Source organism: Polyergus mexicanus, unplaced genomic scaffold, assembly GCF_030449975.1.
Source record: "Polyergus mexicanus isolate NDT 795.1 unplaced genomic scaffold, iyPolMexi1.0 SCAF_4, whole genome shotgun sequence".
NCBI lineage: Eukaryota > Metazoa > Arthropoda > Insecta > Hymenoptera > Formicidae > Polyergus > Polyergus mexicanus.
In genome coordinates, this window is record NW_027223324.1 from 5,626,891 (window position 1) to 5,686,726 (window position 59,836).

Genomic DNA, 59,836 nt, shown 5'->3' on the forward strand with positions numbered 1-59,836 from the left:
CTCTCTCCCGTCAATCTTTCCCTCTTGCTCGCCCTCATCCACCCTCTATACACGCCACGTTTCACTGACGTTTGTGGGCGCGCGAGCGGGCATGATATCTCTCGTACGCGAAAATGTTCGCGCGAAGTTCCGGATCAAGATCGCTTGTTGACACGCGCATTTTGTAATCCCTCGTGAAAGATTCCGAGGCCGAAGCCCCGCTAGGGCGAGATCACCTCTCCTTGCAAACGCCGCTGTCGTTAAAAAGCGACGTCTACAATAGAGATTTTAAGCCTTAAAAAATTGACCAGTCGCAGTCAAGTACGAGGAGAACACTCGACTGCGATTAGCCACTTTCTTAAGGCAGAGGGCTATAAAATCTTATCGTAGGCGCCGCATAACGGGGCGGTCAATGTGTCTATTCGGATTCCGCTAACTGCTATGGAGCAGATTTTTTTTCCATCGTCAATATTGAGGCAGCGATAACTCGCGATGCTATTAGGCGTACAACTTTGCTTCCGCCGTTTTTTTTCCGAAATTCGAGGCTTTATTGTAAAAAACTGGTTATACATTTATGATTCAAAGTATTGTCCACTCCCAATGATCGTGCCAATTCTTTTTGACTTTGACTCGAGTCTTCATTAAGTAATGCCTCCAATTCTGCATCTTCGAAAACCTTCTCTCTTCCACCGCTATGCCGATCTTCGACGTGAAAATCACCGTTCTTGAAGCGTTGAAACCACTCACGACACGTTCTTTCACTAATAGCGGCTTCACCATAAGTATTTGAGAGCATTCGATGAGCCTCAGCCGCAGATTTCTTCATATTGAAGCAGAAAATTAAAATCTCTCGCAAATGACGAGACTTTGGCTCGTAAACTGACATTTTCAATCGAGAATAACTTTATGATACGGACACAAATCGACTAATGTTTCTATGGGGTTATGTTGACAAATGCCCAAGTTTATCGCATGACGTCTATGATCTATTTATTTCGACCGCTACTTACCGCTAAAGCCATCTATAGGAAAACGACGGAAGCAAAGTTGTACACTTAATATTAAACATCTAGAAATGCATAAGATTAGACTTCTCTAATTCGATCAATACGGTATTATAAGATTTGAACGATTAATCAAGGTGTCTACTGAAATCCGATGAAAAAAATTCCCTGATTTTTTTTTAGATATTTTTGTTCAAAATTCCAGATAAAGAAAATATTTATTAGCGTTAACTTTCTGAAATGAGTTTTATTATTGTATGCATTTTCCAATGTTTTTCACTCGTATAGGGAGAAACACAGAGCCACTTGAGTTTAAAGTGCGAGATTTGTAAACGTTATCTAAAAGAAGTGAATAACTTTCGTAAGCTAAGCGTTTCTCACAAAATTTTCATTTTTTTCATCACTAAATATTATAATAAACAATATGTGCTGCATATTCAATATTTTCTAGACATTAAATATAAACGAAAAAAAAAAAGATATTATATTTATAATAAATACGTAAATCATTCGGCTTGCCGATTGTTCGCGAAATGAAATCAAGATTTTCAAAGAGAGAATTTTTTTTTCATTCCCCGAGTCTCAATAAAATTCCATGAGAATTTCCAGATATAAAAGAAATCCCTGATAATTTTCCATGTCTTTTCATAAAGTAGACACTGTTAATTGAAGAATAAAAGAATTATAACAAGATATTACATTTAGATTATGTTACAAGACTGTGAAAAAAATTTGGTATTCGATCGAGATTGAGAGAAATTGGCTGAGTGATTAATAGATTTGCTGTTATTTAATCTAAATTCAACGTTGACGTGCGAAAATAAAATTTCGACAAATTAAAAATACGTAGACAAAGTCCAATAGAAACAATCGCGTGCGTGTAAAAATACGAAAAAAGAGAGAGAGAGAGAGAGAGAAAGAAAGATGTTTAAAAAATAAGATACATATTAAATGTCCTATATTTTCGTAGGTAAATAATTCAAAAACAAGAGAATGGAATTTATTAAAACACGTATAGCTTATTCACATTTTGTATTCGACATATTTTCGCGATACAAAATGGCGGGGATTAAAAAGGCCGCGAAAGAAACGACGGGAGGGAAGGGGGAACGGAAAGGAAGGGAAAAAGGAAGGAAGGAAAAGCGAGGCGTGAGAAGGATAGAATTCTTCGGGGGCGCGAGAGCGATATCGCCGAACGGGAAATGCAATTCGTGGCAGCGAGTCTCAGTCGACGGATAGATAGAGTCAAGATTCAATTAGCTCTAGCTGTCAGCTGCATGATACTCGTCGATTCAATACACCTTGTCGCTCGCGTGCACCTTTGCTACGTGCGCGCGCCACGTATGTATGTGCGTTATAGATCGTGTCGCTGACACGTGCGCGCGTATGCGTGCGTTCCCCGACGCGTCCTCGTTTACGCGCCTCTAAAATTAACACGCGGAAAATCCGACGGAAATTTTCCTGTCGAAGACTCGCCGCAACGCGACACTATTTCCCTCGACGATATAGGGGTAGAGTTTAGCCATTTCGGAGAGAAGAGAGGGAGATCGATCTTTGTGTGTATAATTTTTATTTTTTTTTTTTAAACAAACTTTTTTTAAAAAAAAGATCACATTTTGTAGAGAAAAAGATATGACAGTGTAAGACGAGAAAGAGCTTGGAGACATCAAGATTTAAGATCTTTGCTCCATCGAGAGAAGACACAAGGATGATTTTTTTTTTTTTTTTTTTTTACGTCTATGGAATTTTGATGTCCATTATATTGATTGTGAAAGTAGCGTGCGCATAAAATTGAAAATATATAATTAAGAATCTAAGAAGGATTTTATCTGATAAAAACGTAAAGATGTCGGATTCTCTGCGTTTTTTTTCTTTTGTTTTTTTTCTACGAATCCGCGGGGGGGGGGGGCCGCGTCAGCGCGATCGCAATTAACGAGCTTCTTCGATGCTCGCGCGTACACTTTTACGAGGACGCAACAACACGCGCTATTTGTTCCTTTCCTCGGTCCACCCCCCCCCCACCCTCCCGCCCCGCCCCCCTCCTTCCCGTCTACCCTCGATTGAATTAATTGAAGCGATTCGACTGGATTCCGATACCGACTCGAACGTCGCGTTTCGAATTCATGAAGGAAAGCGGAGGGGAAGGATAGATAGCAAGAGAGATAGAGAGAGAGAGAGAGAGAGAGAGAGAGAGAGAGAGAGAGAGAGAGAGAGAGAGAAATAGCGGTTGACGCGCGTGTAGATGATGTAGGTATCACTTATCTGAGAGGGGGGGAAGAGGGGGCAGGGGGGCACCGGAGCGATACCAGCCATTTTCAATTTATTTCAAGTGCCTTTTCGTGGCGGAGAAAAGAAGGGTGCCGCGCGGCGTTTGCCCCCTTCTCCCTTCCCCCTCCCCCTCTCTTGCCAGAGAGAGAGAGAGAGAGAGAGAGAGAGAGAGCGAGAGAGAGAGAGATACCTCTATACCTATATCAGTATACGTCTCCTCCATCTTACATCGCCGTCCGCAACCGATCTCGCACGCGTATTCGACACGACGATATTAAGGTTTTATAGAGTTTATACACGTCGATTCTCTCCACGTCCCTCTCCCCCCTCCTCACAGACGCGACGAGATGCGATTCGCTCGCGAATCCGATCGTCGCGCGATTCTCGTGTTCGAGAATCAAGAGACACGACGAGTCTTCTTATGAATCCTCTTCTCATTCGAACGTGCCACGATAGATGATGCGAATCGAAGCAAAATTTACACGCAGCGTGTACGCTTATGCTTATTAGAAGCTGAATTTTCGTGCGTCTCCCCCCCCCCTCCCTCCCTCCCTCCCTCCCTGCCCCTTCATCTCGCGACGATATAATATATAAATAATATATAAAAGTCGACGAATAAATGAAACGCGAAAGGTTCCGCGAAAGAAAAATATTGAATCTCATCCGGACACCGCGGGGAGGAGGAATAAGGGGTGAGGGAGCGAACGGAGGAGGAGGAGGAGGAGGAGGAGGAGGAGGAGGAGGAGGAGGAGGAGGAGGAGGAGAAGGGGGGGCGGAAGCAACGACGAACGGAGAGTTGTAAAAAAATAACGGCAGTTAATTAGCAGGCCACTTTAGCGGGCCCGCGTACGTAAACTGTTAACGCGGAGAATAACTCGCGCGAGCGTGAAGGAAAAAAACACGCCCTCGAACGCTACTGAAACTCACCCCGGGGCGAAAAACCGCCCTCCGATCTCCTTTCGCTTACTGTTTACTTTCTCTCTCTCTCTTCGCGCGACTTCTCCGCAACCCCGCTTTCTTTTATTTCCTCTTTCATTTTCCTCTTCTCGCTCCTGTTAGCGCCGGATTGTTTCATTCGTGAAGCGAGAATATTACACGTAAACATAATCGTCGATCCATCGTTGATCCGATGGATTTATGCTTGATTATCTCATCGTATATTATTCTCTTACGATAATATATGATATTTCTCATTTTAATACATACACTTTAACAGATCATTAAAACCTTTTTAAAGGTACGTCGACGGAGAATTGTATCTCGAAATTACAGGCTCGCATGCGCGCCGCCCGTAATCGAGGAGGAGAAGCCGTTTCTTCGAAGCGGGAGAGAAAGGAAGAGAGAGAGAGAGAGAGAGAGAGAGAGGGAGGGGGAAAGCGGGAAAGATTCCGAATCTCACGAGCTGTCACGCGCACAATCGCTGGAGATAGAGAGACGATTCCCTCTCCGGGACGCAACCCCTTCTGCGGTTTTTTCCCCCCTTTCCTCTGGACAATGGTCCGCGAAGCAAAAGGAGAAATTGAATTTGCAACATCAGTAAACTGCACCGCAGCGGTCCGTCATCGCTCCCGCAATCGGAAAAGAGCGAGAAACGAGAGGAGCGAAAAGACAGGGGGCGGGGGGACGGGGGACGGGAAGGGAATGGAAAGGAGTAATAGTCTCCCGGACCAAGAGGATAGGGACGGAGAAGGAACACGCGCGAGAGAGAGAGAGAGAGAGAGAGAGAGAGAGAGAGAGAGAGAGAGAGAGATGGCGGATCGCGTTTCACGCCTGGCGGATTCCGAACCGTTTGAAACCCAGGTGGAAATAATACAACTTTGTGTTCCTTGTTAAGGATCAAAGGAAGTCTACCCCCAATCTCGATGTCGAGACTCTTGGCTGGTCTCTCCATTCGCCTCTCTTTCGGTCTTTCCGACCGGCATGAAACTTAGGCAAAGCGTTTACTGACTGTATGCTTTACTTAACAACTTTCAGTAATAATACAGTAAAGTGGAATCGAGAGATGCAGCTCTTTCTTTTTCTTTAGAAGCCTGAGATTTTATAACGCCGAGTTGTTATAACACTGAACGTATCGATAAATAACTCACGAATCTATTAATAAAATGGAAAGAAAATAAAATAAAATGAAAATTACAATATTTCTGTGCAATAGAATCAGATAAGGAAAGTCTATAAAATTAATAATAAATTAATTAAATTAATTAATATTATGAGAAATAATCATTTATATGTATCATTTTTTCTTTCTCTTTATAATACTTGTGTAACATCAAGAGTTTGTATCTAAAGTAGTATTTAAATGTTTATGAAGCAAATAATCGTATGTAAACATTAAATACACACACACATATATATATATATATATATATATTATCATGCCATTAGAATTTAATCATCGTATTTTATAACAAATACAGATTGCATTTCTCTGAATGTAACACTATACTGATACGTAATGAATATTTTTCATTGTATGTCACCATTAATAGAAATTTTATAATAAAAAATATTATATACACTATTTCAAACTACGTATTTTCTTCTTTTCTCTGTATAGCGCCTGGAGTCGGACTGTAAAGGAATATTGCAATGTTAGCATAGATATGAAGTAATAACTTCAATGTTAATATTTTCTCTTAATTAAAAAATCATGCTTTAACCATAATCGGAGAAATCAATTTTAAATAAAATGAATGTTCCATGTACGGATGTGTATATACATATATATCCTAACATTCTATATATTCCATAGAAAATTATTTTGCCCGAAAAGGAATAAATAGCCGCTTACCTAAAGGATCATAGTATATAAATTCTAGTTTGTCAGCCAGCCTCTCTCGAATACGCACCAACTGATGACCGCTCACAAGACTTTCTGTGAGGACTAAGACATACCTGCAATGAGAAACGACAATATGTTTAGATTATACATTACACTATTACAAAAACAACAAATGTCTTTTGATAAGAAATAATAGCAGATATCTTGCGGGATTGATAATTATATCTAATAATATTTAATTAATTAATAATACCTTAATAATATCTATTAATAATATTTAAATTATATCTAATATAATATTTTTCCACGAAAAAGATCGTTTAATTGATCTCTGATTACGTTTTCATAAAAAATTGCATAATTTTTTGCACACGTTTTTGATAATTGGTAAAAGAAGCGACGTTTTGCCGCCTCTCCTGTGATTAAATATCTACTCTGCATCAATATTCTAACCTCGAAATTAGAGTTCGATTAAAGCTTTCTCACTTACTTGCTCTTTGGCTTTTTCAATAACGCGTTCGTTAAGAACATGATGACGAGAATTTTCTTCGATATCGCAATTCAAAACATCATCTATCGTACGATCTATCGTGAATGTATAATAATAAACTGTACTTATAATACGAGCGATCCGTTATACATTTTAGGTTAGGGTTAGCAATGATATTATTGCGCCATCTTTACATTAATATCACTGCCGATAATATTAGCAAAGTTACCATCCATGATAATACAATGAGAAAACATCTTCTTTATCAATTACAACTAACATCATATATTATTTTTATTATATTTATAATTATTATATATATATATATATATATACATATATGTTTTTTCTTTTTTCTAAAATATTTACAAAAATGCTTTCGAAATAAAAAAAGAGAAAGTAAGAGTATAATTAAAAAGACATAATGTATATATTTTTTTTGTAAAAAAAGATTTAAGATAAATAGATTTTAATTTTAATTAAATTTCAATATTTGCACAAAAGGATTTGGATTGATAATTGTATATATTCAAATAAAATTATATGTGTGTGAATGTTTAATATGGGCTAAATATTCACATACATAGATATGTGCGTGGTTACATTTTATAATAGCTTTATTAATTATATGTGTGTGGATATTTAATGTGGACTAAATATTCACATACATAGATATATGTGGTTACATTTTATAATAGCTTTATTAATTAATATAATATTAAAGGCAGTGCATTAAACACACACACACACACACACACACACATATACACATACATTGTCAGCAATCTTACTTATAAAATTTAGAATATTTGTATTATTTGTAATATTTGATTTGACTCGAATTCTTGACTTGATATATTAAAATCTACATATTGATATTTTAATGAAAATAGCTTCATATTTCAATTTTCCTATTATGATATCATATTTCATTAAATAAACAATCTTATTCTTTGAATCAATAATAAAGTATAATAATCAAAAATTATGTAATAAAATTGGAAACATAGATAAGTAAGCAATATAAAATGTCGCTTACATTCGCATTTTTTGGTTTATCTCATGCTTTATAATTCCCAATATTTAAAAATACTCAAGTAAAGTGTAAAAGAAACAGATGATATCATTATATTATAAAGATGCATTCAAAATCATCTATTACAATCAAAATCTAAATAAAAATTAAGCATTTGCCTAACTTTCATAAAACAATGATTTCATTATTATTATTCGAAAAAGTATATTTATCTCTAAAATACAATTGCATGGAATTTGCAAATCATGACGTCGTCTTGACTTTATTATTGGCTAAAATCTCTAATCGTTTAATTACCTTTCCAAGCTCAACATTTTTATCTAATTTCAGATAATTCACTTTCCGTACAGTGTGTATACTGGCCCACATAGGTAAAAGTTTGCATAATTGCCGTATATGCTCTTCCATTTCTTGTAATGTTAATTTTATTCTGAAAGAATTGTCTAACTTTTGTATCACTGCCTCCAACAGCAAAACGCCCTTTCTTTCTGCTACGAAAATATTCCGAAGAAACTTCGCTAACTCGGGAAGTCTGGAGTATAATGCAGCCTCTTTATCCGCATTTGGCGTTCTTGTCATTGCTTCTAATGCTTTGGCCTCCTGCCTGGCGCGAACCTACAAATGTTACAATTTATGAAGCGCGATCAAACATATATATTAAAAAAGTATATATTTTAATAAAAGTTAATTGTTATCTTACAATGATTATTCTTACCTTCTCGAGTAGAGCTTTGGGAATACCTTTAAGTAGTGTATTCATGTGATTTATTTGTGTGGATGGCGTAATTGGTGGAGTGTCCATAATAGTAATATTAACCTTTCGAATACCATCTTCTGTGGTTTGCGTTACAGAATCTTGTGTAGAAGATGGGGATTTGGATTTTGTAGTTAAGTTTGCTTCAGCCAGTCTTTGCAATGCTTTTTCCATGCGTGTACCACAGTTGAACAAAGATTTAGCTTTATCTGCAAACAAAAAAAATAAAAATGCAATTATCAAAAAACAAGAACAGAATATTTAATCAACAAATATTAATCTTTTATAAATTTGTTTCATTGAGCACTAACAAGATAGATGCTCACATATTCTACTAATAATTTGATCCCTTTTAAGTGATATTTTAAGCCCATTTTCTAGACTTAATTTATTAATTAAAGATTTTTGGTGACCCACAATGTGAGAATGCATAATGTAACTGCTCAAACATTACATGTAAGCAATACTTTTATATCAACTATGTTATATGCTGATTAATCAATAAAGTTTTGCAACATTAAAGCTACGTAAAAACCATATTTCGCAAATACGCGGACGCATTGTTTAATCCTATTGTGCAACATTTTGTCCTACTTATTATGTTTGATATTAAGATCATATTACATGATTATATATATATATATATATAAATGTATATAATATGAAAAATGTTATATATGCGAATATTCTAATTACGTAATAACAATACAAAAAATAAAATTTCTCCTTATGCATTCTTTTTATTTTCGTGTAAATATCTCGTAATTCTTACCAAGAACATCTTTAGCAGTTGGCTTCTCGACAACAGGTGACTGCGGTAATTCGGCTTGTTCAATTTTCTTGCATGATTCTACATCAAACTCGGGATGCCAGCGTGTTATTTTTTCTCTCGGTATATTCATTAATCTTGGACTTTCACAGCTCAGTAAAAATTTCTCATGTTCATCTTTCACTCTCTCTGTAACAAAAAGATGTGATTTAAAGATCAATATACATAATTACTATTCACCGATAAATAAATCTATTTAAAACTGTGTGTATATGTATATGGTACCTAATAAAATATTATAAAATTTCTTCCTTCTCTCAAGTAGTACTGTAGGACTCATGTTACTTTCAGAGGCAGTCTTCAATACATTATCCGCATCAGGAGTATTTCTTCCATTATTTTTCTCAACCACAGGTATCAGAAGTAATTCATATCTCTCCTGTTTCGATACTGAACCAAAATTTCGAAGCTTCTCTTGATGATAAGTATATGCATCAGGATAAATCGTTTTTATTTGAGCTAGATGTTCCAATGTAAAATTACGTCGCACCAGCTCTTGAACTGCAGGTTTCAATTTATTGAATGTTATTACTTCCTTTCTATTGAACAACATTGCTGAAACCTAAAGACAAGATCAAATAATTTACCTTTAGTTATAAACATAGATTTAAACCATGTTAATAATACAAAATATTTAAAGCAATCTAAAATAAGGGCATTACAAGCTGTAAAATATTTTACCGTATCAACACATCTGAATACTTCAGCCAGGAATCTATAATTATAAGGTAATACCAATCCAGGTATCTCACTTTCAGCCAATGATAGATATTTTTGATATGGCTTAGTAGGACTACTTTTTATCGGACTTGGTGTTGTTCCTTTAGGCTCAAATAAAATTCTCCTCTGAGGACTGGCCGTCTTTGAAAGATCTGCATCCTTGGTTGGAGTTCGCAGCGCCTTGATTGGAGATTTGCATCCCTTCTGCGGACTGTTTATATATATATATACATAAGAGAACGTTACTCAACTATTAAATATGTAGCAAAATTTTTTTACCTCACAGGAATTTCAAGTTCTATCTTCTCAAACTTCTGCATTTCAGGTTTCTTAATATCGTTTTGCTTCTGTAGTTGCTCCAAGGACTGCTCATGATTCGCAATTCGTTGTATTATAGCTTTCAGTTCCCCTAATCTCGAGGACTTTTGAATTCTGCTTTTGATCTCGCTCAAGCTTAAGTCATCATTCTTCGCGAGTCTCTCCATCATCGAGACCCTTCTCGATGACGTTGGAGTGAGCGGACAATAACTGGCAGATTGTTCATTCTCTGCCTCCACGATTACGCTGTCTTTTGGAATATCGGTGCACTTCGTGGGAGTTCGCGGCTTCTTCTTCGGACTAAGCGTACCCATCTTTTCGAAGGGCACTTTCTTAGTCTCCGAATCGTTGCTCGCCTTCAGCAAGCTATCCCTGATATCCGGCTGGCTTCTATCGGTGGAGGATAACGCGCGCGAGCGCATGGCTCGCGTTCTGGGCCTGTTCGGAATTTTCTCGAGGCTCGCCTTCGTAGAATCGAACTGGATATTGCGAACCGCTTTATTGGCACGAGTGACCTCCTTCGCGGGAGCATCTTTCAATACGATTATCGGACTCTTTCTCTCATCTTTCTTATCCATCGCGATCTGCTCCGAGTCGTCGGCATATGTCAACGCTTGGCTGCTCGAGTTATCTCGCTCCAGTAGCAAAACCTTAGACTTACCGCGTAACTCGTCGCACGCCTGCCGTTTGCGCGTATTAAAATACGCCGTTACCGAGGGCTGCGACATGATAAGTTGCAAATGTAATGTTGCGAATAACGAGCACGCAAAGAGGTTAATATCGTCCTCGTTCCGAAAGCCCGCCTTTTTATCCCTTCGACGCGAAACAACGCCGTGAATCAGCTGATAGCGGTCAAGCACTGGGAATGACGATGACGTATACTTAGATCGTTAAATTTTCTACGTATTGAAGCGAACTCTGGCGGCAATAATGTTAATCGAGGAAGATATTTCGATATATTGTTGTCTCTCTCAGTACACTCTATAAAGTCTTCTGTTCTATAAAAAGCAGTCCGTTTGATGCATTTACTTGATCAATTAAAGGTTAGAGTAAAAATATCTCTGCTTTCTTGGTTCCGATTGGTCAATCAATTCGAAATTTTCGGAGAGTTCCAATAATATTCTCGGAGATGTCATCTTCTACTATCACCAGTACCACGTATCACCTTGAGCGTCGGAAATTATATCCAGTTTGGTGATTGTATTCCATGCTTCCCATGTGCGTTGTGTATGAGATTAAATGTAATTAAATCTGTTCAAGTAAAATAAAATCTAAACAAACAGTGATATATTATGGAAAGAAGATGGTAAGCGTTTCTCGCATTTATGAAAAATGAATAAACAGTAATTCGATAAATTTCTCACAACATTTAATTTTACTTAATATCAAAAATGTATTTCTTTTAATTGGAAGCATACTTTTAAATGAGAATTATAAGGAAGCTTCGTATATCTTACTTATATGTGAGGTACACAAACAATCCTCTATATTTCAATAAAGTTTTATAAAACACCTTAAGCTTACACCTAAATTTTATAAGATTCCAACTATGACAGTTCTTAAAAAATAATGAACCTTTTGATATAAAGAGCAAGAACGAAGTAGAATCTCATAAATCTTTTCCATTATTTTCATTGTTTTTTTAGACAATGAATATTGCCAAAGGAATGGAACTAATTCTTGGTAGAATAAATCACTTAAAAGAACGCTTATTCTCGCCTAAAAACTTGCTATATACGAATGTAGGAATATCAATTTCTCTTTCTGGGACAGGAGATATTTTAGAGCAACATTATGAGATATTAAAGGTTTGTTGATTATAGACATATATCGTTTCATTAATTTTTATGACATTCGAACAAGTCTTCTCTATACTTTGCAGGGTGAATGGAATAGATGGAGTTTTATCAGAACAAGAAACATGGCCATATCTGGCATGTCTATTGGCATAGTTTGTCATTATTGGTACAATTTCTTGGATACTAAAATGGCTGGACGCACCATCAGTACAGTTCTAAAAAAAGTAGTTGTAGATCAATTGATTTGCTCACCTCTTTGTATAAGTATGTTTTTCTTGACACTAGCTGTATTAGAAAATAGTAGCTTAGCAGAATTTAAAGATGAAGTCCGAAAAAAGGCACATAGATTGTACATAGCTGAATGGGTCATATGGCCTCCAGCACAAGTCATTAATTTTTATTTTCTTCCCACACGGTATAGAGTGCTTTATGATAATATGATATCTCTTGGTTATGATGTGTATACCAGCCATGTAAAGCACGATATACGAAGTTAATAGTTAATATAATATTTTGATTAATAGAACAATTTGAATGAGATAAATAGAAATAGAATTTAAGTAACATATTAAATAAATTTATTTGTCAATTTGTAGGAAGCTTCTCTTGTATTGCACGTTTTTTGTGACTTTTACAATAATTTCCTACAGATAGGACTAAGAATTCAATCTCTGACATATTTATTGTAACATTTAATTGGATATATATATTGTACATACTCTGTGTATATAATATATATATCTATTATATAATTAAAACTGAATAAGTTTGTAAAATTATAAATATAAATTGTAAATGATATAAATAAAATATACAAATAAATAAACAAAAAGACAGCTATTTCTTTAAAAAATTTATTTCTAATGAAAGATGGCTAATATTATTTTATGCTACGCAATAATTTTTAAAATATATTTTGATATGATATGCAATTTTCTTATTTCTTATTACAAGAAAAGCTATGATCCATATGTTTACTTAATTAATCTATTCGCTTTAATTGGATTATGTATAATAGTCCAATTGATGAAGTCTTTTCATACCTTGTACATTAATATCGCAAGTATTTTTGATTTTTTTAAACATTCCAAGTTTTTTAAAACATTCCATCATGAATGCCAATGGGTACCAATACAGTTGTAAATAGTAGCACATTGCGAGCTACTAATTTCCAATCATTTGGTACTGCATATGGTGTTAAAACGTGTGTCAATCTATGAATCTGAAAGACAAAATTTTCATTATTGAAAAAATCAATTATGATTTTGCTATTGAAAAATTGTTTTTTTTTTTTTTTTTTTCTAATACAAAAAATATTTTAAGAGAATTACTTCGTGACTGGCACAGATGAAAATGAACGACGTAACCAATAAATTCAATACTGGAAATCTGGGTAATAACACAAGCACTCCATGTGAATCTGCTGCCAGCCATATGTGGCCTTGCGCAACTAATGTCTCTAAACTTATTCTACCCAATCCAGCTAAAAGTGCAGAATGTTTTCCCCGTAATGCTAATGATGCATTTCGAAGAGCGATATATCCTATAATCTAATGAAGCAAAAAATAACATTGATATAATAAAGTAATAATAAAAAAGTTAATAAGCAGAGGAGAAAGAAAAATAGAAAAATAATTAATAATACAGAAGTTAGAAGGTAGAATTTACCGGAATAAAAGCGACATAAGAATGAATCTCCTCGCATTCTGATACAGAGTGGCACAAAATTGTGAATGTAGTATACGCTATTAAGGAGATCAACGCCAGCACGGAGGACAATGCAGTGCCCGGAATATGATCTAGTCTCTGAAGTGCGACAAGACCGGCTCCAAAGGTCAAGCCCCAAACTACACTATATCTATCGACTCTCCAACGAGACCACCATTCGCGAATGTCATCGTCAGTCGTCACGAATAACGCTTTCCAAGGCCTTGTGACGAAAACTTTCTCAAAAAATACCTGTACTGATAAAGATAGGTATTATACTTTGAACATATTCTCTAATGAAAATTGCTCATTACCTCTGACATATATAATATAGTAATTATCGACACAAGACCCAAAAGTTTCAAAGCAAAATACAGTAAGGCTCTCGGTCCATATTCCGCTAAACTTCCGGAATATATTCTAGGTGGTAACCAAGCCAGAAAGTAAATCACTAGAAACCAGAAGGACACCAATGGTACAAAATGGTAGAATTGATACGGCCTGTTCATACAAAGGCATAACGATACTGTCAATAAGTTTAATCTGAACATGACCTAAAACACAGAATAATTATACTTTATTGTAAGCATAAAACGTAATTTTAACGATTTAAGATTATCAGTTATATAACTTTTCTAATACATACTCTGGCAAATCTGACAAGAGACACATCGCCGGTTTGCCAAAAATAATAAAAGTGTCCATATCCAGACAGAAATAAGTAGGCAGAATTAATTAATCTTAAGTACATATAAATCGGGAGAACATTTTTGGCACCAGTGACATGATATATGAGCACAACTGCTTGCATTAAGCCTCTCCATTCATCCGTTTGCTCTCTATTTAATACTCTTGGTCCTCTTTCACGATCTTCGGTGAAAAATAATCCAAGAGCCAAGATATATCCTAGTGGTAACCAGAAACTGAACTCACTGTAATATTTATTCTCCTTCATAAAGAAATTTGTTCTGCAAGTGAAAAATAAGAAAATAGAGAATTATTAAAAATATAACAAGGATAAAACTACAGATTCATATTAAGCATGTCATTACTTGCCTATCGCACAAATAAAAATATGCTAATATAACAGAAAAGAGGGCCAATGATGTAATAAGAGTGTAGAAATCTTGTATCTCAGGTTGTTTAATTTGTATAACTTCTGAAGCACCTGCTTCTTCTGTATCCTCTATTTCCTCAGCAGTAACATGAGAATAAGACACCTCAGAACGATACTTGCACATTTTTCTGTATAACCACACTCCTCCTCCTATTGTTATACTATAACAGATTATCACTTACTTTCTTTGGAAAGAACATATATTGTATAGAACATATAAATAATAAATTAAATACTTAATTACAATAATGCAAGCGCAGATAGACTTAACAGTTGTAGAGTAGTTGCCGGTTCGGGATAACTGCAACAGCTTCCATCATCAAAATTCATATGATCATTGCAGTATGTATTTAATAGTATTTGAACTTTATGACGGAGCGATAATGGACTAGCCAAATAACCATCTGGACTTTGCTCCAAAACACCCATACCAACTAGTTTGCTGCTTTGCCATATATGAGCCTCGCTATGAGACAATATCTATGTACGCAGCGATTATAGAGTATTTATTAAATTTTTTCTCTATATTTCATCAAATGAACCATATTTCAGGTATATTACCTTCTCGGCTGCTTTATTACACAAATTAATCTGTTTGTTGTCCAAACTCGACAATTGAATAGGCAGTCTTTCCTTGAGTACAGGATCCTGCAAGAGCCAGAGAAATCGAGATCCTTTCTTAACTAGAAAATCTATCGGTTGCACCAGCTGAATCAAACTCGTGCTGTATTCCGAGTAGAGTTGCGTGTCACTATTATTGTTTACAAGAATCACAGCTGCGGCAGAACCCGCGACGATTACACTAGGCGCGTCCATTTGCTGTAATGTCGAATTATAGAAATTTTATCATTTCCAATTATATATGATCTTATATACATATTTCTATGTAATATATAACATATTACCACCCAGCCTCTAATGTTTGCTATCATAGAGTTGTCGAGTCGTGGTCGCCAGAAGAACTGTACATTTAATTTAAGCTGCCCGTCGTTAAAGCCCAAGTCAGAGTTTTCCGGCAACTCTGTGAGATCTGATGCTTTGCCATCAATCATAAATTGCGAAACAAAAGATTTATACAATTGTCTTACTCTAGCATCGCCAATGAATACAAAATGATTATGGTGGCCCATGAAAGCTAGATATCTCATACATCTTCTGCTGTCTCTACAAAAGGATGCAAATCTTTATCTTATGGAAAAATTAATCTCTAAAGCAAATTAAAGATAATAATCTTACGTTTGCGTATAGTGATGCATCATGCAACCGTACGGTTGCCATTCTTTATCTCCTTTGTATCTACCTTCTGTCAATAGCCATTTGCAAGAATCGCTACCTGCGAAAATAGATTTTTGCCGATAAAATGTGTGACGAAAGTAAAATATTTTTGAGAAAATTGAAAAATAATAAAAAAAGTTTTCGCATAATTAAAACAATATTACTATTTTAGATAAAATTATATAAAATTTATAAAAATTGTTTATCTCAAAATTTTATATTATATGTGATAACATATAAGATAAATAAATTAATCACATAAAATTCTTTTATATTATACCATAAATAAGATGTATGACTCCATGGTATATTATAAAACAGATAACAAGCGCAGTAGCTAATTTCTTTGCACTTGCTACTGTTATAAGACTAATAAAATGTTCCGCTGATGTCATGAAGGATTCTGGCGTAGCTTATATCGACACTGCAAAATAAAACAACATTTATATAATCAAGTATTGCATTTGTATCGATTTAAGCGCATTATCGGTACGTACACTCGTTTGAATAATGAAAATTCCTATACCTGAATGTGTGCGATCCGATATTTTTCCCTCACATGAAAATCGTTGCGATTATCGCGATCAGCTGATGATTAACTCACGAAAATTTTAATCGCCGTCGTTTACCTGAAATATCATCGCAATTAAAAAAATATTTCTCGTTCAATATATCAATTGCAAACGCGAACGGCGAGATGATACTTACGTATGAAAATATATACAAATTATTCGGCACGATTCGCAATTAGTGCGGCAAAATAACGTCACACCGCCATGCCGGATAATGCATCTGATTGGTTCTCATTTTCTACGCGATGCAGTCCCTACCCTACTATACCTACATACCTACTACCTACATTACTATACTGCACGCTGGCTGCGAGTGAATCATCACGGAGCGAACGACGCGCAGATCGAGGGAGCTCTCCGACCTTCAGCTGCACCTCCTGCACTCGCGAGGAGTGCGACGTCGTGTATGGGGGACCGTATTTAAAGGGCGTTTCGCACCTATCTTGCGCAGCGTTGATTGGCGGCCGCGCGATTTCGTGACATTCGCGATTTCGTGTCTCTTGTATGTATATATGTACATACGTACGGCGTTTTACGTACCGTATCATATGATTCTGTCAATCGGTGTTACGCGAAATTGACAAATTGTCAGTGTGCGCCAATTGTCATCGCTGCGTCGAGCGATTATCGCGACCGCGTTTCCCATATACGTATGCGAGCGAGCGAGTGCGGACGGTGAGAAAACGCGGCGATTGACAACGCAGATTCTACTACGCGCCACGAGAAAATGTCACTTTTCGGAGTAAGCAACCCCTTTTCCACGCCAGTAGGGCAAAAGATCGGTGAGTCTACCTTTTTTTATTTACGTACGTCGCGAGTTGAATTACATCGAGGGTAATTATATCCTTTTTATTTTTTATACCCTAAGAACTTGTACATACTCCGAACAAGATATATATTCTACATATTTTCTACAATTTTAATGGATTAATTTAACTGTAAATAAAAGCGTTATCACATACCAATATTGCTCTAGATAAGCTACGATAGCGAGTTTTATTTTTATATCTCGCTCTCAGTATTTCTTTTGTCATTTCAGAGTCCGCTACAGATGGTAGCTTACCAAGCGAGAATTGGACACTTAACATGGAGATATGTGATATTATAAACGAAACTGAGGACGGGCCGAAAGATGCTATTAAAGCGATTAAACGCAGGCTCAATCAGGCTGCCGGCAAAAATTATACTATAGTCATGTATACGCTTACTGTTAGTATTAAATTATAATGATAGAATCGTATAATTGGATATGATAAATATGATCTAGTTTGTTTTACGTAATATCATATAACTCATTGTAATCATGCATGTATCCTTATAACATAATGTTGTAAATGACATAATTAGGCATCATTGACATTTTTGACCTTTGTCAATTTATATAATCAGCATCAATTAGATCAGTTAATATGTATTGTTATATCTATGACATAAATATAATAGTATTTTTGTAATACTGTGAATAAGAGCACAATTTATAACATATTATATAATTGTAAAAATAGTGAGGCCATTCGTATGTAACAGGTATTGGAGACATGCGTGAAGAATTGTGGAAAACGCTTTCATGCTCTTGCTTGTTCAAGAGAATTTGTGCAGGACTTAGTTAAATTAATCGGTCCCAAAAATGAACCACCAACTGCGGTCCAGGAGAAAGTCCTAAGTTTGATCCAAACATGGGCAGATACATTCCGTCATCAGCCACATACTCAAGGTGTCGTGCAGGTTTATCAAGAATTGAAGATAAAAGGCATACAGTTCCCGATGACCGATCTGGATGCCATGGCGCCAATTATCACGCCAGAAAGAGTAAGAGACATCTTCTATTTAAATAAAATATAGACTATTCTCCATATTTTATCAAATGAAAAACAACTTTTCTTTTTTTTAAATAATATTTTTACAGAGTGTACCTGAAACAGAGCAAATTCCAGCAAATCTGACTACAAGTGAGCAGCCTGTCTCTTTGGGAACACATTTATCCCCTCAAACATCGCAATCTGTTGGGCAGTTAAATCAGTTGAACGAACAACAGCTGGCCAAGTTACAAAGCGAGCTTGATGTCGTTCAAGGAAATATGCGTGTATTATCGGAAATGTTGGCGTACTTTACAAGCCCAGATCAAAGTAAACAACAACCAGATTCAGCCGATGTTGAACTATTAAATGTATGAATTTTATAAGCATCTCTTTGTTCTTTCAAATTTATTTATAAAGTTTTAGATAATTTTTCTTCATTTAAACATATATATATGTTTATTACTTTGTGAGACTATATTTTTACAACCAGCAATGTGTACGAAAAAGTTTATAATACAATAAAATATTTGCAGGAACTTTATTCAACATGTAAGGCAATGCAAGAGCGTGTTGTCGATTTAATTGGTAAACTGGCCCATGACGAAATGACAGCGGAATTGTTACGCATTAACGATGAATTAAACAATCTATTTCTTCGTTATTCACGTTATACAAAAAATAAGGCGCAGATGCCGGCAAGCACTATACTAGCTCAGGCGATCGGACACCCACCGAATACCGAACCGACTCCAGCTCTTACTAAACGAGAAGCGGAATCGCTCATAGATTTGTCTGATGATATGCAGGATGTAACAAAACAGATGAGCGAAATCAGTAAGCGTTAAAATTAAAATTTGATATAGAATTGTACAATATATAGTGCTGCACTAAATTTTATTTTTATATATATATATATATAATTTGCTCATATACTTTCTATATTTCATGTGTGGCTATACCTATCTTCTTTCTTTGAAATAAATATTATTCTATCTTGTTCCAAATAAAAGGTGCAACGGAAGATGCGGATAAGAACAAAATGGACCAAAAGAAGAAAAAAGAAGGAGATAATGATGAATTTGATATGTTTGCACAATCGCGCAATGCAACATATGAAACAACAAAGAATAGGTATTATATTTTATTTTGTTGTATAATTAAAATTCTGTTATTCTTATAATAACAAAGGAAATTGTTTTAATGGAATAATATTTCTATATATAGTTCAGTATAAAGATATATATATATATATGTTATTTTCAAACTTACAGTGGCAGCAAATACGAGGATAATTTGGAGCAGGTGAGAGGAGGTAGCCTAAGTACAGCAATTCTCAACCGCAATAATCCTAAGCTACCTCAGCAGACTGCTACTAGTGCTAGTGTGCGTAACATTCTCTTTTCTCCTTAAATTAATTAAATAACTAAAATTAATCATTATTCTTCCAGAATCATACAGCCAAATTATTACTTTATATACAATATGATTAAACATAAACATATATATATATATATATATTTATGTTCGAGTTCTACAATTCATATTTGATGTTAACTTAAATGTGAGAAGTGTTGTTAATACTCAATGTGATAATCTGTATGCCTAGGTATCTATTATCGACAAACATAATAGATAATAGATAATACCCAAATAAACGATATCTTCTATAAACTGGATATTTTTGATAAATATATCCAAGATAATAAAGTATCTGAGTATTGGCGGCACTATTATAAATTTCTTATAAAGCAATTTCGGATATTACAGATTATACTTTAAATTATTTAATAATAGAGATAAATTAGAGAGGATATTTGTTAATCACTAAAGAGATTTATTAAAGCAATGGAGTTATGAAAATTTGTGCGAAATTGCTTTAAAAAGAGATAATAATTCAAATTAGAGAAACATAGAGGCAGTAAAAGGGAGCAAGGTATGGTAATTTGGTAAATCCTGCTTATAGATGTTAAATATTTGTTTTCACAATTGCTTCTAAACATAAAAGTTTTTAATTTCGATTATGTTACCCTTGGGTTTCGTTTGCATCAATATTAATGTATATTGTTTGTATTTTTTTTTTGTCATTTTGTTCAATGTTTGTGTTTGTTTTTCGATACTCAGCCGAACGTGGAATCTGAATTCAATGAAATGGCAGCCTGGTTAGATCGTACAGTAAGTATCGTATAGGCGTAAAAATGAATTTTTTTTTATAATTGTTAAGAACAGGTCACAAATCTTTGTAAGAATTCGTAATACATAGGTTTAAAAGATTATGTATCACATTTTTTTTGCAATTAAATTTCGCAAAAGAACTGTTGTCGAATAGCATAATTTATATTGCAGCCTGGAGGGCAAGGCGATCAGGAATCTTTGACATCGTCGGAATTTGAGCGTTTCTTAGCAGAACGTGCGGCCGCGGCTGAAGCTTTACCGACTCTCCCTACAGCGGCAACTGCCACCTCGAACTCCTCAACAACTGGTAATCAGAATATCCAGCGCCAAATTAACAAAGATCAAGACAAATCTTTATTCGCTCTTTAAGTACCTTGGAATTCTCTGTTGTAAAACATGGGAGGCTAAACTTTTACTGGGACTGTCGTGCTAAGTTTAATCGGCACGTATAATTTTCTGATTAAATTACCACTCCTGCTGTATCAACGATAATTTAAAGTATCGATTTGTATTTTTAACATTAGGAGCTGGAATAAAATATAGAACATACAAAGGCACGGGAGACAAAGTACATACAGGAGAAAAATGCTTTGTGCTTGTACGTACTTAATAAGGTAACTGGTATACTATACAATCATGTTTGAAATATTTCTGTTATAAAATTATGATCGTAATATGGATAAGTTGCTTTAAAGTTGTGACTATGACTTATTATGCGAATAGTAGCATGTTAAGGATTAATTTATGTCTGTACATAAGCGACAATATGCGTCCATGAAAATCTCCAGAGATCATAATAGATCTTATGATAAATTTTGTCTGATCGAATCAGAATCGAATAAGATCGCATTTAGATCAAATTTCCGAACTGATATGGATATTCAGACAAATGTTTACAATTGAATATAATCGATCTTATCTATATACTGAAACTATTTTTCTATGTTGAAGTAAATTTTGTCTCGACTGTTTGACATTCTATGCAAAGGTACACACACATTCTATAGAATTATTATTATTATTGTTATTTTTTACTATAATTCCTACTACTGTAGAGACTTTATATTATTAACTTATTAATATATAAATTTTAGAATCATGAATTTATTATTACTGCTGGTATCCATTAATACACTTATGTAATATTATATAATATTATATAAATGATTAATATATTCTCTGGAATTATTGTAAATGCAGCAGCAATATTAGTGACCAGAGATCTTTTTTCATATTCTATGTTACAGCTCTGGAAAAAAGTGATACTTTAGCTTTACCCCTCAGAATTCTATTATTTACTACCCCAACATTCAATATTATAAGTTTATTTGCTTATGTTTCTACATTGTATTTATGCATATTTAGTGCAAATAGATGATTAAAAAAATAGAAAAAAAGTCACCTGCGGTGCCTGTATTGACTGAACTCGCAGTTAATAAGGAGGATATATAATATGTACTCTTCACTTATGCAGAAAATAAAACTGTGCATCATAACGAAATTTTTTCCCTGTATCTCTTTCTATATGTCTTCTATATATTACATTATATTTTCAAATATAAAAAAAAGATTGTTATTATTATATCTGAAAAATATATAATTACTCTCACATGTTAAATTCTATCAAAGCTTGATATATACAATAAATCTCTTCTTATAGGGAAAAAAAAACTTTTAAATTAATTTAAAATTTTCAAATAAATTTTTTAATTAATTCTCAAATTAATTTATATATGTCGTAGAAATAATCGTGCAATTAAATATAAGAATTAAAGGTAATATTCTATTCCTTAAAAGTATTTTTTTTTTTGTTTTTCCGAAAATCGATGTTTACCGTAATAAGGAAAAATCCCCTGACAAAGCGTTGATAAGCGAGTATCGATGCCGCAATATCCCGGTATCGCATGTGACATCGGAGTTTATCCCTCCCCCACTATCGCGGTTTCTTGTCTCCCACTTCTTTCGTTCAGATGTTAGCGCATCCAATCAAGAATCAAGTTCGCTCGTTATGAGCGGCAGGCGGCAGCACTGGCCTGTAATTTCGTAAGCGCGTGTCATGGTGGTGTGGTAAGCCGGGGAATAATCGCCGGGCTCTTGCGGCTTGCCTTGCCAGCCTCGCGCCCTGCCTCCTGCTATCAGCAATCATCAGTTTGTTGCGACGATTCGTCCCGTTAACACGCGAGAAGCGTGACAACGACTCGTTCGCGAATGATCTGGGCATCGCGCACGCGAAACAAGGTTCCCGCACTTATCCAAGGACGAGGATCATGTATACCGTGTCGAAAGGACCTAGCAAGATCGTAGCGAAAACACGACGAGGTACTGATTTTTTTTGAAACAAAAAAAACTATACAGCTGACTGAATTCTCGCGAATCCCTCGCTTTTCACAGGGATCAGTCAGAAACTCGAGAGGTTGGACACTCTACGCGATATGACGAGGAAGACCGATCCCGAGGACGACCACGAGATCACCCGGTGAGAGAGAGAGAGAGAGAGAGAGAGAACGATAGAGATGTAATCTTAACCTCTTTTTCGAACACTTCTTTTCCATGCGTTCCTTCCTCTACCCCGCTACGCCAGAATTACGCAATTCATCATACAAATTTCTCGGGAAGTCAAACTAATTAACTGCGCTTTTTGTAGATTTCTTAATTTCGTGATTATTGATGCCGTGTGTATTATTAAAATTAGTATTAATTTTTTTACAAAAAGTGGAGTTTAATTTCTCTGACAGGCTCGCATGTAACTTGCAGTGTAAAAAGAATCGCCTGAATTCTATGTTATTTACATTAGTTATTATAATTCATTTATGTGATCTATTTCAGTGAAAAAAAATTTGTTTCGTAGCGTGGAAATTAAACGCTTCTTTTTTTTCCAGCGCGTTACCACGTGATGTAACAAAGAAATTGTTTCGTTTCAACATTTATATAATGATCTACAATTTTTAACTTTGTTAAATTATGCTTGCGAATTAATCTTTTTTTTTTCAAATAGAACTTTCTTCTTTTAATTTACATCACATGCTAGCGTGCGTGAATTACGTTTTGTAACTACTCATGTAAACGCAAGCATCGTTTATAAATCACGTTTATATATTTGCATTACACGACAAGCAACTATAACAATCCATATCCCATATATTACATAAGATTGTGCGTGTAATAACGCGTGACTAAAAAAAAAAATGTTTGCTTTGGTATTACCTATAATAAGGTCTCTATTCGTATATTTCATGCTCACAGTAATGTACCAAAGCCAGTCTTTCATATGAATGGGAAATCAAAGCTCATCTCACAGCGACATCACATGCAAGAAGATATTTCACCACAGCACAAGGAACTTGTCTTATATATTAGACAATGTACGTAGAAAATTATTCTGCATGTGAGATAGAATATATGTAGAGTTGTGTTTTCTCAAATATGAAGTATGACATGAATAGATTAAATGAGATGTGGCAGAGAAAAATGTGAACTTTGCAAAAGAGAGGCTTAGTATGAAACTCTAGTTTGAGAAAATTAAGATTTTACATATATATATATATTGTAATATGTATTATTATATATTTACTCTAAAATTGAGCCAAATTTTTATTATTATTATTATTATTTTTTTTTTAATAGCATGGAATCAAGTTAGTACGCTGCAAAGATGCGAGTGTTGCAATGGCACAGAATGTACAGAATTTTGCAGTAAGTAGTAATATGACAAGCTAAAATTAGTTAGTGATGTGTAATCACAGTATTATTTGTCTTTTTCTTTGCGTACACATACACACACATATATATATATATATATATTTTTATATTTAAAATAATTTTTTTCAGCTCTATTCAATACATACATATAAAATAAAGACACTTTATTTTATATTTTTTATTTATTTTTTCATAAACAAAGTCATCCCATCTTTGGTATACTACGATTTTCTGGATTCTACATTCTATATATAAATATTTACTAAAAAAAAAACATTCTAATATGTTGAAATATATATATGTAATGTTTTGCTTGCTACAGATTCTAATTCCATAGTATATTACAATGATGGTGAACCAAACGATAGCCTTCAAGGTAAATGTAATATTATAATTTATAATTATATTAAACAATGTTTTAAAATTAATTAATAGCCTTGTTTCTCCCATTATATGTTACAATAATTAACTGTATAAAACCCTGAAAGTCGCGCTAAAGTATGAATAAATCATTTCAGATTTCAAACCATTTGATTTGGAATCTTGGTGGGGCAAACGATTGTTTAACAACATCACGAAGTCGCTCTGAAACATTCAAAAAACTGATAGCGTCCTGATAAATGTCCTAAGAATGTACTTGAAAGTAGTCTATAATGGGGCAACTGGTACATTATATAAATAAATCAATGTCACGTTTTAAGTCTGATCTGGTGAAAATTGTTAAGGGCATAGTTTAAATATAAATTACTCGGACGAAAGTGCAAGATACTATATCGAATCCTGTCAAATTACCGTCACATTGCTCGAGTCGTGTATAATTACGATCGCATCACACTTATTTGTTATAAAGTAACAAATCAATATGTATATCCGAGAGCTTCGAGAATGCACACGCGTACGCAATAGTAGCAAATATCATTAGTGATTATAAAATTGTTTATTTTCAAATTGTTAATAACAATTGTTGTTTATATGCATTTGTTAACGATTTTTCTACAAAATATAGATATCTTTTTTGTTGCTCTATTGAATTAGAATTGCTCAATTTTAAATATGGTGCGGGGAATGTCGTTGACATTCTTGTACACAGAGCTTTGAAAGGCAGTAGCAGCAAAGTTTTGCGAAACTTTCAGTAGACAATAAGTAGAATAATGCTAAATATGCGAATGCAAACATCCCATCGTGTTAGACAAAAATATACTGAGTTTTGATTAGGTTTTAAAAACACAAACAATCGAAGCCCCGAGGACGTCATACAGTGTATACCAATGCATATACCAAAATATTTAAATACAAGCAAAGAACCCGTGCTGTGCGGTATGAATCCTGCGTGAAGTTGATAATGATGACTTTTTTAATCCTAGATGGCTGTACATATTGCATGCAATGATCGCGTGAATGCATGACAATGTTACGGGTATTGTTACGACGATTGTGTCTGAATATACTTTTATGTATGAGGATTTAGCGTAAATTCGTAGACTGATAATATGTAAGAAAATTTCATATTGTTATTCGCTGAGAGTCATATTATTCGCGTTAGCTTGAAGCTAGAAATAGAAATCCATTGCAGAGTTTGCTCATCGAATTACTATATTATGGCAGATTAAATTGTTTCTTCCTCTTCCTTATTACGTATTTGTCGGGCTACTATATATGTATAATGGATCTCCGATTAGCGACAATTTAAATGCCACAATATATCGTGCGTTCGATAAAGCAAGGCTCGCAGGAGTAGTCGTGATGTAGCGTAAATCAAATTCGGTCACGTGCGACTGAATTACACAATCATGAATAAATATCTCTTTATACGCACAACATTATTTTCTTTTTTACCCATTGATTCTCCATTAACATCCATGTGATTCCTATGGTCCTTATAGCGCAATAAATATTAATTGATATTCAATTACAAATATAAAAATATCCGAACTAAATTTATATTGCTTTAGATTTTTATTGTAAATTTCCATTATTTCTAAATGGAACTTTTATCATTTCAAAATTTATGGATTAATTATTTACTAATTGTCATTTAACAATTGTCTTTATTTTTAATGTTTTTTTATGAAATTTCAATATCCAATATATATGATATCTGAAATACAGTATCGATATGAATATTTTCTAATTATTGCTATAACATATATTATAGTTGAACACTATACAGATGTATTGCTTTCTTTTGCTTTAAAATACTTCATATGACATATTGTATAGAATTAAATATTGTTTATTTAATCCAATTCTATTCAATATATATATATATATATATATATATAAGTATATATAATTTTTTATAAATATTTTTTGATAAACATGTACCACACACAATAGGCAAAAGAAATAGAGAGGAAGAAGATAGAAAAGAAAAAGAGAAGCAAATAGAGAAAGGTATGTATATAAGTAAATTATAATTAGCGCATATAATTAACTGAGATCTGTTATTTAACAATCATTAACATTCATAAAATTTTTTATTTTAATGGAAAAAAAATTAGTTTTTAATAGAGTATGTAGTTCCCCCCCCCCTCCCCCCTATATATATGTACAATATACTGTAAAAATCAGTAAAAAAAGATATATATTGAAATATATATTAGATAATCGCAAATATTTCTTCGGATTTGTAATATATATATATATATATATCGTTTTCTATTATATTAAATATACATATATCAATACAATTACAAATATTAAGATTGCGCTTATTCCCTGCATACATCTCCCTGAATTTCATTGCCGATTATTATACGAGATGGCACTCACAAGACAATAAACAACACGATATGACAGGAAGTTCTTTCGCACACGCGTAGAATCAGCTGTTCCAATTAGAGAGAGAGAGAGAGAGAGAGAGAGTCAGAATAGAGGGATACAGGAGAGAGATTTGATTATATATGTAAATGTCAATTTTTATATGGTAAAAATAGCGGTAGATGCGTTTCATGTAGAAACAAAAATCTATTTTTTATGTTTTATGATGAAGACTGATGAAATAATGTCGCATAGCGCGGAAGAGCAAAACTCGCAGGTAATATAAAAATCAAATGTATTTAATTATATATATTAATTGTTAAATATATATAAAATTATTTTATATATTTTTCATAACTAAATATTTTTTAAATATAAATATTGTTTATATATATAATATATATAATGCAATATACATATAAATCTTTTAATTGCAGACTGTACACAAGAATAGCGTATCTGATATAGGGCCAATAATGCAGCTTCAGAGTAGTCCAGGATTTCTTGTAATCTTAACATTTGCATGCAACGCTCTAATAGCGTGTGTTAGACAACTAAACATAATGGATGAGGAATGCGGCGCTGGAAATTATGGAACTACACTTGCTCATACTGCCAGCGTTATAAAAATAGCAATTAAGGTGGTACAAAGGATAAAAATAAATGCGGTTTCAATGATAGTAATTAATTCATACATTGTAGGAAGGCAGTATTTCAGCAACAAGACCTTCTATAACATTTGCACAGATAAGTCGAATTATTGAGAAGGAAATGGGTGGCTTAGAAGGTGGAATATATTCATTATTTTTTGATACCATTGCCAAGGTGAGACTATCAGTCTTTTTTTATTTTTAAGACTGAGGAAAGAAATCTTGAAAAATATATTTTAGAGCTTTTGTAGATTTCAAGATGATGAGCAATTAACTGCAAGCATGTGGTTAACTGTCTTAACATCTGCAAACAAGATGATATCTGAGGTCAGTGGAGGATTAATAGATGAAAGAAGTATGTTGAATCCTTTGATAGCTGCAGAACATAAATTAAAAAATGCGCTAAATTTGGAATTAAGTTCTACCGATGCATTCGGAGAAGCTGTTAGAGCTGCTGAAGAAACTTCTACTATGCAAACTATACATATGTCGAAATCGCATTCTGTTGGTTCTACAAATTGCAAAGTATTATTTAACTTCAACATATTTTTACACGCATTATGATATTCATTTTTATAGATATTTGATAAAATTATAATTTATTCATTATATCTAGACGTTCAAGTATCCAGATCCTGGAGCACATGCTGTAGGTATATGGATGAGAGCTGCTTATGAAGGTTTCAAATTAAAATTTGGTTGTGAATTTAGTGTATAGGAAAAAAATAAAATCTTTTTCTTTCTTTTTTCACATATATTTTTTTTTTTATGCTAATAAAATTATTTATAAGAATTACGATATATTATAACTGGCTATATATATAGCCTCTATGAAATTATTTTGACATATATCACACACACAAGTACCTTGCCATCGGCAACCCGATATGCAATTGTGTAAATTTAGTTTATGTTGCATATGTAGTATGTATCATATATACATATATATGTGTATATATGTGCTCATCTTGCAGAGTGCTGAGCCAATGTTGAGATTAGCTATCATAATGTCACGTGTCTCTGTGTCGACTTCATTTTTGTTTTATCACGTGAAAAGGATGAAAAAAATTAACTTTGTGGAAAAGTTTTGTTGAACAATCTACGAGCAAACAGGTGATGGGATTATGTGTTATAAAAATATCTTGATTAAGGTTATGTCATAAATTACAGTCTTTTTATAAATTATGTGTAAATTGTTTTAAATTTGTAAATCTCATAAATTTATTTTAGTCTCCAATTTGCAATAAAATTTAGGATAAAATTCTATTATTTTATGTATCGTGTATTTAAAGATATATATATATATATTCTGATATAATTTGTATATGTATCTTATTTAGTCTAATTCTTCAAATATTTTTGTGAATAGAATTCTATCATAAATTATAAATTATCTAAAGCTAAAGTAAAATTTTACATCACAATTGTAATTATATTTAACTAACATATGTTTATGTGGATCATATTATTCTCTGTGTGATACTGTGTAATAGTTACATATTTGAAAATATAATTATATTACATATTACAAATTTAAAAAATATAATATTATACTCTCTCTCTCTCTCTCTCTCTCTCTCTCTCTATATATATATATATATATATATATATATATATATATATATAATTCTCTGTGTAATAAATACATAATTATTTTATTATTATAAATGCTTAGCGAAGATAACTGAGTACATATATTTATATAAGATATAATTTCAGGCTATACAATCTATAAATTAACAACCAGGACCATGTAAAGATAATGATATTGTGGATAATATTGTGGATTTTTCATCTGAGATAAATAAAAAAGATTTAAAGAAAGCATCGTGTCTTCCAAAAGCAATGAATGCTGCAATTGCATTGTGCACCTTCTGTGAAATGCATGGACCTAAAGTAATATTTACCACACAAACTTATCGTAACTATGATACGCAAAACATAGAGAAATTGAAATTTTATGGACCCAAAGAAGTGTTAAGACAGAGTCATAATTCTATGGAGGATGTACAGGATGAATGCGAGGGCTGTCAAAGTATTGGAAATATCAAATACTTGAGCAATGAGCATGAAACAAGGACATCTTTCCTATCTGCTCAACAATCATTGATGCAAGATATTGGAAATTTATTAAAGCATGCTTGTGTTAGGTACAATGATTGTATTCAGTTTACAAATCTTTAAAATTATATTAAGAATTATATATGTATAATATCATTATAAATTTATTATTAATTATAAATTATATATATATATATATATATATAAATTCAATTTTATTATAAATTAATTTTTTTTATATATGTGACCTATTAAATTAATATATATAATTAAAACTCTCTTCTATTACTGTCAATTTCTTTTTTCAAGGAGTCTAAGCTGCGAAGTACATCCTGGTAAAGAAGGTGTTTGCTACTTTGGAGATGAGTACAGGGGGCATGTTTTAAGTCATACTTTTACATTGAAAGATGCCCAGGTGAATTATGCAACGAAAAAGCATGTTTGGTAGTTATTACAATAAATTTTTCAAGTCATGTCACTACTAAATTATTAGAGCTTAACATTTTGTTATAATATCATTCCAATTTTCTCACATATATTTCTCTTTTGATAGGCAAGAGGATTTAGGAGATGGTGCAGTTTTATTGTTTTCATGAGAGATAAGCAATTCTTGTTGAACATGTGGCCATTTTTAATCGACAATTTAAAGGAAGTAATTAAAGAGCTGCAAGATTTTGCAGAAAAAAAATATAATGCGGAAGAGGCAGAATGTCCACAGAGGGCAATGAGGCTAACAACGGCAAATAGTGGAGCTGGTTGCCATGCTCCTATAACCAAACAATCCAGAGCACTTAATGATATAACAAATGAAAAACATGTTTTTGTAAGGTAATTATTATGTTTATATTATATATAAATTGTGATGAAAAAATATATATATAACAACAATTATTATAAGTATAAAAACAATTATTTATTATAAATTAGTTATTAATATCATCTTTTAATCATATTTTGCATAATGTATCTGTTTCAGAATTCATATGTGGTTAGTATGGATTCTTAGTGCTGGTGCAAGGCATTTCATAGAAATTTTCCCAATGAGTTTATTAGATGACGAACTTAATTATAATTTTGAACATCAAATTGGTTAGTAATTATAATTAATATCTATAATAATATAACTGATAAAATATACTTTTTTTAATTAAAAAATTATAATATCAAATAATTTGCAGAAACTGAAGAAAATTTTACTTTAGTAAACGCAAAATTGCCGATAAACTTAAATCTTAACTCGGACGATTCGGAACTTTTGCCAGAATTTGCTGAAATCGCGGAAAAATCTATTGCCGTAATTTTACGAGATTTGAAACAAATATTGGGAAAGAATCAGTTTAGGCAGCTGCTGTATTCATGCCTAACTGGCGTGCAAGTCCTGGTAAGAGGCCCGAAAATTCAAAGATTGGAATCTTTATATGGACTTAGCAGTCTTATACCAAGAGCATGTCGAAGGGTAAAAACAGAAACATCGGAATACATGGATCCTGACATATGTAACTTTATCGGTATCGTATTATTCTAGAAAAAATAATTATGGTTAATCATTTTTAAAAAATTTCATAACAATATGTATAATATTAAAATTTTCAGGTGTAGATACCTCAGTAGCGATTCCTTTACCTTGTGCAAATGTGTGCAGGCTCGATATAATACTCAATGAGCACACATTCGAAAACGCAAAATCCCATATAGTTAAATGGACTGGTGCATTACCACCAAAATTACCGACTTTGTTAACAAAGATTGAAAAATCACTTGACAATGAAAAACTCGGAAATTCGGTTCTCAAAGCACACTTTGCAACTCTTTTGGAAGAATGGGCAAAGTATGAGTTCATTTACCATTAGAATATAGTATTATACACTATATAGAATGTTTCAATAATATATATAGTTAATAATTTAATATATTTGTTAATATTATTGTTAACAAATATATAATTTAATATATATATATATAATTTTTCGGATGTTAAAAATTAATGTGTTCAAAAAGTATCTTGATTGCATAAATTCTTAATATCAAAAAAGCTACTATTTCTCCGTGATTGTATATATTTATATCATGAGATATATATTATTTATTAATCGTCGATTACTGAATATTAACGCGTATTTCCATTATTGTTGCAGTATCGCGAAAGTTGTTCACGCGATGCGCGGACGAGGTCATCGCGGTGATCTCTCTGGACTAATGCTCAGTTTGGGCGCTGGACCTCAGGATAAAAAGTTGCTGGATGCATGGTCTATGGGATTACCATCCAATCCAGCATAGTCTCATAAAAATTTTATGCATTCTATTGCATATATAATATATTATATATCTTTGAATAATATAATATTTATTGCAGATTGAATATTTTAGATTCCTCGTTTATCCAAGAGGAATGCTTATGTGTGTTCAAGGTTGTGTGTCTTTTTTTATTTATAACTTAATTAAAAAATAAAAACGAGAATTTTTTGGGGGAACTTATTATTAAAGCATGGCACAAGTAATGTATATTTTTCGTATAGTACCATTTGTTTTAAAACAAATGTAATAGTTTAGTATATTGTGGATGCTGGTAAATTTCATGATAATTGTGAAGAGACGAGAATGTTTCAAATTGTGTAAAGTTTTGAATATATATATTTGTAACTTATTATAAAACATAAGAAAAATATGTTGGCAAATGTTATATATATTAGACGAAAATGTAATATATATACAAGCAAATTTGTGATTGATGTATGTTTCCTTGAATGAGGATATTGAATTAATTAGAATTCATCAAGTTCTATAAATATATATATATATATATCATATATATATAACTTGTTGTAAAATCTCCAAAACTCAACCAAATCGATCAATTTTTTTTTAGAATGAAGCTTAAACCGTCAGCTGTTAAACGATATATGACAAACATATGTGTGAATGACTCTAGTACTGCCAAAACTGAACTAATGCCATCTGTTGCAAAAATACGCAATGACTTTTTACTCAACCCAATAAATTCACGCCGATGACAGAGAGCTCTGTTACACAGCACCCTAATGCGGCGTCTACAATAGCGATTTTAAGTCCTAAGCCTTAAGAAATTGACCAATTACAGTCAAGTATGAGAAGAATGGAATGACTGTGATTGGCCAGCCTTAGAACTACGGATGTTATTAAACCCGATTAGGGATGACGTGTAAACGTAATCAGTGTTCCGATTAGGGACCGGTTGTACGCGCATGCGTGCTTTTGTGCATGCGCGACGATGAGAATATAGCGATGTACATGAGCGTGTAGAAGTGTAGCGGGACATTACGACAGCTAGAAGTTATGAGATATATAAGATGAGATTTTTATATGTTTAATTGTTCTTTAATTAATCACAATGTATATTTTTATCTATATATGTATATATATTTTATTTCTTAATACATTTTTAAAACATCTTTTTAATATTTTAAATGCAGCGGAATAATATTGCCTCTTTTTATTTGCATGAGATACTTTACTGATGCTGTATTCCCGCACATGCGTGTACAACCGGTCCCTAATCGGAACTCGGAACAACTCGCACATCGCAGAGTGCAGTAGTAATTGAAATCGCAATGTAATTGAGTGAAGAGTTGAACTGTACACGAGGTTCAATCATGAATACCGTTACTTGCATTGCCCCGGTCAATATCGCAGTCATTAAATATTGTACGTATTCACAAGTATATGGTTTATTATAAATAATTAATCTGCGATTATAATTAATGTACAATAATTGTAGTTTCTTCACATTTATTAATTTAATTTTTTTCACATTTTTTGTGCACATAAAATCGTAAATTTTTATTATAAATTTTCTATACTTTCAGAAAGAAAAGATATAATTTGCGATTAAATGCAACGTTGTAACACGAAATCATTATTGTAAACTCTATTACATCTACACACTGATTTTTTAATATTTCAAGCAAAGTTCAGGGACAGTTTGTATTGTACAAAAGTATTAACATTTGAATAGCTATCAGCTAAAGCAGTTACAATGATAATATGGAAACGTCATTCCTTACGACCGTCTTATATTTTTCATAGTTAAATTAATTTTTTTAAATTTGTATGATTTTAGGGGGAAAGAGAGATGAATCTTTAATTTTACCGACCAATGATTCTATAAGTGCTACTTTAGATACGGATCAGGTAAATAATTTAAACTTCTAAGTCAAATTACACAATATTAAAGCTCTCTTGGCAAGATATTTCTAATATCCTAGTTTTATTTTCTTCATAGTTGCATGCAAAAACTAGCGTCATGATCAGCTTTGACTTCAAAGAAGATCATATTTGGTTGAATGGGAGGTACATTAATATTTCATTATGCATATATATTTTTTTCAGATTCATATTGTAATATATAAAAATATATATTTTTCAGGGAAGAAGATATAAAAAATCCAAGACTTCAAAATTGTCTGAAAGAAAGTAAGAGTTACTGCATAGAGAAATTTATTAAAGATACTGGAAATAAAATCTTTTTAAATTCTATTCTTCTTTTTTAAGTTAAGAAACGTTCACAATTACCTGGTTATATGAATGACTGGAAGATTCACATCTGTTCAAAAAATAATTTTCCAACTGCTGCTGGTTTAGCTTCCAGTGCAGCAGGATATGCATGTCTCGCAGCAGCACTAGCCAAGCTTTATAAAGTAGAGGTATCATTTCTATTTAATATATTTATACAAAAATTATATTATCTCATTAAAATAATTAATAATATTCTGTAGGGAGACATTAGTGTTATAGCACGTTCTGGTTCTGGTTCAGCTTGTCGTAGTGTTATGGGTGGTTTTGTAAGATGGCACATGGGTCTAGACAAATATGGAACAGATAGTGTAGCAAAGCAGATTGTGCCTGCTTCTCATTGGCCGGAAATGAGGATTTTAGTGCTAGTTGTAAGGAAGAAAACATTTCTATATATAAAAATAAGAATATTTGATAAATATAAAGTGATATTTAACACAATTTTTAAAATACAAACTTATAGGTAAATGAAGAACAAAAAAATATTTCAAGTGCAATAGGTATGAAACGAAGTACGGAAACATCTCAATTTCTGCAATATAGGATAACACATACAGTTCCGGAAAGAGCTAATAAAATGCAACAGGCAATCATTGAAAAGGATTTCAAAACTTTTGCCGAACTCACTATGAAGGATTCGAATCAGATGCACGCTGTGTGCCTCGATACATATCCTCCGTGTGTTTATATGAACAATATCTCTAACAGTATCATGAATCTTATACATTCCTATAATGAGGCAGTTAATGATGTGAAAGTATGAAATATCTTTATTATATCTTGCACTTTCCACTGTCAATTATAACATAAAATAACTTGGGTTATACACATTTCTTTTATCAATAAAAAAATTTCTTAGGTTGCTTATACTTTTGATGCTGGGTCAAATGCTACATTATATTTATTAGAGAAGGATGTGCCAGCAATGATGGGTGTTCTGAATCATTTTTTTCCTCCTCTGGAAAATGTCACAATTGAATATAAAAAAGGATTATCTGTCGAAGAAATCAAACCTGCAAAAGTATGTACTTTGTGTACTATGATTAGTTCATAATATTAATTATTTGAATATGCGTTCATTACAATTATTTTTCTGTATAGGATTTATTGGAGAAATTGAAATTTCAAAAACATCCACCAGGACAACTTAAGTACATAATATATACCAAAGTGGGAGATGGGCCTAAATATCTCGATAGCCCACAGGATCATTTGTTAGATGGTCAGGGTAATCCTATTAATTTTTCTTGATATGTGTGACATATTTTTTTATCTATTATTCTAATAAACAAAAATAAATCATTTGTATTTCCTTTAATTCTTTGTATTATTTTCACTCTTCAGTCTTTGTATTGTGTTTATCTCTCCAATATTTTAATAGTTTTAGTATTCTTTTAATTCCTTAAGAATCTTAAAAAACTAAATGCTTAAGCAATTAAATGACTATTTTAAATTAAGATAATTTTAATAATCCTAACAACCCTACCTTTGCTGACTATGTCAGCGGGAATCCGGAACAACCGAAATTTTGGAGAGCGTATCCTAATCACGTGTCCTACTCACGTAATCTACTCGGGTGCCCTAATAAAATGCACCGTATGCTGCTTCGTTGGGCCAGTTGGATCTACCTTTCGTTGATCCTGGCCATATTCATTCTGCCTACATATAGCCAGAGATGTAGCTTTGACCTGTATCAGTGAAGAAGAGAAATTCCCGTTAATTGTTTTATATATAATTTTTTTTTTAATACAAAATCAAATTAAACACTAAAAATTTTTAAACATTATCTTACAAAGTAGAAAGAAACAAGATACCAGAAAAACTTCCAGTAGTTTTCATGTAATGCTATATTCTAACACTCTTATCAATATATGTTTCTTTGTATGAAAATTATACCAAGTAAATTAAAAAAAAAGTAACAATAAAAGTAACTGGTTTCTTCTCGTTCTGCGTTACGCTAATTCGCATTTCCGCGCTTCATGTATGCGCAACCTGAGCGTTGCAATAGACAAACGCGCGCTCAGAAAAAGAGATACTATATGAGAGGCCTATATTTGTCTCTTTTCCTAGCATCTCATTGGTGATTTTGTCCCCCTCCATATAAAAAATCACCAATGAGATGCTAGGAAAAAGGACAAACATAACCTCCCATATAAATAGTACCTTTCTTTCTACAGTAGGCGCGCGTAGTTTGTCCATCTCGCAATGCTCTATCTAATCTAGTCTATATATTTATGAGTTCATGACTTAATCTTCCTTTATATAAAGCGGGGAGCACACACTTTTGCATAAATAAAGGCAAATGCCTTTATTTAATATTTAATATTTTTATTTAATATATCTAGACCAAGCGTTTGCCTTTATTTAAGGAGTGGGGGTAAAGATCCACGTAGAAAAGGACATACTCTGTTTCGTGCCCCTTGCGTTCTTTCTCGCTCGCACAGAGCATAGCGCTCTCTTTCGTCATGCTACGTGCGAGCGAGAGAGAACGCAAGGAGTACGAAACAGAATACGTGCAATCTAGTTTTGTGGACGTCACTGACGTCAGTTGACGTCATAGTCCAGAGTCCAGAGTCCAGAGTCCAGAGTCCAGAGTCCAGAGTCCAGAGTCCAGAGTCCAGAGTCCAGAGTCCAGAGTCCAGAGTCCAGAGTCCAGAGTCCTGCGTCCTGCGTCCTGCGTCCTGCCGAGTTCTGACGTCCCGACTCTCGAATCAAACTGCGCGCTAACGAGAACGAGAGGTTTCAGTGTAAGTGCAAATCAAGACGATATACATTTTTAAAGTCGCTTGAAAAATCGACAAGAAATAGGATTAAATTATTAACCTCTCGTGGGAATATGTATTATTTAATTTCTAATGTGTGTGATGATTAAAAGAGATAAGATAAAGTCCAAAGTAATCCAAGGATATATCAATCATGTCGCGACAGGTGAGATTCCTGCATACCTTGATGGAGAAAGCGGTAAATGGCAAAGGTTTTACTCAATGTATGAAAAATGTAAGTCTCCAAATTTTATTAAATCATCAATATCTAATCTACAGGGTGTAACAGAGCGCTTGTATCAGCAGGGAGGAAACAACGCATTTTCGTGTTTCATGCAAAAGTTTTAGAGCTCTAAATGGCGCATTATATAATATGAGATCTTGAATATCACTATTAAGGTCATATAAAAATCACTTTGAATTCTTTTGAACGGGACCACCTATTTTTCATTACATATTCTTGTAGCTTACCTCGGAAGCTTTTTAAAACACTATAATAAAATATTTTTTCATTAGGTACTTTTTGAGTTATTTTATATTTTAATCTGACATATTTTGATATAAAAAATTAAATATCTCTTAAAATATTTAATTTTCAATAATCTTACCGTAATACTTTTATGTACAGAATAATGAGACTAATCTTTTTCATTTATTCATAATTTATTTATTTTTAAGAGAGAAAGATAAAAGAAAAATTAATTTCAGAATAAAACTCTATGTTTAAATAAAATACAGATTGATGTGTTTGCAGTTGCAGTTGTATATTTATATAAAAATTTTGTAACAACAATAATAATGTGAATCTATTCTATTAAAGCGATATTATATTGTTATTTATAAATATATTTTCTGTTTGAAAAGGTACAACTGCTCTCGGCAGCCGATGGAAAATGCAAAGCACAATTTACTGTGACCGAAGGGCATTTAAATCCTATTGGCTCTATGCATGGTGGTTTTACTAGTACCGTCATAGATGTTATATCATCGTATGCTCTATCGACTTATAAAATTGATCATTCTCTTGGAGTTTCCGTAGATCTGCACGTGACGTAAGAACCTAAATCTGAAAATCTTTGTTATATTTATTTATTTCATTATATTTCAGTATCGTTTATACATACAGTTAATATAATTGTGATGTTTCTCACACATTGATGTTATTTTCTCAATATTTTGATAAATTGAATCTTTATTAAAACTTAATAATTAATGGAAATAGAAATGGCAATTAGGAGCTAGCGCAAATATGGGGAGCAAATAAATTTTATTAAGATATCATTGGTACAAAAAAATGTGAACATCTCGGTCCTTTCCTTGGATTATCCTCAGCTTAAAAGTTAAGATATATAAGTAAAGAGGCAGCGGAAATTGATATTAAACAGGAATCGATAATAAACTCGTACACATATACCGGAATGACAGTTTTTAATTTTTTACTATTATCTCACATGGTGTAATAAAAAAAATTCGCTATAATAAAATTTATTTAGGTCTTATATTTGCACTGGTTCCTAATTATCATTTCTATTTGCATTAATTATTAAGTTTGAATTTTTCGGAACCTTTAGTTTCTTATTATATTATGAATCTTTATTCTTTATGCACATATATATGTACATAGAGTCTAAGATGAGATGTATATTGGTCAAAATTTAGAAATTGACAAATATGACAATTGAACTTAATTATCTTCATTAAAACACATACAAATGCTTAAAATATACAATAAAATGATTAATGGCACAGGTTTTTGAAGGCTGCGCGTCTCGGTGAAGTACTAACGGTTAACGCTGAGACTATACGTGCTGGTAAGTCCTTGGCGTTTCTTGCAGTGGAAATTACGAAGAATGATGGTAAAGATGTAGTTGCCCGTGGACAACATACCAAGTTTATTCTGCCAAATTAAGAACTAAATAAAATTGAATAAAAAATTATTAAATAAAATTATTTAATAACAACTTACCGATCCATGTTTTTATCATATGTACATAATAAAAGGAATAGAATATATTGTAATATATTTGTATAGCTATTCTTTTAATGGCTCATTGTAAAGATCATTTAAGTTTTTCTGCAACACACGCGTATAATTGCAACTTGACGATAGTTGCACTAAGAAAGATAACGATTGCTATACATTGCTTCTGTGCAATGTGTTTCTAATAAATGCACGAGAGAAATAAAATATATCAGAGACGAAAGCAAGGACTCATCTGCAGAAGGATGATCTAAGCATGGGCATTTATGCAATTTGCCTGTCATCGTATTTTGACGTCTTCTAATAATGACCTAAGCTTTTTTACTCTGTGCAATAAGTTGTCGGCTTGCTCTCGCAACCTCGTAGCTTCTCGATCGCTCTCCTCCAACATGTTCTCCAAATATTTAACTTTCTCGTTACGACTCAACGATTTCACGTTGTTTGCGTAGTCGCGATCAGGCGCGAGATATTTTTCAGCCTCCCTGCGCACGCGAGAAATGGTGTTATCGCTATCCTCGCAATTGTCGCAGCAGTCGGACCACACGTTCAAATCCATGTAGGGAATCTCGTCGCAACTGACGAAGTCGTTGCGGCCCTCAGGCAGCAGGAACACGTTGGGTTGCACGCGAGTGATGTTATCACCGTTATCACACAGGATTCTGGCGAGCGAGGCTTGCTGAATCTGCGCGAGTTGTTCCGCGCGGAAGACTTCGGGACTCTGGTACCAAAACCGATCGCCATCTCGAGTGCGCCGGAACTGTTCCAGCAGAAGACATTTAAATAGCGGTCCGACTTTCGCGCCTGGCAATTGATCTTCCAGAATACCGCCGACCCAGACGTCTACGTTACCCAGATGACCGTACAATTCGCGCAGCTTTTGCCGCACTCGACCGCTGCTAATGTCGGCGGCCAGATGCTCGAATGTCTCCGCGCGCGACATGTTGCAGTAATCGCGCCACTCCAAGTAACCGGGTATTCCGTGATCCCGTCCTCGTTGAATATTCATCGCAGCCAAGTCCAACGCAACCGCGTGCGCGCTGCGAAACAATTGCTCGGTGAGCTCGACGTTGAGATTCTGTTCGGGCAGCTTCAGCTTCGCTGCGGTGGCGTACATGCCACGGATTAGGGGATCGACGCCACCTTCCTCCACCAATCGCCAGGGCGCGAAGAAGGCGTCACGTAGGTTGAGAGCACCCTGAGGAATCGGCTGGAACGAGGCGTTTAGGCGCTCCAGACGCGGCTGTATGAGAGAGTGACCGAAGCGCAGAGCGGCGGTAGCGAAGACGTTGGATATACTGGCGTCGACACTGGGATCGTAGCCGCGATAAGACAATAAAAAGTCGTCGATCGTCGGACCGAATATTCGCGGTAACCAGTGCTGATAAGTAATATGCTGCATCTCAGCACCGACAATACGTCTGGCCTCCTGATACAGTTTCTCGCCGTTCCAGTGCGGATTCATCTCGCGTAACGCGCGAGCAATGCGGTTGTGCTCGCGCAGCCATATGGTGTGCATGGCCAACAGGCCGACTTGCTCGTTTGCGCGAATATCACCGGCGACGAAGCAGTTGATCGAGCTTTCGAGCGGATTTCTGCGACAGTCGACGAACTGTCCGGACGCGTATGGTAACAAAGGCTTGTGACCGGGGATCGTAGGACCCTCCCGTAGTAATCCGTGATCCGTCGTGAGGTCACGCAGATCGCGTGCCACTTCGTCATTGTAACCGTAGACCTGCGACGCGTCCAGATAACTGGTCAACTGGTTCAGTTGTTCTCGCCATGTGAGACCACCCCATAAGACGCTGGTCGCGCCCGAGCCGCACACGGCGCTGGTTCTTACGAAGTCGATGCACCGTCTATTGTTGACCCGCGGATCACCCGGCGGCACTTCCATCGGGAAACAGGGCGCGGCATTGTCGCACGACTTTTTGCAGTCGATCCCATCCCAGGACTCGCTCGATACCGATGGCAACGCGTGATCAAGATCATGATCCAAGAATTGACCCCATTGCATCACCATATGTGTAATTTGATGATCGGACGTAATGTCATGCGTAGATATCAGTGTGGTCGATACGAGACGCGCAGCTGGCTTCGGATAACCATAGTATCGTCGTTCCTTCTGCCAACCGACCGGCGTTGAGAAACCATTCTCGTAGATGGGTTGCAGTACTCGACGAAATCCAGTGTGCGACGAGCCCCAAGTGGGATGACGCATATTGTTGCAACTGCCGTCTATGGTGCGGTACTTGCGATGGAAGCACCTGTTGGTGCAATTCTGCCGATGTCTGTGACCGGTGCATCCGGATAATTCTTCAATTTGTTTAACCTTGAAAATGGGAACGGGATCTTAAATTTCCTATTAGGATGTGACATATAATACCCAAGATTTTATCTGTTTGTTCTTACCTGTTCGTGCGTCAGGATCTCCTCGTAATGAAATTTACCGGTTACGTTCGCTTTAACGCCGGCATTCACCATACGTCGAATATTAACGAGGGTTCTCTCGAAGAGTTCGGCAGGTCTGGCAGCCGCGCGACTGATGGCATTCGGGAAACGCGCTAGTTGGAATGGATTGACGTGTCTGGATGTACCGTCGGGATTGAATAAGGATGACAGCGTCTTGTTGATGGCACGGTCGATTTCCTCGGTGGCGCTCTGGAAGGCTCGTACGACGAGCGTGTCGGTCGCACCGGGTTGCCGAACGCGTACCAAAGCATCGGCGGTTGCGCGGCCGTAATCGTTTATGGCTGAACACTCATATCTGTAAAAACAGCACGCAATATTATTGTACACGTAAAACGAAGACACGTGTCTTGATATTCATTTTATTCGTTAGATTGCTCGCAGTCATTGATGTCTGATTTGAGACTGATGATCAACAACTAGTGGGAATCAAGCTTACATTGATGAATGAGACCCAATCTCACCTGCCAGTGTCCTGTGGGATCACGTTGAAAATGAGAAGACTCCCGCCGCGGGTAATCTTAATCCTGTTGCCTTCCAACGCGCTGCCGTCCTTCTTCCATTGTATCACCGGCTTTGGCCTGCCTTCAGTCCGGCACGGTATCTCGACTATGGCGTCCGGTTCCGCTTCCATGTCCTGCGGCTTGAAGATCAATCGGGGCGCGCTGAAGTCAATGACGCGCAGATCCGCGAAGAGAACCACGCTCCTGTCGACGCTTTTGAGATGACACTGGTATCTGCCCGCGTCGGTTTCCTTAACCGCGAGGATCCGCAGTGTGGTATCGTCCTTCTCGAGCGTGATCCTGTCGCCGAACGGGATCGGTCGGTCGTCTCGGAGCCAACGTACATTGGGCTTGTGCTTGCCCAGCACTCGGCAGGAGAAGGTCACGTTGGTGCCGGCGGTCACGTTCTGCGATTCCGGCTTCTCGGCAAATACCAAATGGGACGCCGCCGTGATCACCGCCCTCGCCTTCCTCGACTTGATCGAGCCCATATCGCTGCTGGCCACGCACTCGTACACCCCGCTATCCTGCTCGGTCATGTCGTTCACCACCAGACTGCCGTCCTCGCGGATCACGTACTTCTCGCCATCTTCACGAATCTCATACTTTTCGCTGTCATCGTTCACCTCCGAGTACTTCCATTTATCTTTCATCCACTTGATCTTCGGCATCGGATCGCCCGTCACTCGGCACGTCAACGTCATCGTCTCGCCAAATCGCACCACGGTATCTTCCGGTCCTTCTATTATGCGCGGCTTTGCTATAAAAGGAATTCTTCGTTGTTACATTGACAATTAAAAACGGATTAAATAAATAAATTAATATGACATTATTTATATTTTACTATTGATTTTCGTCATGAAAAAAGTCGAAAAATAATTTTAAAAAAATACAAAGATCTTTCAATTTAACGATCTCTTTAACAAGGATCTTTAACAAAAGGCAAATATGGTTACTATGATCATCTTGTTATAAAAAATATTCTTCGCCAGAAAAATCATGAGAAAGATATACGCGAGATGCAAAATCTATCCTTCAATTCTTACATAATATGCAGAGCTGTATTTAATCATTCCAAAAAAAAAAAAAAGAGAGAGAGAGAGAGAACAATGTATGCTAATGTAGTTTCGGATTCGCGTGGCTATCGCTCCATCGATTCGATGAGAAGAAGAGAAGCTTAGCTTTAAAATTAAGGCGACAGGCATCATCACGCGATGTCGTGCCTGCAACAACCGCACGCGACCGCGATGATGTCAACGACCGGCGGCGACATAAGTCGACAGCTGACAGACGCAATAATATCCTAGATCCTATAGAGAGACATGTATGGTAAGGCACGAAAGTTCGCAAGTGGAAGAGAGCCTCCTTTTACTCAACTGCAATGAAAGTCCTCGGGCAACATCGTCGTCAGGGAGCGACCCTTCATCCTATGCGGGGACTGGCAAATCGCCGCCATCTCCGTAGGCTTGTCCCGGGTACGCTCCACCAGCCAGACCAGATTGCAATCGCAAACAAGAGCATTGCTGTCGAGTCGCAGCCGCGTCATCGGGCCGACGTTGACGAACGCGTCGGCCGGCAGGCGGTGCAGCTTGTTGCTGTGAAGAAACAGGCGTTCCAGCGCCGGGAGATCGTTGAACGTGCCGGCGCGTATCTCCCGCAGGTGGTTGTGATGGAGATACAGCTGTTCGAGCCGCGGTAGACCCGCGAACGCTCCCGGCGCGATGTGCTCGATCCGATTTTTGTACAAGTAGAGTATCCGTAGATTCGGCGCGCCCTCGAATGCGCCCGCGGCCAGACGTCGGATGTGGTTGTCGTTCAGCAGCAGGGTGTGCAGCTTGTCGAGACCGCGAAACGTCCCCGGTCGTACCTCCATGATGCTGTTAAATCGGAGATCCCTGAAAAGAGGATTCCCAAGTTCGTCAACGATTCGTGAAAGAAAAGAGACTGCGCGATTTGTATTTCGAGAAAAAGAAAAAAAATTATATATAAACGTACATTTTAATATCGTCATAATATATATTGTTATTATATATTTATTATTATACGTAACAATATAATGTTATTGTATGTATATAAAAATTATATATAAAATTTATATGTATTATTAATTTTTATATATTATTATATATAAAAATATATTATATAAAAAGAACAATAAAAACAATAATAAAAATATTATTGTATGTAACAATATATTATTATATTATTTTCGCGCGTTTTAAAAGAGAAAGAAGCGCGTTTTTTCGTGTGCCATCGGAGAATTATATGTATACTGCGATATTTGAAATGAAAATGGAGTAAACGCGATCGATTCTAATAATAGATTACATCTTTCTACGATTATACAAGGTGTCCCAGAATAAGATCGACAAATTTCAAGTGGTTATAAAGGACACGAAAACAAGCCAATTTTGTCAATAAACCTGTAATAAGTCCGTAAATGAGTCGTTTTAGCATTAGAGAATCAAAGATTAATAAGAAGAAAAAAATCTTTGAAAAAAATAATATTTTTCAGAATTTTATTAATATAGTTAAATAGAAGTATTTTTACCATGAAACTTTTGTGTAAAACATTTTTTAATATCTCGAATAATTTTCGAGATATATCGAAAGATGCGAAAAGCCGCTGTACCATACATATGAGGGGCAATTGGAAATTTCTAAATTCATCTATTTATCCCCCCTACATGCGCGTGAAGTTTCATCAAAATCAGAATTTTCGGATTCGCGAGGTTCCCTTGTTAGGCCGATATTATACATTTGTCATACGACAAACTTTTTAAGCGCATTGATTGGCTAATTTCTAGGGACTCGAGAATGTTTCTATTTTGCGGCCAATCAATAAAAATTCTTAAAAATTAGTCTTTCATTCTCTAGTGCCAAAACGGCTAATTTGCGGCCACGGGTTTATTGGCAAAATTGGCTTGTTGATCTAATTGTCGATCTAATTCTGGGACACCCTGTATATGAAAACCGCGTATACCGTGTTATCTCGGGTTTAGAATCAGGCGGTTGCGTTTGGATGACCGCATTCTAAATGTGAGATATAGATAGATTTAAATAGAGTTTTCTTTTTTTTTTTTTTTTTTTGCATAGGCGAGAATACCGTAATTGTGAATCCGCCCACCCGCCAAGTAGAATGGGCGAATAAAGTGAACGCTTGTGTGAGTGCTTTTCTCATAAGATAGAAAGGGATAAATAGTCGTCATTTTTTTTTTTTTTTTCAATAGATAAACGGCATATTAATTACGAATGTGCGAATACAGGTCGAGAGTAATAGATTAGATTAGCGGAACTCAAACCTACGCGAATCTGCCTTCATTATAAAGATCTCTCATGAAAGTCGCTGAATTAAAGTATGTCTTATTAAGGGCACCCGAAAAGATGATCCAACGGCATGAGATGTAGGGTTGACTAAATTAAATTTTTTTTTTTTTTTTTAACTAAATTAAATTTAAAGTTAACGGCTCAAAAATTAATTAAGTTTACATTATAAAAGTCGTTTAAACAAAAATTGGCTTAACTAAAGTTGAGTTAAAAGATGATTAACGCATTAAAATTAAAAATTAATTCTCTATCCAATAGCAAATCGACACATCCGATAAACTACTTGTACGACAAATGAAATATTTGTATTAGAATCAACCATTTTCACACGACTTTAATATTGATGAATTATTTTAACTTGTATATGAATGAAGTTAATAAGCTAACATATTTTAAATAATGTATAATAAAATATGTTAATACATTTAAAAATAATTAATTTAAATTGAAAGTTAACACGTTTAAAATGAACTAACAATAAGTTAACTTATCAACTTTTTAATTTAATTTTTATCTATTTAACTAGTTGCTACCCAATCCTGGCGAGATGTCGATAAGGAAATGCTGATTGTGAGATTGAGATGGGCGCATTCAGAAATTCATAAAGTTCGCGAGGAGCGCGTTGCGTAATTCATTCCCGCCGCAACAAAGATACCGTTGGTTATTAGGCTCTTAATTAACAATTTTATTCGGCCCCTCGCACATTACTTCCTTTCTAAATTATGGCCTCGAGCTACCGCGAGTTCTCAAGACCCGGCGATATTTCAATTCGCCTTATCACAGCAGCGAATCGCCGGCGTGAGCACGCGTGAAAAGTGGAAGAAGTACCCGACATCTAAACTAGCGTAAATTGCCAGCGATGCGATGTGTATAGCCTTGTGTGCTTTTTCATTGAAATAGCGTCGAGTGAAGCAGATTTGATCGCTCTGAGAACGATATAGATCCAATTTTCCACGAACGTATGTTCGATGAAAAATGGATTTATATAAATGATAAATCAATATAAATAATATAAATTTAAAATAATTAATATAAATAATAAATTAATTATATATAATTAATAATAAAAGGTGCATCCCGTTTGACGTTATTTTGGCTTTAAAGCACACGATTCTTTGCTCTGTCTTACTCAAATTTTGTAAAAAAATTCCCTGAAAATTCCCTCGTCTTCCGGGTGTTTTTGTTCAAAATTCCAGGTAAAGAGAATGCTTTGAAGAATTTTTGCTGCAATTTTCTAAAATAAGTTTTTTTATTGCATACGTTTTTTAAAGCTTTTCATTCATACAAAGGGAGAACACAAAGCCACTTAAGTTTCATGTACCAGATTTACAAATGGACTGGGGAAAAAAAAAAAAAAACTAAATAGCTTTCGTTAAGATAAAAATCTTTAACTCGCATAAAATTTTTATTTTTTATCACTAAAAATTAAGAATAGAAAGAATATGAACCTCGTTGAACATTCAATATCTAAACAGAGATATAGATATAATATATTTTGAATACATAATTCACAGCTTATTGGCGGATTGCCTACTACTTACAGTAGGATTGTAAGAGCAAAATTATCAAAGAGAGAATTTTTTTTTTTTTTTAATTTTCCGAATCCTAATAAAATTCCAAAAGAATTCCCTGATTTTGCCGAGTACAAAAAAATTCCTCGAGAATTCCAAGTTTTCCAGGAATTCCATATTTTTCCAGGAACTAGACATCCTGTTGATTAATCTAATAATCCACAGCTACCTCTAGTAACCCAAGACGAAATTTATAATATCATTAATCGCTCTCAGAGAAATCAAACTTGGTTCACTCGAAAATTCAACACGAGCATCGCGCACTTTCAAGAAGTAACGTCAATCGTATGGCGATTAACGTAAACATTCTTATATTACGTTTTATCTAAGCCTTTAAACGAATCTCTATTTATCAAACATACATTTGCATATATTAAGATAAAAATAAGTATATAAATCATTCAAAATAAGCATATATATGTATAAGAATACGTGCGCGAGATTATTATAAATTTTTTTAACCTTGTAAAAAAATTTCTCTAAGAACATCTGTCGAAATATTGAGAGTTGCTGATGTATAACGTGACGTATGCCCTGTGCGTTTATATATTTAATCGGATTCAGGTAACTATTATATACAATATATATGTATAAAATAGCGTAATATCGATATCTCGAACGTTCCCATACAATACAGCACCGAAAGATTGCAGAAACGTTGCATAGACCTTGCGAAATGTTTCTGCAATGTTACTGTAAGTCTGCGGCAACGTTGAAATGTGTCCGCTCTTAGAAATATTACAATGTAATATTACAGTAATGTTACGGTGCAATGTATTTGTAATATTGAAATGCGTTGCTACAAATATGCAGAATGCTTTAAATTTGATAGATAAACTTTGAAAATATATAAAGACATCCAAGAGAAATAAGAAAAAAAGATTGTGAATTTACGCAATTACGAGTTTTTTCTCTCTTGGATGTCTTTAAATATTCTCGAAGTTTATTTGTTAAAATCTGAAATATCGTGCATATTAAAAAATTATTATCAAATTTTTGATTTTATATAGGAATGGAAACTATTTAACAATTTCCTGTTATCTAGTTAACATCGCTATTTTCTAAATAATTTACAAGTTTAAGAAAATAGTAATGATTAAATAATTTCATTCATAAAAGTTAAAATTTTACTTATATAGATATTAAACTCTATTTTACATCTTAAGTAGACAATTAACGAATAATTTTAACCTTTTTGGATATTTATGTATCCGATTACTGAACAATCAGTTCAATATCTGAATTCCCTGTGTTGGGATTGTATCTCGGATAAATTAAACTGATAAAAATAGTTATATCTTTAATCTTATTAGATGCTCTTTGCAAGCTTTATGTAATCATCGTGACTGAGAGAGAGAAACTTAAATGCAAGATAGATAACGCAACGCGCGCCGCATAGCGGTAAACAAACGAACTAGCGATGACCGAAAACTGTTTTTTGTAATGTTTTTGAAATGTTGCTGTAACATTCTAAAATATTACAATTATATGTTCCAATAATGTCTCAACAATATTACATTGCAACTTGCAAGATTGTAATATTACTGCAATGTAATTGCAATGTTCTGTACTGTATGGGAATTGATATCATATTTTTTTTTTTAATAACGGCTATCTCGAATTAATTTTCTCAAAAGTTAGAGAAAGAGTAACGACAGAGATTGTTTTTGGGGTGTATTATTCGATTCTGGAGATGGCTCGCTGATTAATTCTGTAATTATTGCTCGTGCGATAGTGACTTTTTTTTTTTTTTTTTTTTTTTTTTTTTTTTGTTGAAAGAACAAGTAAACGTATAATCCCGTGGGGATTATAATACGTATATATGAGAAGAGAACGTGAGTCACGTTTATAAGAAGAGACGAGAGTTCACCGGCGTTAAATCCTTTCTCTTTACGTCGCGTTCTATGTATAAATGCGTAATAAATTATAATAATTTATATTATCCTGTCCGCTATTTCCGTAACGAGTGAGTTAACCGGCTCTAGTTCCCTATGCGCTATACACCATCAATTCAAGCTTTGTTTAGGCGAACACGTGTAAAGGGATCCTCTAACGTTCACTGAGAAATTATCTGATAAACGAGAATCTCCCTGGGCAATTTTAATGGGTAATGATATACCGCGAAAAAGTTCATAGACTCGGTTATCGCGTGTGACGTTATTGCACAAGATCAGAGATCGGAATACAAAGAAACGTCGAGAGCGTAGCGTGAGCGATGTCAAACGATGTGAGTCAAGTGTTATCGTAATTGTATCTCCCGACAATGTGCAATAATTCAAAATGTGATTTCAACGAGGCATTATATGAAACTAACGAGTTTGTTTCTCGTTCCTTTTATTATCTATCGGAAATTTAATCTTCCCTCTCTTTTTCTGTCTCCGATTGAACAATGAAAAATTATGATTATTATACGTTTGACAGAGTTTTCTAACGTATCCGGTTTTTCCCCGTTAAATCCTCGTCTCGCGAATAATTATTTGCTTGCGATCTTTTTAAAATTACGAAAAAATAGACGGTCCTCCGCGCTCGGTCAATGATTGACAGAATATCCATTATGGACACGTTGTCTGGAGTATCTTTAAGTATTCGTCTCTCTTTGTTAATCAAATATATACTTGTCTGCCACGTGATACCTCGATAACCGCCGAGACATCGTCCTTCGTGTTACACGCCACAGCATATAATCTCTGATTATATGTTAAAATAGCACGCACACACACAAAAAATTGCGGTCGTCCTGTAAAGCAGGTCAGATATTATTCGGCTGCTCATAAATTGTCCGCGTTCTAACCCATACAGCACAGAACATTGCAATTACATTGCAGTAATATTACAATCTTGCAAGTTGCAATGTAATATTGTTGAGACATTATTGGAACATATAACTGTAATATTTTATGAGAATGTTACAGTAACATTACAAAAACATTACAAAAAACAGTTTTCGGTAATCGCTAGTTCGTTTGTTTACCGCTATGCGTTATCTATCCCGCATTTAAGTTTCAGTCACGATGATTATATAAAGATAAAGCTTGCAAAGAGCGGCTAATAAGATTAAAGATATAACTATTTTTATCAGTTTAATTCATCCGATACAATCCCTAACACAGGGAATTTAGATACTGAACTGATTGTTCAGTAATCGGATACATAAATATCCAAAGAAGTTAAAATTATTCGTTAATTGTCTACTTAAGATGTAAAATAGAGTCTAATATCTATATAAGTAAAATTTTAACTTTTATGAATGAAATTATTTAATCATTACTATTTTCTTAAACTTGTAAATTATTTAGAAAATAGCGATGTTAACTAGATAACAGGAAATTGTTAAATAGTTTCCATTCCTATATAAAACCAAAAATTTGATAATAATTTTTTAATATGCACGATATTTCAAATTTTAATAAATAAACTTCGAGAATATTTAAAGACATCCCAAGAGAGAAAAAACTCGTAATTGCGTAAATTCACAATCTTTTTTCCTTATTTCTCTCTTGGATGTCATTATATATTTTCAAAGTTTATCTATCAAATTTAAAGCATTCTGCATATTTGTAGCAACGCATTTCAATATTACAAATACATTGCACCGTAACATTACTGTAATATTACATTGTAATATTTCTAAGAGCGGACATTTCAACGTTGCCGCAGACTTGCAGTAACATTGCAGAAACATTTCGCAATTTCCATGCAATATTACAATGTTTCAATGCAAGGTCTATGTAACGTTTCAGTAATCTTTCGGTGCTGTATGGATTATCCTTTCTCAACTATTTTTAGATACTAAGATTGCGAAAAAATAGAATAGAGCCTTGTTTATATAGAGGGTGAGTCACCAGGAATTGTCTTCTAAGATATTTCCATAATTTAAATGTTTAGGAGAAAAATTAAATAATTTTAAAAGGACTATATTTTAGTCGTCTTATTTTTTTTTTATTAGGTGGAGGCAGACGACACAAACGTTTTTGTGCAAAATTAATATTTATGAAAATATCTTAGAAAGCAGTTTCTAGTGACTCACCCTGTATATGAGAATACATGAATTATTCACAAAATTAAAATTGGATTATTTTTATCCTAATAAAGTAACAGAGAAGCATTATTTAAACAAAGAAATTAAACGCAACCAATTTATTCTTAAATAAGCTCTATCCACATATTGTGGCTTGTGATCCCATAATGCGGTTCCAAGGTTACAATGATCTCTGTTATCTAATACAGAATAGGTCATGGTTGAAAGTATCTACTGAATACAATGCCGTGTTAAAATATATACTAACTCAAACTAAAAAAAAAAAAAAAAAAAAAAAAAAAAAAAAAAAAGATGGAATAAATAATAGGAATTAAAATAAAATAGAAAAAAAGAAACAAGTATAATATCTTACTTTTGAGCCAAATACATTGCAACGTTCGTTAGCAATTTTATTTTTAGATTGCTTTATGTAAATCGGAAAAAAGAGAGATACATGACGACGACATGATACGTATGACTTCGAAGTCATATTAGGACAAACGAGATTTAATTATATTACTGATTCACAGAATCGCAAACTGATTCGTCGACGCTTGCCACGCTATTCCGTCTTTGTCCGAGAGATTTCGCGCAACAAAAATGATAAAGTGCTCTTCGTACTGATTATCGCGCGCCGGGTATTTTTCTTCTTTCCAACGAGAGCATTGAAATTTATAGATACCTATGCGGTATCAATGACAGATATCGAAGTTCGAGCTAAATTGGGGTGAGATGATAAAATAATCTGTCGTCTCTACACATCGAGATAAGCGCGCGCGTTATCGCTTTTTTTCTCAAATATTGAATTATTTTCGGGATACTTGAGTGTTTTACTCAAAGTAGGAGAACGACTGCCGCGACGAGGTCGGTTCGATATATTGGATATATCATCCTTATGTAATTCCACGTGGGAATGACACGTTCGTTGATAACACTGACGGTACGTGTCTCTTTGAGACGAAAGAAACATGCAAAGTTAAACAGGCACAGGATCGTAGGTGATAGCTAATTGTTGAAATTGCATTTTTAATTTATTTGATTTTATTATTATTATTTTTTTTTTCTCTCCGTTCATACGTGATGGATATTTAATTATTTGTAACTATTCAGATAAAGAGATAAAGCTGATACAATCGAAAGGAAAATGTTGTTGATTCTGTGAGTGGGAAAATTTGTCAAAAATGTATACAGATTTGAAAAAATACTAAAGCTATTATTTTACAAGGGAACGATACGTGATGATTTAATTATATTTTCACAAGAGAACGACACATCTGATTTATTCCGCGTTTCGTTGCCGACTGACTCCGCGGACAGACGATATTTCGAAAATATTTGATGTAAAAAAAAAAAAAAATAATAAAGAAGAAACATAAATAATAGGCAAGGCTAGACAATAAAGCAACGTAAATGAACGTAAATATAAGCGCGTTTGCGTCCGGATAAATCCATTTAAGAATTTACATGAAGTAAAAAATGTGTAGCGATAATATTATACAAAGTTAAACGTTATAAAAGTAATAGTATAAAAAGTTAAACATTATACTAAATTATATTCGTAACACAAATTAAACATTATTCTATTTTGTTTAATTAAGCAATATATTTATCACTCAACAGTGACATTTAAATTTAAGAAAGTATATTAATGTTATAGTATAAAAAAAAAAAAATGTTTTTAAGAAAATTATTTACAATGTATTTTTTAAAACAATTATTTGTTTTTTTTGGCACTAATTAATTTCTTATTATTTTGTACATAGAAGTATTACGGTAAAATTATCGAAAACTGAATATTTTATAAAATGTTTAATTTTTTATATCAAAATATGTCAGATTAAAATATAAAATAACTCAAAAAATACTTAATAAAAAAATACTTTATTATAGTGTTTTGGAAAGCTCTCGATGTCAGCTACAAGAATACTAAATAAAAAATGGGGGTTTCTATCTAAGATTTTAAAGTTTACCTTCACATGACCTTCAAATGATTTTCCAAGGTCAAATCATTGTCACCATCTTATGGCCCCCTTGAAGCCACACAACTTTTGTTTGAAACATTTTTCTCTTCCGGGCTTGGTTTTTGAGATATTTGCCTGAGGATATTAAAATGGGCCATCCAGTATATATAATATATATAAATATATATTATAAATATATATAATAATATAAATATATATTATAAATATATATTATAATATATATTTAAAATATATGTGTATAGGGTGTAACAGAGCGCCCGTATCAGCAGTTTTTTGAGGGAACAACGCATTTTCATGAAAAATGTTTCATGCAAAAGTTGTAGAGCTCCAAGTGGCGTATTATATAATAATATTAGCACCCCCTATTTTTCATTACACATTCATGTAGCTTACCTCGAGAGCTTTCCAAAATACTATAATAAAGTATTTTTTTATTAAGTACTTTTCGAGTTATTTTCTATTTTAATCTGACATATTTTGATATAAAACATTAAATATCTCATAAAATATTTAGTTCTCGATAATCTTACCGTAATACTTTTATGTGCGGAATAATGAGGCAAATCAATTAGTATAAAAAAATAATTGTTTTTATAAAAATTATTTATAATGTAAATTTTTTTAAACAATTATTTATTTTTTTTTTGCACTAATTGATTTGTCTCATTATTCTGTACATAAAAGTATATTTATAATATAATATTTATAATATAATATAATATTATGTATGTCAGTACGTAATATCCCATGATCGATTTTTCAATAAAAAAATTATTTGAATACATATTATTTATAATATTGTATATATAATTTATAATATATTACAATATCAGAATGTCAATGTAAATTTCTAACTTTGCATTGAGATCGTGTTGCTTTTACTGATGCATTCTCGTTTATTGCTTTCTCCGAAGTTCCATTTTAGCATTACACGTAACTTATATATATATATAATTCCAAGTAATTCTCTGTTTCTTTTTGTTCACCTTATCTCGTCTCGGATCAATAACTTGACTTCATTATCTAAATCTGATTATAATAATTCATTTTTATCGATTATTACAATGTAGTCAGCTTTATTCTGAACCTATTCATATGCATCTCGATTTGTAGACAATTATTGCACAGATTGATCGCCATACAATTATTATGGCTCTTATCGATTTCTTTTATAACACGTTCAATTCTTTAAACAAGTTTACACAATTAGAACATGCGAGATGTTATCTGTCTTGTTGAATATCGCGAAGAGAACGAACGCATTTCTCTACTGAAAACGCTATGTGTGTGTGTCAGTCTCGATCTTCTTAACTGGGATGATTATACGTCTCTTACGATTAGTATCTTTCCCATAAGCGAGTATGCATCTATATAACATGCTTTCTCTTGACCTTTTATCATGCTTATACCATAATATCAACTGCACCGTTGTTTATCAAACAACGAGATCATTTTTGAATAATTATAAAAAAAATTATTGTTCAAATTATTATTTTTTTTCCACGTACACATGAGAAAAATGTTTATATGAAATAAATATATATATATATATATATATATATATATATATATATATATATATACAGAGTGTCCCATTTTAAAGGACCCACTCAAATATCTCAGAAACACTGCGTTAAATCGAAAAATGTTTCAAACAAAAGTCGTGTGGCTTCAAGGGGGCCATAGGATGGTGACAATGATTTGACCTTGGAAAATCATTTGAAGGTCATGTGTAGGTCAACTTTAAAATCTTAAATGGAAACCCCCATTTTTTATTTAGTATTCTTGTAGCTGACATCGAGAGCTTTCCAAAACACTATAATAAAGTATTTTTTTATTAAGTACTTTTTGAGTTATTTTATATTTTAATCTGACATATTTTGATATAAAAAATAAAATATTTAATATTTAATAATTTTTTTTTTTTTACATACACGTGAAAAACACGTGAAACTTGACTTGTGAGATACGGAATAATAATTAAGTTCTTTTTTATCGTCATTAGAATCTCGTCGATACAATGACAGATATAATCGGACAATCGCGAGGGGATCGAGACACAATTATCTCGATTCGCATGTAAAATAAAATAAAAAAGAGAGGATAAAACTTACAGAACGGTGGTGTTGGCGGGCACCCGCGGCATCTGGCTCAGCTTTTGGAACATGCATCGCACATGCATCATGAAGCACACGCATTTCTGCGGGCATTCTGTCGTCGTCTGCGTAGAGGAATCCGTTAGTGGTAGCCGCGGTACCAGCAACAGCATCCAGAGGAAGAAGAAGTCAACGGGCAGCCTCATGATGCCGCTCGCGTATAATATGTATTCGAGAAACAGAGCCTCTACGTCGCGCCGCGGCACCACGTGGAGTTCATCGGACAGATGGGCGTGCGCGCGCTCACACACACGTGTATTCGCGCGTCCTCTCTCTCTCTCTCTCTCTCTCTCTGTATACTTTCACCGCGGGAGATCAATGAGAGAGAATCCGGTCAGGACGCTACTCGATAATACCGGGTGCACCGTGAGAGTTTAGCGAAAGAGAGCCGGAAAGAGAGGAGAAGAGGACCGCCTCGACGAAGACCGTCCCCGTTCAATTCCCGCGCGGCGGTAGCCCACACTGTACTGTAGCTCTACGAGGCTCCTACTCACGTCGGGAGCCCGCATCGCGATCGGGTCCATCCATCGAGACCGGCACGTCGCGCGGGAGTAGTACCTACGTACAAAAGGCTTCCCCGAGCACGCGGGGGACTCGCTCTCTCTCTCTCTCTCTCTCTCTCTTCGCTCTTCTTCCCTCCCTTCGGATGCCTTCCTCCTCCTCCTTCTCCTCCTCCTTCTTCTTCTCGCACCGGCAGGCACGCCGAAGGGGCTACGCGATGCGAAACGCGAGAGCGTGCGTCGTATGTAAAGTAAGGGTATCTACCTATCTACTCGCGGTATTTCCATACTAACGACGGTTTACCGGCGCGGCTTTGATCGCTTGCGATTTGCTTTCAACATGGGGAAAAAAAAAAGAAAAAAAAAGAAACCTGCGCGAGAAGTACATATTGCGCCAAACATCTTGACGCAGCCCACAGCTCGTTCTGTAAAGATAATAGTATTTAATTGAATCGAGTGTTCGCCGACTGTCGAGGCGATCTAGTTTATAAATAGAGCCGCGAGACAGATACTTGTATCGCCGTTGATATTTTATAGACATTTATTACAGGATTATTATTTTTTTTTTTTTATAAAAGACAGATTGATAATGTATGATCGGTATAATCCAATTATAGTTAATTATAGCCGAGTTATTAGCAACCAAAATAGATAAAACATTCAAGAAAATACTAAGGATTCTGAAAACAAACGATTGTCCTCGCGAAGAATAACGTCGAGTAGCGAAAGAAACAGGCGCGGGCATTCTTCTGTCATTCATATAATGCTCTCCCTCAAAAAGGCAACTATAGAGGAGTCGTTGTCGCCTATCATTGAACACGGCTGTGTATACGCGTGGAACAATGCAAGGTGTAACGACGCACGGAACGAAAGAGAAGATCAAACGAGAGAGAAAGTATTAACATACCGGGTCACAGCATGCAGAGAACTATGCGTAAAATACATACATATATACATAATCTAAAATTATTATACAAGTATTAAAATTAACATCGAGCATCGTTCAAACTGACAGGTAGCGTCCACGTGTCTTTTGTCGCACGTGTGTCTGTGTATATCGCATAAAACGATAACGTATAATTATATTACATAATGGTAAAGCAGATGAAGCGGAAGAAGAGAAAGAAATGCGTACAGTTATCAATTACACAGATCGCCAAAAATAATTTTTGTCAAGTAACTTTAATTAAAGTAGGTGTTCCTTATAGATTTTCGGCCACAAAACACAATGTCGCTGTTTAAATTGCTCCATTACGTTAGGTTTTAAAGTTATTTTAAATTTTAAGATGAGAAATCAGCGATTTTTTATTTTTCAATTCTAAGATGAAAAATCAGCGATTTTTTATTTTTCAATTTCAAGACAAAAAATCAGCGATTTTTTATTTTTCAATTTTAAGATGAGAATTTAGCGATTTTTTATTTTTCAATTTTAAGATGAGAAATCAGCGATTTCTTATTTTTCAATTTTAAGATGAGAAATCAGCGATTTTTTATTTTTCAATTTTAAGATGAGAAATCAGCGATTTTTTTTTTAATTTTAAGATGAGAAATCAACGATTTTTTATTTTTGAATTTTAAGATGAGAAAACAGCGATTTTTTATTTTTCAATTTTAAGATGAGAAATCAGCGATTTTTTTTTTAATTTTAAGATGAGAAATCAGCGATTTTTTATTTTTGAATTTTAAGATGAGAAATCAGCGATTTTTTATTTTTGAATTATAAGATGAGAATTTAGCGATTTTTTTTTTTTAATTTTAAGATGAGAAATCAGCGATTTTTTATTTTTGAATTTCAAGATGAAAAATCAGCGATTTTTTTTTTACTTTAAGATGAGAAAACAGCGATTTTTTATTTTTGAATTTTAAGATGAGAAATCAGCAATTTTTTTTTTCTTTTACTTTAAGATGAGAAATCAGCGATTTTTTATTTTTGAATTTTAAGATGAGAAATCAGCGATTCTTCATTTTAAAATTCAGAGTAACTTTAAAAGCTGACGTAACGGAGCAATTTTAACAACGGCATTGTTTTTGTGGACGAAAATCTACAAGGAACACCTATTCTGATTAGAGTTACTTGACAAAAAATTTTTTTTTTGTTGCCCTGTGTTATTAATGATTAATCGTAATAACATATGTATCATAATACGCGCTCATATACATATTTAACTTTATCATCGCGGTTGCGAAGAGCTCGGAGTATGCGCTACGATCAGATCAACTCCGAGACGTTCGGCCAGATGAAAACGTCCTTCGTAGCGAAAATATGCAGTTTGGAATCGCGTTCTCGTTCTCCTGATTGCGTCGCTGAAGAATGGATACGTTTCCTGGGCTATAATCAATTATCGTCCGCTCTTGTCGGTCTCTCTTCAGCATTACACGGCACAAAAGCAGGTGCTTTCTCTCTTCTTCATTCCCTGCACTTGATGGTTTCTCCTCCTCCTATGGTCTACTCTCCGCTCGTTTTCCACGCTCTTCTCTCCTACGTTTGCAATCTGGACGAATTCTCCATCAAAAGTGTCGAGAACGATATGAATCAGCCATGAAATATATTATTTGGAAAGTTTAAGATGGATCTTTTTTGTTTTCCTTCTTTTATATCAAAGATTCCCATCATGTGTTAAAATCTGTTTCACTCCACTCGTAGATAAATTTGTATCAACTTGTGATGATGTTAATGACCTCCCATGTGTTCCCCCCGATCAAACTTTCTCCTTAATATTCTCATAGTATAATTTCAATAGCTTTTCAATAACTTCGTTAAATCTCTTCTTATCTTCAGGGAAAAAAAAAAAAAAAAAAAATGAATCAGCTGATAAATTTTCTTTGCGTTATTAACACATGCAAATGATCATCTCCGGTCAAGCTTCATTATTTTAACAGACGACCGAAATTCCATGGAACGCTTGTCATCGATAAACACGCAATGCTTACGATGATAACGCGTTGCTTAAAGTGGTAGATGCGTAATCCCGAGTGGGCGCTGACACGAAATACAGCGGATGAAATTTCCTTCGCGAGGCACGACCGAGTCGTCGAAAGGATAGGTCTCGGCGGAATAAATCATTTTATGTCGCAATTATATCTGCCAGCTGTTAACTCGATTTTTTCCTTATACGTTACACGTACAAGCATACCGATGATAGTAACAGATAAAAGGATTTCAAAATCAGTCGCTAAATTTAAAAATAATATTAACTATGGCAAGTATTGTTTAAATTTTGAACAATAATAAAAAAATTGAAAACTAAATATCACGCAATTTAAAAAAAAAATATATATAATTACATTATCCCTTTTTTCACAAAAATATAATAAGCGCAGTACTCAACGATTATTTTATATTAATATGAGATTGATTGCAATAACATATGTACAGGCGATACGTTTGCACATTTAAGTGTTAGCTAAATACACAATTTGTTTTTACTTAAATAAAGCTTAAATAAAATCCTATAAATATATATATATAATTAATGTTAAAAATAATATTAACTATGGCAAGTATTGTTTTAATTTTGAACAATAATATAAAAATTAAAAACTAAATATCACGCAATTTAAAAAAAAATATATAATTACATTATCCCTTTTTTCACAAAAATATAATAAGCGCAGTACTCAACGATTATTTTATATTAATATGAGATTGATTGCAATAACATATGTACAGGCGATACATTTGCACATTTAAGTGTTAGCTAAATACACAATTTGTTTTTACTTAAATAAAGCTTAAATAAAATCCTATAAATATATATATAATTAATGTTAAAAATAATATTAACTATGGCAAGTATTGTTTAAATTTTGAACAATAATATAAAAATTAAAAACTAAATATCACGCAATTTAAAAAAAAAATATATAATTACATTATCCTTTTTTTCACAAAAATATAATAAGCGCAGTACTTAACGACTATTTTATATTAATATGAGATTGATTGCGCAATAACATATGTAGATGTGGTACGTTTGCACATTTAAGTGTGAGCTAAATACACCAATTTGTTTTTGTTATTTCCAGAGATCCCGTCTGTTCTTAGGCTGGTGCAGAGCGGATCCGTTTGTCACGCCTCCACCGAGGTTTCCGCTCTTTGTTCACCTCTATTTCAGTTTCGTCCTTGCATCGCATCGGTCAGCAGATGTACGCGAAGGGGCGTAGATAACTCTGTAATTTGCATCGTGATATCGAATATCGATTACGTAACACAACGACGTCGTCGTTGCAA

The 59,836-nt window shown here is 34.1% G+C and overlaps 11 protein-coding genes across 20 annotated transcripts; 7 read left to right on the forward strand and 4 right to left on the reverse strand.

Moving 5' to 3' along the window:
* Positions 1-5,604: 5,604 nt before the first annotated feature.
* Positions 5,605-6,681, reverse strand: Mrpl33 (mitochondrial ribosomal protein L33). The gene is made up of 3 exons (XM_070294580.1): positions 6,524-6,681; positions 6,043-6,146; positions 5,605-5,822 (listed from the first exon to the last, which is right to left on the reverse strand). Exons 1-3 carry the CDS (start codon positions 6,562-6,564, stop codon positions 5,770-5,772), a joined length of 198 nt encoding a protein of 65 aa, XP_070150681.1. The 5' UTR covers positions 6,565-6,681; the 3' UTR covers positions 5,605-5,769.
* A 922-nt stretch (positions 6,682-7,603) lies between these two features.
* Positions 7,604-12,307, reverse strand: Dup (double parked). The gene is made up of 7 exons (XM_070293721.1): positions 12,232-12,307; positions 10,142-11,431; positions 9,824-10,073; positions 9,368-9,704; positions 9,086-9,271; positions 8,275-8,522; positions 7,604-8,174 (listed from the first exon to the last, which is right to left on the reverse strand). The coding sequence occupies exons 2-7, from the start codon at positions 10,906-10,908 to the stop codon at positions 7,803-7,805; spliced, it is 2,160 nt and encodes a 719-aa protein (XP_070149822.1). The 5' UTR covers positions 10,909-11,431; positions 12,232-12,307; the 3' UTR covers positions 7,604-7,802.
* On the forward strand, positions 11,180-12,734 carry LOC138932159 (mpv17-like protein 2). 2 transcript variants are annotated; one of them, XM_070293725.1, is made up of 3 exons: positions 11,180-11,398; positions 11,827-11,988; positions 12,063-12,734. In XM_070293725.1, exons 2-3 carry the CDS (start codon positions 11,830-11,832, stop codon positions 12,474-12,476), a joined length of 573 nt encoding a protein of 190 aa, XP_070149826.1. In that variant the 5' UTR covers positions 11,180-11,398; positions 11,827-11,829; the 3' UTR covers positions 12,477-12,734. The 2 variants fall into 2 exon arrangements, with proteins under 2 accessions (XP_070149826.1, XP_070149825.1); XM_070293724.1 differs by having other exon boundaries at positions 11,181-11,486; positions 12,063-12,733.
* Positions 12,343-17,472, reverse strand: LOC138932156 (N-acetylneuraminate (7)9-O-acetyltransferase). Of its 4 annotated transcripts, none has more exons than XR_011446751.1 (14): positions 16,787-17,472; positions 16,605-16,707; positions 16,359-16,502; positions 16,040-16,136; positions 15,709-15,958; positions 15,365-15,622; positions 15,048-15,283; positions 14,743-14,964; positions 14,333-14,654; positions 14,001-14,240; positions 13,648-13,938; positions 13,311-13,529; positions 13,023-13,201; positions 12,343-12,425 (listed from the first exon to the last, which is right to left on the reverse strand). XR_011446751.1 is itself a non-coding variant. In XM_070293720.1 (13 exons), exons 3-13 carry the CDS (start codon positions 16,471-16,473, stop codon positions 13,076-13,078), a joined length of 2,385 nt encoding a protein of 794 aa, XP_070149821.1. In that variant the 5' UTR covers positions 16,474-16,502; positions 16,605-16,707; positions 16,787-17,472; the 3' UTR covers positions 12,909-13,075. The 4 variants fall into 4 exon arrangements, 1 of the variants encoding a protein (XP_070149821.1); XR_011446749.1 differs by having other exon boundaries at positions 15,709-15,967; XR_011446750.1 differs by lacking the exon at positions 16,787-17,472 and having other exon boundaries at positions 15,709-15,967; positions 16,605-16,780.
* LOC138932158 (TOM1-like protein 2) lies at positions 16,979-22,122 on the forward strand. Of its 3 annotated transcripts, XR_011446752.1 has the most exons (10): positions 16,979-17,432; positions 17,690-17,859; positions 18,178-18,459; positions 18,557-18,817; positions 18,983-19,283; positions 19,460-19,580; positions 19,721-19,832; positions 20,571-20,621; positions 20,793-21,063; positions 21,146-22,122. XR_011446752.1 is itself a non-coding variant. In XM_070293723.1 (9 exons), exons 1-9 carry the CDS (start codon positions 17,378-17,380, stop codon positions 20,988-20,990), a joined length of 1,551 nt encoding a protein of 516 aa, XP_070149824.1. In that variant the 5' UTR covers positions 16,979-17,377; the 3' UTR covers positions 20,991-22,122. The 3 variants fall into 3 exon arrangements, 1 of the variants encoding a protein (XP_070149824.1); XR_011446753.1 differs by lacking the exon at positions 20,571-20,621; XM_070293723.1 differs by having other exon boundaries at positions 20,793-22,122.
* A 531-nt stretch (positions 22,123-22,653) lies between these two features.
* LOC138932230 (MAPK regulated corepressor interacting protein 2) lies at positions 22,654-26,138 on the forward strand. Its single transcript, XM_070293850.1, has 6 exons — positions 22,654-22,940; positions 23,013-23,097; positions 23,865-23,983; positions 24,246-24,314; positions 24,643-24,696; positions 24,839-26,138. The coding sequence occupies exons 1-6, from the start codon at positions 22,889-22,891 to the stop codon at positions 24,907-24,909; spliced, it is 450 nt and encodes a 149-aa protein (XP_070149951.1). The 5' UTR covers positions 22,654-22,888; the 3' UTR covers positions 24,910-26,138.
* A 956-nt stretch (positions 26,139-27,094) lies between these two features.
* On the forward strand, positions 27,095-28,485 carry LOC138932590 (probable dihydroxyacetone kinase). Of its 2 annotated transcripts, XM_070294555.1 has the most exons (6): positions 27,095-27,225; positions 27,313-27,357; positions 27,518-27,721; positions 27,783-27,905; positions 27,971-28,255; positions 28,347-28,485. In XM_070294555.1, the coding sequence occupies exons 2-6, from the start codon at positions 27,325-27,327 to the stop codon at positions 28,446-28,448; spliced, it is 747 nt and encodes a 248-aa protein (XP_070150656.1). In that variant the 5' UTR covers positions 27,095-27,225; positions 27,313-27,324; the 3' UTR covers positions 28,449-28,485. The 2 variants fall into 2 exon arrangements, with proteins under 2 accessions (XP_070150656.1, XP_070150655.1); XM_070294554.1 differs by having other exon boundaries at positions 27,096-27,357.
* Positions 28,486-28,711: 226 nt separating this feature from the next.
* LOC138932589 (folliculin-like) lies at positions 28,712-32,532 on the forward strand. The gene is made up of 8 exons (XM_070294553.1): positions 28,712-28,843; positions 29,450-29,880; positions 30,101-30,206; positions 30,345-30,619; positions 30,768-30,880; positions 30,970-31,299; positions 31,385-31,619; positions 31,927-32,532. The coding sequence occupies exons 2-8, from the start codon at positions 29,576-29,578 to the stop codon at positions 32,066-32,068; spliced, it is 1,506 nt and encodes a 501-aa protein (XP_070150654.1). The 5' UTR covers positions 28,712-28,843; positions 29,450-29,575; the 3' UTR covers positions 32,069-32,532.
* A 768-nt stretch (positions 32,533-33,300) lies between these two features.
* Positions 33,301-35,657, forward strand: Mvd (mevalonate diphosphate decarboxylase). Its single transcript, XM_070293965.1, has 9 exons — positions 33,301-33,472; positions 33,888-33,958; positions 34,050-34,117; positions 34,194-34,240; positions 34,319-34,470; positions 34,543-34,710; positions 34,803-35,096; positions 35,199-35,360; positions 35,441-35,657. Exons 1-9 carry the CDS (start codon positions 33,421-33,423, stop codon positions 35,588-35,590), a joined length of 1,164 nt encoding a protein of 387 aa, XP_070150066.1. The 5' UTR covers positions 33,301-33,420; the 3' UTR covers positions 35,591-35,657.
* Positions 35,658-36,618: 961 nt separating this feature from the next.
* LOC138932207 (acyl-coenzyme A thioesterase 13) lies at positions 36,619-39,122 on the forward strand. 3 transcript variants are annotated; one of them, XM_070293801.1, is made up of 4 exons: positions 36,619-37,086; positions 37,215-37,336; positions 37,966-38,153; positions 38,851-39,122. In XM_070293801.1, the coding sequence occupies exons 2-4, from the start codon at positions 37,256-37,258 to the stop codon at positions 39,008-39,010; spliced, it is 429 nt and encodes a 142-aa protein (XP_070149902.1). In that variant the 5' UTR covers positions 36,619-37,086; positions 37,215-37,255; the 3' UTR covers positions 39,011-39,122. The 3 variants fall into 3 exon arrangements, with proteins under 3 accessions (XP_070149902.1, XP_070149903.1, XP_070149901.1); XM_070293802.1 differs by having other exon boundaries at positions 36,620-37,086; positions 37,268-37,336; XM_070293800.1 differs by having other exon boundaries at positions 36,620-37,336.
* Pxn (Peroxidasin) lies at positions 37,894-55,644 on the reverse strand. The gene is made up of 5 exons (XM_070293799.1): positions 55,064-55,644; positions 43,429-43,946; positions 42,013-42,811; positions 41,492-41,846; positions 37,894-41,411 (listed from the first exon to the last, which is right to left on the reverse strand). The coding sequence occupies exons 1-5, from the start codon at positions 55,249-55,251 to the stop codon at positions 39,363-39,365; spliced, it is 3,909 nt and encodes a 1,302-aa protein (XP_070149900.1). The 5' UTR covers positions 55,252-55,644; the 3' UTR covers positions 37,894-39,362.
* Between the last annotated feature and the right edge of the window lie 4,192 nt (positions 55,645-59,836).

Coding starts and splice junctions, on each gene's coding strand:
- Mrpl33 (XM_070294580.1), bottom strand. CDS start 6,564: ATGTTCTTAACGAACGCGTTATTGAAAAAGCCAAAGAGCAA. Junction 6,147..6,523: donor TTGAAAAAGCCAAAGAGCAA/GTAAGTGAGAAA, acceptor TTCTCATTGCAG/GTATGTCTTAGTCCTCACAG. Junction 5,823..6,042: donor TATATACTATGATCCTTTAG/GTAAGCGGCTAT, acceptor ATTCCTTTACAG/TCCGACTCCAGGCGCTATAC.
- Dup (XM_070293721.1), bottom strand. CDS start 10,908: ATGTCGCAGCCCTCGGTAACGGCGTATTTTAATACGCGCAAACGGCAG. Junction 9,272..9,367: donor ATTTTATAATATTTTATTAG/GTACCATATACA, acceptor TTTTTGTTACAG/AGAGAGTGAAAGATGAACAT. Junction 8,175..8,274: donor CCAAAGCTCTACTCGAGAAG/GTAAGAATAATC, acceptor TAACATTTGTAG/GTTCGCGCCAGGCAGGAGGC.
- LOC138932159 (XM_070293724.1), top strand. Junction 11,989..12,062: donor AACATTATGAGATATTAAAG/GTTTGTTGATTA, acceptor TATACTTTGCAG/GGTGAATGGAATAGATGGAG.
- LOC138932156 (XM_070293720.1), bottom strand. CDS start 16,473: ATGACATCAGCGGAACATTTTATTAGTCTTATAACAGTAGCAAGTGCA. Junction 14,965..15,047: donor CTATCTGCGCTTGCATTATT/GTAATTAAGTAT, acceptor AATCTGTTATAG/TATAACAATAGGAGGAGGAG. Junction 13,530..13,647: donor CTTATGTCGCTTTTATTCCG/GTAAATTCTACC, acceptor TTGCTTCATTAG/ATTATAGGATATATCGCTCT.
- LOC138932158 (XM_070293723.1), top strand. CDS start 17,378: ATGTCACTTTTCGGAGTAAGCAACCCCTTTTCCACGCCAGTAGGGCAA. Junction 17,860..18,177: donor TAGTCATGTATACGCTTACT/GTTAGTATTAAA, acceptor CGTATGTAACAG/GTATTGGAGACATGCGTGAA. Junction 18,460..18,556: donor CAATTATCACGCCAGAAAGA/GTAAGAGACATC, acceptor ATATTTTTACAG/AGTGTACCTGAAACAGAGCA.
- LOC138932230 (XM_070293850.1), top strand. CDS start 22,889: ATGTATACCGTGTCGAAAGGACCTAGCAAGATCGTAGCGAAAACACGA. Junction 23,098..23,864: donor GACGACCACGAGATCACCCG/GTGAGAGAGAGA, acceptor TCATGCTCACAG/TAATGTACCAAAGCCAGTCT. Junction 24,697..24,838: donor ACCAAACGATAGCCTTCAAG/GTAAATGTAATA, acceptor AAATCATTTCAG/ATTTCAAACCATTTGATTTG.
- LOC138932590 (XM_070294554.1), top strand. CDS start 27,244: ATGGTAAAAATAGCGGTAGATGCGTTTCATGTAGAAACAAAAATCTAT. Junction 27,906..27,970: donor TTTTTGATACCATTGCCAAG/GTGAGACTATCA, acceptor AATATATTTTAG/AGCTTTTGTAGATTTCAAGA. Junction 28,256..28,346: donor TTGGTTCTACAAATTGCAAA/GTATTATTTAAC, acceptor CATTATATCTAG/ACGTTCAAGTATCCAGATCC.
- LOC138932589 (XM_070294553.1), top strand. CDS start 29,576: ATGAATGCTGCAATTGCATTGTGCACCTTCTGTGAAATGCATGGACCT. Junction 30,207..30,344: donor TTACATTGAAAGATGCCCAG/GTGAATTATGCA, acceptor CTCTTTTGATAG/GCAAGAGGATTTAGGAGATG. Junction 31,300..31,384: donor TGACATATGTAACTTTATCG/GTATCGTATTAT, acceptor TAAAATTTTCAG/GTGTAGATACCTCAGTAGCG.
- Mvd (XM_070293965.1), top strand. CDS start 33,421: ATGAATACCGTTACTTGCATTGCCCCGGTCAATATCGCAGTCATTAAA. Junction 34,711..34,802: donor TGAGGATTTTAGTGCTAGTT/GTAAGGAAGAAA, acceptor ACAAACTTATAG/GTAAATGAAGAACAAAAAAA. Junction 35,361..35,440: donor AAGAAATCAAACCTGCAAAA/GTATGTACTTTG, acceptor TTTTCTGTATAG/GATTTATTGGAGAAATTGAA.
- LOC138932207 (XM_070293801.1), top strand. CDS start 37,256: ATGTCGCGACAGGTGAGATTCCTGCATACCTTGATGGAGAAAGCGGTA. Junction 37,337..37,965: donor TTACTCAATGTATGAAAAAT/GTAAGTCTCCAA, acceptor CTGTTTGAAAAG/GTACAACTGCTCTCGGCAGC. Junction 38,154..38,850: donor TCCGTAGATCTGCACGTGAC/GTAAGAACCTAA, acceptor TTAATGGCACAG/GTTTTTGAAGGCTGCGCGTC.
- Pxn (XM_070293799.1), bottom strand. CDS start 55,251: ATGAGGCTGCCCGTTGACTTCTTCTTCCTCTGGATGCTGTTGCTGGTA. Junction 43,947..55,063: donor CCCGCCAACACCACCGTTCT/GTAAGTTTTATC, acceptor TCCTCTTTTCAG/GGATCTCCGATTTAACAGCA. Junction 41,412..41,491: donor AGATCCTGACGCACGAACAG/GTAAGAACAAAC, acceptor CCCATTTTCAAG/GTTAAACAAATTGAAGAATT.